Genomic DNA, 72,089 nt, shown 5'->3' on the forward strand with positions numbered 1-72,089 from the left:
CAGCCATCTCTGCATGTTTTCGGTGTGATTATGGAGAGATTGTTTACTTATTTATTTTTTTACGATGCAGGCAGCTATTTTGCACCTCTTTGCGAGTTTTCCCAGATTTTCGGTGTTGGCAAATACGTTGACAACTCCGAAAAGTTCGACTGCCGAGACTTATTTATACGGACGCAACTTAGAATAAAGAATAAACCAATGTGTTGGGGCAAATAAGTCATGTGTATACTCTTGATTCACTCCTTTCAAAGAGTGTGACCTTTCAGTTTTTCTCAACTTTTATTGACACCCATGAACTGGAATAGTTCACATTCAAATTTAAAACTCGACTCAACATCTAGCTATTACACCGAACATTACAACACTTGTGTACATTTTATTATATTTTATATCTTCATATGTTATTGGCATTAAATGCGTCCATGTTTAAGTTTGTGTAATTATTACGAATGCAACGCATTGTCAAGTCAGTAATATATCAATATTCACAGACCCAATACGTTGAGTTTGCGTAATTATTATGAAAGCAATTAGAATGTTGAACTATTCAGAGCCAGTACAATATTGTAAACAAATTTGCCTAAATAGAAAAGCAGCGCACTAAGTAAACGATGTTGAAATATTAAAAGCCAGTACAGAGTTGCGTAATTACAATGCCGTGAGATATAATAACAATTTCACTAGCTCGACACGCGGAGCACAAAAAATAAAAGGTTGCTAAGGTAACGCGCCAGTTCAGCGCGTGACTTGGAGGTCAAACTTCGGCCAACACACACTTGATGTCAGCATCGCCTGAAGCAAGTTTCGCAAAGACGTACGTACTTGAAGTTCATTTGCGCTCCAAAATGATGTCGCAGCATACAATGTATTTTGTAATCCATGATACACCCCGTTTCGACTTTGGCTTGCTTTTGCTTCTTAGTGCATGTTCTTGTTCACGTAAAATGCGATCTCTCACCAATGTATTAAAACACTTTGAATTTATACTTCGTGTGATTATGGTCTACGCGAAACATTAATCTTTGTAAACATTTTCTTAAACTATGCATGATGTATATTCACATAATCATGCGATCATATTTTATATTATGTTGATTTCTATGTCTTTCTGGATCCTTTGTGCTTTCATTTCATTTTCGCGTACATTTCCTTTGTTCTAACTTGTATTTTATTGCCACACGCAAGACTGGTTTGCGCGAAGATTATGATTAGAATGCCACGCGAAAGTCTGATTTGCGCGTATGGGCATATATAAAACTGCGCCTCACCTTTTCCACGCGCAACTAACATACATGACGACTGTGGTCAACTGGCAACTGGTCAATCTATGCATACATTTGCATAAAATGTGATCACCATTCGTTTGATTTCCTACTCTCCCCTAAAGCTGAATAAATAAAACATGGTATGTAAAAAGTGTTATTTTGGCCAGTGAGCACACAAGAAAATTCTTATTATATGTGCAGTGGTATAATATTCTAAATATTTGAGCAACCTGTCTTACAACATGCAGTGGTTTTGCTAAGGTAGGGAAACATAAGTAACAATATGGAGGAAACACGTAAAATATGCATATCCTATCCTTACATCTATTTCGGGGGGCAGGTGAAATGGCTGGAGAACTGCGGTAACATTTACCTGCTTACTGCCCTTAAAAAAACACTGGTCTGGTGCATATACCGTACTAGTATTGAAGTCATGAAATTGTTTACTTTGTCTTTGTGATGTTATAATGATTTCAGAGTGTCTACAATGTCAATAAAATGTTTAAAAGTCTTACTATGAAGACTATAACATTATATGACATTAGTAACATCACAAACGAAGCAATATAACAATGATATTAATATTATACGCACAGACTATTTCATATACACTCTTAAACCAAAAGGCGATGTATTTTATTACCCATGCCTGCCACAAATTAAGTGTGTTAACTAGTTACAAATATTTCATCAAATACAATGTAGTATCATTTATGTGTTTTATAACAGTCTTAATTAATTAAAGACAGTTACGATAACCATGGAGTATTTGATGTGTGGCTACCCTGTGGCTCCTGCAGGAGATAGTTTGCAATTTATTTCATGATACATGTAACAAATTGGTGGATTAAAAAATATACCTGTCAGACAGATTCAATCATTTTTTCCTTCATCTTTTTCCTAAGTTTAAACTTAAAAACAGATTCCCATTTGATATAGTGGCAGCTAAACTTGAGTTCAAAGATATAGCTTAAATACTGCCATAGATTGCCTTTTTGCCATACAATGTTGGAAATCTAACCTCATCAACTGCTATGTAAAGATAATTATTAGACCCATTCTGTTGAGTGGCCATCCTTATCTAATTTCAGTAATAAATATTTCATACTGGCCAAATTGTGTTACCATATACAATCAGAATTCCAAGTTTTTTTAGTCATACAGTGTTGGAAATCCAACCTCATCAACCGGTATGTGGCGAGATAAACTAGGCCACATTTAATTTAGTAGCCATAACTGCCTGGATTTCCAAGAAAAAAAATTCCATACACGTCTGGATTTCCAGATTCTGTTTCTCTATATACAGTTGGAATTCCGGGGTACTTTCCCCATCATACAGTGCTGGAATCCAACCTCATCAACAGGGGGGGTGCAGATATAAACTGGAATGGCCCAATGCGGTAAATATTTCATGCCATATTCAGTTTACCTCTCAAAAATGGCTAGTTACACTGTAACCTCGCTATAACGAACTCTTTTATAACGAACTTCCGGATATAACGAACACACTGTATGTCCCCTGCATATTAATGAGGTAACAGGTTACATTTACCGGCTCTGGCAAATCCGGACATCACTCAGCTGTCACCTACGCTTAATAAATGGTAGTATTCTTTTTACATCATTATTCTTTTGTTTACGATCCTTTAGCATATATTCACACCTTTCTGTTTTCACTTTGGTGCGGTGCGATAGAGGGTTTACGTCTTTTCACCGACGTGTTTGCTTTCAAAAAGGCAGACTATCACACCTCATTGTCAGCGCCATTTCGCACTTTTCGTCGGTATACTTTATCGTGATTTCTGCTTATTGCTGATCCAATCATATTTATGAATTCTGTTTTAAAAGAGGACTCATTTGCCATGGAAAACCACTCTTACTCGAGTTTCTATTCAGTGAACATCGTCTCTTATTGTCAGCGTTATCCAGTTTTATTATGGCTTCTACACCGTCCCGCAAACGGAAAATATTGTCCGTGGAAGATAAACTCTGTATCATCGATCGCCTCAGCCTTGGCGAAAAAGCAACAAACCCGTCGCGTGAATTTGGCATTCCCAAGAGTAGCATATCGACATTTAAAGCAAAGGAAAAGGAGTTGCGAGCTTTTGTTCACAACTGTAGTCAGCAGGAAGGTCTGAAACGAAAGAAAATGCGAACGGCAAATGACGGTGATCTTGATCAGGCAGTTTATTTATGGTTTGAACAATAACGGGCAGCCAACATCCCTGTTTCCGGTCCCATGATTATGGAAAAAGCAATCACGTTATCCAAAGAAATGCATGGTTCTGATTCCAATTTTACTGGTTCTACGGGGTGGCTTTATCGGTGGAAGAATCGACATGGTGTCCGCGCTCTGAAAATTTCCGGTGAAGATAAATCTTGCGATGACACGGCGGCTGCCGAGTTCACTCCAGAACTCTGTGACATTGTCGAGTCAGGAGCATACTGTCCAGATCAAATTTACAATGCCGATGAAACCGGGCTCTTTTTCAAGTGTTTACCCGACAGAACATTAGCTTCGAAAAAAGAGGACAGAGCAACTGGATACAAGCAGTATAAAGACCGTGTAACAATTCTTGTTGGTACGAACGCGTCAGGGGAACACAAACTGCGTCCCCTGTGCATTGGCAAGTTCCAGAACCCACGCTGCATGAAACACGTGAACCGAGAAACTTTACCCCTCAGTTAGTCACAGCAAAAATGCTTGGATGACATCGGAACTTTTCAAGAATTGGTTCCACGAAGAATTTGTTCCATCGGTACGATCATTTCTTCGCCGGCGTGGTTTGGAGCAGAAGACAATTCTATTGCTTGACAATTGTCCCGCCCACCCTGATGTCACTCAACTTTGTACACAAGACGGCAAGATTCGTACAGTTTTTCTTCCGAAAAACACAACAAGTAAAATACAGCCAATGGACGCAGGAATTATTTCTGCACTGAAGAAACGCTACCGCAAAAAACTGCTTCACGAAATCGTTACCCGGGATGTCATAAATTTGCAAGATTATTTGAAAACTTTGGACATCAAAGAAATGATCTACGTCACCGGTGAAGCCTGGAGTGAGGTGATGTCATCAACGGTAAACATTTTCGATGACCACTTGGAAAATGACGATGATTTAGAGTTGGATGAAGACGACGTCCCATTGTCAGAGATCGTCAGAGATTTGCAGCACATCGAAGAGGTCAGTGGCGAAAACCTAGAGGATATTGCCAGAGAGTGGGTAAATATCGACAGTGAATTTCAAGTGAATTCCAGTGATGTTCAAGTGACTTGTTCAATGACGGACAAAGAAATCATTTCAGCAGTACGCGATTCACCCACTGATACGCCGTGTGAAAGTGACATTGACGATTCCCATGACAATCACGAAATTCCTGCGACGATCGATGTTGTTAACGGACTTCAGACAGCACTTGCTTGGTTTGAAGGACAATTAATCGATAGCATTAAAATTTTGCAACTTCGACAATTATTATCGTTTGCACGTAAAGAAAATGCTATTTCCAAGCGGAAACAAACCAAGATCACAAGCTTTTTCAACCAGTGAGGCGACGAACATTTGGTGATCGTGAATATGTTAAATTACTCTAACATTTACATTGAATATTTTTAATATATTTGTAATTGAATTGACGGAATACATGTACAAGCTTTGTAACTTATTTTGATTTATTCGTAACGTGTAACAATGGTAGAATAAAAAGAAACGAAGCAACTAGAATGACTTTATTGTTTTGCATATAAATAGGTGTCGATCCTTGGTGTCAATACGAGCAATGAATAGGTTATTCAGTATAACGAACACTTCAATATAACGAACTAAATAGCTGTCTCCCGACGTGTTCGTTATAACGAGGCTACAGTGTACTAGTTTTTTGGAAAAACCATGTCGTTTATTCGCTGTTCAAAATCAATTCCAACAGATCGTACTTCGACATGGATAATTCACTTCCGCATTGCGTTACCAGAAAGTCTTCGGGAATTTCCGAAGAATTGCGTCAGTACAACACAGCATTCTGATTGGTTAATAATAACTTGACCCATTAGGTCAAAGGATGCTGCTGCAGGCAGTGTTCGAAATTAACGTCGGTCCGTCGGCCTCACGCTGACAGTGGGTGTAAAGGGCCTAGAGCTGTGAAAAACCATCAGTCCTTGTGACTGACCATAAATTTCTATTTAAAAAAACGTTCCATTAATTATTATGATTGTAAGACCAAATATATAATAAATATCGATATTAACTTCAGAATTGTTTCAAAATTGCGTTTTCTTGCACGTTTGATCAACAAATGGCATCACTCATCGACCTGAGTCATAATTCAAGCTCGCCGAATGATCGCGAAATGCGCCGAACATGGGAACTGTAACAAACGATCTGATTGGTTGTAGAATTTGCGCTTACATTTTATGTTCCGCCATCTTTGATTTCCATCGAACACTCTGGTATTGCAGAGTTTCGTCTACATCGAAGTATGTGGCGATATTTAAACTGTCAGGAGCCTGCTGCTAAACGTGTGCAAACTACACAAGAAAGGCGTGACAAACAGCAAGAATACGAATGGTCTAGGCGTAAACCACGCACATTTCAAATTAGCTGGCAGGCGGGGTTCAAAGACTAGTTACTTTTTGATAACAACAACAAGGTGATGTATTGCCGGCCTTGTCGAGGATCCTACGGTCAGCTGTCGGTTAGTAAGATTGTGAAAACGATGCAAAATGCATGTCAGATTCAGAGTCGGCCAGTGATCATGTTTTTTCTGAAGATTTTGATGAGTTTAGTGACGATGAAAGAAATGATGATGACCTCTTTGAGGCTACAGATAATATATCTGATTAATTAGTAAATAAAGGTTTTGCAATTGCAAGCTTGTATTATCCGTTTAGTCATTGTTTGTTAAATATCAGGGCCTACAGTTATCTAGAAGGACCTACAGTTTTAATTTGACATAGGTCCTTAATTTCGAACACTGGCTGCAGGTCAAATCTGCAAATGCATCATGGTGGAAAGTGATTTTCATGGAGAGTTTGCGTACGATCCAACACCTTCGTCAGTGGAGATAATTTTGACTTCGACTGTGTTCCCACAGACTTAAATGTTTTTAATTCCGTAAATTCTGGTAGTACGTAATTAATATTGTAATAAAATGTGCATATTTTTTGTGATCATTTCTGTTTCTTCATTGAAAATCAATGACGATGCAACTAATTTCGTAATGTGATTTTCCCTCAAAGACGTAATCTGTCACATAATTAATCAATATTTGTTGAGGCCCCTGGGTGATAACGTGGTCGAATACGGTATTACTTTTTATTATCTACTATGTCATTTTCCTGTGAAGTTTCGTTATTTTCGCGATTATTTATGAAAAATTTTTGATTTTAGTAACCCTGACTCGATCGTGATGAGTCACTGTCACTGTGAAACTCAGGCCACTCACTAGCGAGTTCTGTTATCATGTTTACCCATGGTTTTGGATTAAAATTATACATTCACCAATCACACGTTTATTTTTTTGACTCCCATGTGCGAAGCACAAAATGGGAGTCTTTGCAGTTAGTGTGTCTGTATGTGTGTATGTGTGTGTGTATGTGTGTCCGACTGTTCCACTGCTATCTCAAGAACCATACATCGGTTTTTGATGAAACTTGGTGCATAGATGCTCTGGGCCAATGCGCAGATTTGATTAGGTTTTGGTAAAAATCCATGCTCGTTAATTACCTAATTTGCATGATAATTAGCTAATTTTTAGCTGTTCTATGACTGTTCCACTGATATCTAAAGAACCACTCATTGGATTTTGATGAAACTTGGTACATAGATGCTCTGAACATATGCGCAGATTTGATTAATATTTGGTAAAAATCTGTGCATATTAATTACCTAATTTGCATGATAATTAGCTATTTTTTAGTGGTTCCATGACTGTTCCACTGATATCTAAACAACCACTCTTTGGATTTTGATGAAACTTGGTACATAGATGCTCTGAACTAATGCTAGGTTTTGATTAGTTTTTGGTAATAATCCGTGGATACTAATTACCTAATTTGCATAATGATTAGTCAATTTTCGGTTTTTCCACTGATATCTCAAGTACTAATCATCACATTTCAATGAAACTTGGTACATAGATGTCATACGACACTGCACAGACCTGATAGTTTTTATGGTAATATCAGTACATATTAATTACCTAATTTGCATAATTAATTAATTTTCAGCATTTGATATAAGTAGTTAGCATTACATTTCAATGAAACTTGGTACTTACATACTCAAGGACTATGCAGAGATTGTTTGTTTTCGATAAATATTTGTGCATATTAATCACCTAATTTGCATAATTAGTTAATTTTCAGCTTTTCCACGGGTATCTCAAGTACTAATCATCGCATTTCAATGAAACTTGGTACATAGATCCTTTAGGACTATGCAGAGACCTGATTAGTTTTAGGGTAAATAATTGTGCATATTAATTACCTAATTTGCATAATTAATTTTCAGCTCTTCTACTGATATCTAAAGTACTAATCACATTTCAATGAATCTAGAATTATGCAGACCCAATTAGTTTCCGGTAAATATTTGTGCATATTAATCACCTAATTTGCATAATTAACCAACTTTCACACTGATATCTCAGGTACTACAGTATACATCACATATCAATGATTGTACATGGATGCTGTAGGACAATAGACAGACCTGAATAATTGTGGGTTAAAATCTGTACATATTAATTACCTAATTTGCATAATTAACCAATTTTAAGCTTTCACACTGATATCTAAAGTACCGTAAAAACTCCAAAATTTCGACCGGTTTTAAATAATTTGTGTTAGAAATGTGACGTGTTTTTAGAGTCAAAATTAAGGTGCATTTTCGGACGATCGAATTTTTCAGAATAGAAATCAGCAAATGAAAAAATGGGGATGATAGACAGTGTGCTTCATTAGTTTTTAAAAAATGCAATGTCCGTCAATTGACGTAAACTTCCTCATGTTTCACGGTAAAAGCAAAGGTCGTGGCCGAGTTGTAACTCAAAATCTAAACAAAGTCATCAATCAGTATTATGACAAGCAAAACAAAACATCAAGACGCAGAGAAGAGGTCAGCACAAAACTAATAGGTCAAAAGACAAAGCTGTCTCGCACTACCTAGGAAAACTTGCGAATGTTCGAAGTACAGGTACCCATTGGACAAAAGATACATGGAAGTTTAGCAAACTATCTCCCCGACCCAGTGCAATGTATCCGGTTAGAATCAAAGCTCACGTGTCCCTTATTTGAGGGACCAAATTCTGCCGTAAATTCGCCCTTGGATAAATAAAATGGGATTTAAGAAAATAAAATGGGACTTTTAAGGTGTATTTTGGCGTCATTTTTCGGACATTTCAATCAATCCTGCCGGCTAAAATAGAGTAAGTTTTACCGTAGTCATTGACGTCTGTCTATTCAAGAGTACACGTGTATGATTTTTATCGTGACTAGCGTGAGCAGGTAAGCTTCCTTTCGAGAATGAGCTGTTATCACTGTGAACAATGTTAAATTATTCTTCAGATGACCAGTTTATTTTTTAAAAACAACTAATTTTTGTATTTAAAAAAAATCATGCCGTTTTCGCATCAAAATCCAAGCCAAAATATTGTACTACAATATCAATCTCTTCCGCATTGCGTTCAATAACATTAACATATTTAAATAAGCTATGGTAATTTGAACACGTTGGCATCATCCAGCTTTTTGATTGGTTAATTAGCGATTTGACCTAAGAGAACATGGCGGATATCCTACAGCATCAAACGTTTATACGAGACCGGAATCATTCGCTTACGATGAAACTAAGTTGACTTTTATTTGTATTTCATAACCATTCAACAAATTTATTTTATGTACATTATTATAATCACTACTGAGTACAGTAATAATCAACAATTCAGAAACGCAGCATGCCGAGATTTTTGTGTTCGTTTTTATTTGAAACTTCGTTTATTTAGAATATATTTTCGTTACCAATAAAATAAAAATCTCTCAGTCAATCAGAAACCCGGATTCATGCCTTCGAGGAAGGTCCCGTTTGAACGCTTACATCGGTTTTTTTTTCGTTTGGGGGAAAACTAAAACTGGTCGCAATTTTCGAATAAGAACGAGTCGGCAATTTTTAGTGGAGTTGAAAATTTGGAGGTAAATAAAACACCGAAACCCGGCAAATAAATAGGCGCTCGAATTTTTAGAGGGGTCGAAATTTTGGAGTTTTCACGGTGCTAATTATTCCATTTCAATGAAACTTAGTACAAAGATGCTCTAGGACAATGTACAAACCTAATTAGTTTGGGGTAAAAATCTGTTCATATTAATTCCCTAATAAGCATAATAATTCATAATTTTTTGGTTCTAATCACATTTCAATTAAACTTGGAGACATAGATTTTCTGTTACATTGCGCAGACCTCATTAGTTTTACACTCAAATCTGGTCATATTAATTTTCTGATTTGCATAATTAGTTTTCAGCTAAGTAATTTCGAATTATATTTAATGTGTCTCCAATACTCTCAGCACATGGGAGTTCTTTCTAAGCTTTCTTTGATTTGGATATGTTTTTATCATGTGGAACGATTCTCCTGTTTACCATACGAGAAAGTATGTCGTTCGCAGACACTTCACCGTAGTGAATCATCACATCAGTTACATACAAATACGACTGAGATTATTAAAATAATTTAATTCATATTTTATGTCGGACCTATTTATGTTTTATATTATTAATATTTAAGGTAGAGATGCAGTTTATTTGTGAATTTCAATCAAAAATAGTTTTTTTCGTTTTTTATATAGATTTTTATCTAAAGAACATTCTGTGAAAATTTGACCAATGAATTCTTATTGGAACACTGTTAAAATTGCTGTTTATTTTCTGGTTAAAAATAAAAAAACACTCACACGTGGCAATGTTTATGTCCAATTGCCTAATTTGCATGAGTAACCAAATAACTGGACCTTTGATTGACAATATGCAAATCGAGATTGTACGGGTCATAGTTCATTCAATTCACGCGCATGTGCAATTATTCTCAAATCAGTTCTCGCTCGCTAGCAAACCAAACATTATATTTCCTCAGCGTTTTTTCCTAATTTTTATCATTACATTATGCGTGGTGTGAAAAGAAAGAGAGGTAGAAAGAAGATTCAAATGATTTCTATGTCGGAAGAGGCAAAAGCTACACTGAAGGCATCAGCCCACCGAACAAAAAACAAAATCGATGTGAGCGTCCAAACATGGCTTTCCCTGACGGCATGAATCCGAGTTTCTGATTGGCTGAGAGATTTTATTTTTAAATAATTGTTCTCAAAAAATAAACTGAGCATGTGAAGAATAATTTAACATTGTTTACAGTGATAACAGCTCATTGTCGAAACGAAGCTTACCCATTCACGCTAGTCACAATAAACATCATACTCTTGAATAGGCGTCAATGACTACGGTAAAACTTAGACTCTATTTTAGGCATCAGGAATGATTGAAATGTCCGAAAATGACGCCAAAATACACCTTAAAAGTCCCATTTTATTGTTTTTCTAAATCTCATCCCGAATTTACGACAGAATCTGGTCCCTCAAATAAGGGACACGTGAGCTTTGATTCTAACCGGATATATTGCACTGGGCCGGGGAGATACAAACTTTTGTGTATCTTTTGTCCAATGGGTACTGTACTTCGATCATTCGCAAGTTTTGCTAGGTGGTGCGAGACAGCTTTGTTTGCAACCGGACGAACTCCGTTTAATTCAATGAAGCAAACAACTGACAATGCTAAAATAAATTGCAGAGGTACGCTAAAATTAATTGAAAACAACCAAATAATTTCAATGAAAAATAAATCACAGAGAGAGGTAACTTGATACATTACGGTAACAACTCTCTTGACGCGCTGACCGCTTCTCCGCGTCTGATGTTTTTTTTTCCTTGTCATAAATAATACTTACTGATTGATGATTTTGTTTTGATTTTTGAGTTTTTTAGCCTGCAGCTCGGCCACGACCTTTGCTTTTTCTGTGAAAAATGGGTAAGTTTACGTCAATTTGACGGACATTCCATTTTTTTTAAACTAGCGAAGCACACTGTTTTGCACTCCTATTTTTTTCATTTGCCGATTTCTATTCAGAAAAATTCGACCGCTCGAAAATGCACCTTAATTTTGCACTCTTAAAACATGTCAGATTTCCAACACTTTAAAACTTTTATGTTAGGAGCTGGAGCTCTCTTCTTGCAGGCGACCGTCGCCGGTAGTACAACAGCATGTTTTGTACGTACATCCGTGCGCTGATTGTCTGCGACTGTCTTAGAAAATCCCTGAATAAGACGTTGCCAAAATCGGAAAAAATAAAAAAATGCCTCCCTAAAAATCGAACAGAATTCAAATATTTCTTTTAACAAATATGTTGCAGTGGGAAAAATGGGATTGGAAACGATGAACAAAACTTCTGTGCCTCGCGTTTCGATTCTAGGATTACGCGATTATTCGCTTCCTGGAGTTGGTTCTCAATACTACATAAAAATCATCAAGGATAACTAATTTAATATCCCACTTTGTACTCTTCTTTGTACTTGTAGATTTGTTATTGACAATACATCGAAGAGAAGCCATGATGTTTTGATCGTGATAAAAGGTCACCTTCCTAGGACCGCCCCCTGTTTAATAATTCATGAGATTACGTTATATTTACTGGGCATTGCCACGTGTTTTTACCGACTCCATCAAAACATCTGATTTATAAATTCAAGAGCAGTTGTTCTGGTCCAACGATTTTACATAAAATGTCTATGTCTATACGTTAACTTTCAATTTCAATAGTCTAGAAAGTATGACAAAGTATGACAAAGCAGTAATTCCCGGTTTAACGCGCAAATATGCAAATTAGCCTTTTTCTCGTCTTCTATTTTTGGTGAATTCTTGGGTTTTAAATTAAAATAGCTGATAGACGCTTTGGCCATTTGCCTCGAAATTTTCACAGATTATTGACAAGGTGTTCCCCCTTCAAAATGCGTCCGGACTGTTTATTACGGTGAGTGGAACAAAAATAACAAGTCCGCAATTAACATGGATATATAAATTATGCAAAAATAGAAAAGAGTGAACTTTGAGGTCATGCTGTGCGACTTTGAAAGCCGTTAGAGAGATGAGTGGACGCATTTGAATTAGTAGTATACCAAGGTATCCAGTGATGTAATTTTACCCACAAACGGACTTGAAGTTTTTAAGCTAATTTTTTTTAAACCACTTTTGTCCAAAAAAGCATATTTTTGACCCAAAATCAAAAACGCATTCTGGATATTTAAAATAAAGACAAGTTTTACAAAGTTTGTATAATAAGCTTTCAGAAAATATATGACATGTTGGATATATAATACCATCTTCATTGTCTAATTACTCAATTAAAAAGCAAGCCAAATAAACTGCATTTCTACCTTAAACACTGGAAGTGGCCATTTTAAACCCTTTCTAAGCATTCTGAATTTTTTTAGCAGCATTCTTGATATTTGGGCTAACTTATTTTATGAATGGTCTCTGAAAAAATGGCTGAAAACCAAATTTTCATTTTTGAGATTATACATTTAGCATGTATGTGACCAAAGCTTCTTTGAAAAAATTAACCTGTATATTATCAGCGCGTACATATACCAGGGTTCTGCCCACCCTGATTTTAGTGCTAATGATTATTCTTGAGGTAATTAATATTCAATTTTGTTAACTACTTTAATTTCAAATATTTCAATGTAAAATTATTCTGCTTAAATAAAAATGAAGAATAGATACATCTGTGCACTTCACTTTCACAATTACATCTAAAATACGTTTAGTGTGCGAAACTCGAGCCAACCCAGAGGTCCAAGACCACCTATTCTTATGCAGGGTCAGTAACCTCATTCAACAGCTAGTCAGAGTGCGTTATTATTTTTAAAATATACTGATTACTATCCAAACACAACTTTCACACAAGTATTGAAAGAAACAGAATTGGTCATTCCGGCAGTTTAAAAAACATGCAATGCTTGAAAATAAACGGATAAAAATTCAGAACTGTTTATCATTAATTAAAATCATCTGAACGTATTTTTTCGTGAATTATGAGATTGGTGGTGCTATTCCATCTGCTGCATAGATGTTGACATCTTGTGTAGCGTGGCAGTCGTACGGTCGATTGCAAACAAGGTTTAGTAGGGTTTTCCACGGTTGGAAAATTAAACAGGGTACAACTTAAGACAGGATGACCTTTGGCCAAGTAGGTGTGGCACATATGACCTTTGACTACTCTGAAATACTTTATTTTTGCTGGAATAAATTTTCGGTGAAAAGGCTTTTTAGGCGTTTTTTATGGAATTTATTTTCACTGTTTTTGGATAAGTTTAATGTGCAATATAGAAAAAAAAAGTATATTCGCTGGATTTTATTTTCACGAAATCATCCCTTCAGCGAAAATAATGTGTGTAATTGTTAAGATAAGGTTCAGGGGTGGATAACAAGAGACGAACTGGTGTACACTATAACAGATGACTTTATTGAAACTCCTGCCGTGATGTGTCAAAACACCCACTTATATACACAAGTTTACATTCCTTGCATTTTGGTGGAAAGTGACTTTGGCCTTGTACATGATTGGGTAATAGGGAAACGAGCTGATAGGTAAATAACTATTAATGAGGTTGTTTTATTGGCTAAAATTAACGTACTATGATTGGCTAAATTATTTGTAAGCAGAATCCTAAATCGACATCAAGCTCGGCTAGTTATATTTCCGATAAATAAATTCAAAGTGAAAAGTATTCTACAGTAAGTGGGCATGGCACATGTTATTAACTTAACCAGGTGGGTGGGGCATTCTGACCTTTGATGTAAGGTCAGTGATTTTCATGGATATAAATTCAGTTAAAATAAACAAAAATAAGAATATTTATGTATTTATGTATGTAATTTATTAACATTAACCAGCTCAATGTTTTACAGATCTAAAGTAACTTTTTTATTTCTAATTTCATTCCAAACTGTTGCAGCTTTCTTGAAGTTAAATTTATCTGGTGCAGGGCCTTCAATGGAAACAAGTAGCAGGGCATTCAGGACTTTCTGTGATAATCTATTTCTTAACTGTGTCTTGACTCTGGCCAATGCATTGAAACCTCCCTCACAATCTGAAAAAAAATACACAAGAGTTATTCATATTCCAGTTTACTCTAGCTTTCATGTGTTACATATGTGCATACATGAATCAGTGTTCTCCACAAGGGATTTTAGGTGGGCGGCCTGCCCATCAAGTTTTACGGCCGCCTAGTAACACTCAACACCCGCCCACCAACGTACATCCAGCTGAAATTATTTGTAAAAAGCTTGCATTGTTCTTCCCAAGCCTAAACAAAAGAGTAGTTGCCCAACCCTTTATTTTGCTATTGTTTCAAGAGTCCCGACATAAACAATAACCACTGGAAGTCTGCAAGCAGTTATCAAGTGTATTCATGGCAATGTGTCAATCGCTTGAATTCGTTGTCGCCCGACATTGTTGCCACTTATTGTTCACGATACGCAACTACAGTGGTTTAAATTTACAGCTGTATTTTTAATAATCGTCTTCCAATCACGAAATAAAGAATTAAATATGAACGAAATGTATATGCACAGAAAATAAACAAATATATTAGCATATTGCATGTAAACTCGAACAAAAATTAAAATTCTAGCCGTATTTACAACGTTCGCTCGATTTTCATCGTGAAAACAGCATGGAGAAGGCAAACTGGTGACCTTTTGGCCTACCCAATTCAATGACCGTCGGCCACCCACCGGTGTTGGCGCTGTAACGATTTAGTATGTAAGTTGCATAGGGGAGCAGCGCATTCCGGGTGTTCGTGTTCTGAATTCGGAAAGCGGTAATAAACATCAAACATGGCTGCCGGATTAGTTTACCGCGAGTATTTGTAATTGAATAATATTTTAGTTATCTTTTCCACATACTTTTTTTCATTTATCCATTTTTTATGTCTAATCTTTCGAGAACATAGCAGATTCTTTTATTTTGCCGATTGCTAGCATTTTTCTTGAATCCTAAAACAACGTGTGAAAACGCAACGCAACGTATCGTGACCGTACATGCGTAAATGCATCTTGCAGTCCGTCGGCACGGGTGAGTACTGATGCCACAAATAAAAAATGTTATGAGTTTTATTTTGACAAATCGTCCGTTTTGGCGTCGGGAACAAATCACCTCGTATATTTTCTACATTATAACTCGTACTTGCTCTTGGTTACTCAAATTGCATTTCTTGAACGCAGAATAATTTGCGAACGTATAAATCACCGATTTCAAACTTTTTGCATTTCGTAAATATTAATAGTGACCAATAGTTTGTATTTCAAAAAATTGTAACATGTTTCAATTAAATTAAAAAGAGAATGGTAAATAACTTAGTGTGTATTGCATTTCATGACATAAATGCTAGAAAGATGTATGTAAATGACATGCAAATTAATATGCAAATTTATGCTAATTAGGGCGCCCACCAGCTATTTTGGGTTGTGGAGAACACTGCATGAATGATAATTTTGTGAAAGCAATAGATAATATAATACAGTACAGATGGAGTATCGACCGACGCGCAGCAGAGGTCGATGCGCGGCGTACTGTCTGAGTGCATACTTTGAGGTATTCTCGTAATAACCTTATTATTATACATCTTTACCTTTCAAAGATACATCATGGGAATGCCGAAATCCAAAAAGTTTAGAACAGAATCAGCGAGCTTCTTTGTATGAAGTCCGGTCAAACCCTCGTGAAAGCCATGTTTATTTGTATTATTAGAGAACGCTTGTGCGTGGAATCATTCCATATTTGGAATTCGCATTTCCTAATATGGTAGGACGAAAATATCCCATAAAATACCACAAAATTACGACACGCTGTAACTTATGGCGTTACGGTGACAGATGTATAATAATACCTAATATGCAGTAACACACAAAGAATGTTACCTACCAGCTGTTGATATTGGAATCACCAATGCAATCTGAGCAAGCTTTGATAAATTGGGACAAGTTTGGGTCATATCTGTGGCAATCATTTTCATAGTAGAATGGTGTAATGCTGGTATTACTGTTTTCCACTCTTTGTGCATCCTCTTCATCTATAAATGGAAATCTATCAAGCAGGACCTGTTGAATACAAGACAAAATAAATCATGTTAATTGTCTTAGAAATGTTGACAGCAAAGCATCAAAGCAGCATTTGTTAACAATTTTAATTTAATATTGACAGTAAACCCGGTGTGAGCTGATGACGATTTTTTTATCCGATGTTCAATTTTAGTGAAATTTGCAGATGGCACAAAGCTTGAAATGTTTGGAAAAGTTTGGCCACCGTAATTCAATGTTATACATGGACTTCTTTAACATTAGCTTTCACGTTCATGGTGCGCTCTCCATGCGTACATTTAACATACATATAATCGTTGACAGTTTCAATGTCTTCAATATCAAAATAATTATCATCTAGTTTTAAAATGTTGGGATCAACAAAATCCGAAGCGAAACAAAACTTTCTCTGTGCCTGTTCGTCGCCATTTTGTTTTCGCTTGATGGTCGTAAACAGATCGTTGGGAGCGCCAGTCAGTCTCGTCTTGCACGATTTTAAAACAATAAAATGTATTGATCGAAAGGTAATCCCGCTTTTGTTAGCCATACAAAGAAAGTGATAAAAACGTAAGTCTGCAAGAAGTTGCAAAGTCTTTCAAGAGTGCAGAGCCTCCAACTCCAAAAAAAAAAATACTAGAGTAGCAATATTTTGCCCATTGCATGCAACGGCAACAATGTGACAAAATAAGTCGCGGCGTATGTCGGGAAGATCAACCCGGATTTGCTGCACTCCGATTTTTTTATCACTCAATTGCCGGTGACATTACATGTAGTTACCCCAAAATAAAAAAACAAGTGAAATTAAGTCGTATTGTAAAGAAAAGTGTAAATAATTCAACAGCAGGAGAGATGGGTTAAGAAAAAATGAACTCTGACCTCTGGAAATACCCCATTTATAGGGTACCTTAGTACCGAAGAACGCCGCCCTATGGCGATATAATGCACGTTGCAACATTGTGACTGATGCATGCTGGGTTACATGGGGGTTCCGATCGAGGTAACAAAGATGGCGGCGCAGAGTGCACGTTTTTCCGCGATGTTTAAAAACATCTCGTTGGCGATTTTGATGTATTGCCTATGATAATCGTCAATGAATCGCTTTAATAAACAATTTGTGTATTTCACACAAAAAAGTCAGATACCGATGATCGCAATAGCAGCGGTGAATACCCGTCCAACGCAATGCCGTCAGCTGACAATGTTATAGTGATCGTAGCGTTACTCACAAGGTATATTGCAATGAAAAATTGACGACTATTACTGCCGAACTGCCATTGTAAAAAAATTTTCTAATTATTGATTTATTAATTTCAACATATTTAGATATCTTGCCGGCTTTATAAATTTAACCCAAAAATGTTTTCCCCAACGTTTATATGAACTGACAGTGACCTGGTCACTAAAACTTGTACACAATGATGAACTAGTTACATCCATGGATAACATTATAATCACTAACCGGCTATAACACAAGTCTTTCAATTTGTTTTCAAACTTTATTTGACTTGATACGAAAACATAAAATACAATGCAGTAAAATGATATAAAATTTATCAGATATAAAAATATCTTGTCTTTAATTAATTGTAGATTGACAATATTTGTTGGGAAAAACTTGTTATTACGCAAATTAGATATATTGTTATGCAAATTGACCGTGGTGCTTGGCATGAAGTCTGGGGAGAACACTGTGAGCTATAATCGGGTGTGTTCGTGATCGTTTTCCGTGGACATGAAATTATGCAGACACGATCTGGATTAACAGTAATCTGGTGGCGGCAACGCACATACATCAAAGCGAGTAAACACCGTGCAGCATCCATCTCTAGTACGTCCATGGTCATACTGGTATACTTAATGTTTCAATTTTACCTCTGTTCTTGAGGCCATTGTAGCTGGGTTGGAAATGCTGAAAGCTTCCAGAAGTTCGACATCAGGAAATCTGTTGCAAATATTATCACTTATCAAATTAATGAACTTGTCATGTATCTGTAAACAAAAAATAAATAAGATTACTATTTCTCAAGAACAAATCATGTATGCAGTGCTAGTTAGATATTAAGTAAACATTTGTTGACTTGAAATTATGCTTACATTTTTCTTGTAGTTATCCAGATCACCATCCTCGCACATCTTTATATTCAGCCCACCACCATTCAAATCTTCAATATACTGTTATGTTGATCTGTAATGTGAACCAGGAACCATCAATCTGGCATCTAAGACAGCTTAGGTTCTGCAACTTGGTCTTTTCCTCCAGTTATGCCTAGTGCAGATTTCTAAGAAAAGACAATAAAATAAATTGATTTTAAAATATCAAGATGGTGGCACTGAGCAGTCAGGCAAAATTTCAAATAGTTTAGTATCACTGATCTTGTTAGGCTTACCTGGAACTGTCTTGACAAGTTAGCAATATGTGGCAGGATGTCACACATCATATGCAAAGTGGCAACAAACTTCCAGTCTTCTAGAAACTTAGCCAGAGCAGTCATTTCTTTCACTGGCTTCTCTGTGCAGACTGATAATAATGCTTGGATACATGTCTGAGCGTCTCACAAGCTGCTACTCATGTGAAAGCCATCTAACAGCTTTCACCTGCTTTGGCTTTACTACTTGGTTGGTCATTGCTTCCTGTGAAAAAACAAAAACATTCACAATGATGAGAATTTTCCATGGATCCGCGGAATTCTGCAGATTTCTAAGACCCAGGGATCGATTTTCTGAAATGTCTAAATCTGGAGAGAAAATTTTAGGGAGGGTAAGAATACAAATCTTGTTGATTCACCAGAAGTAAACACGCTGTCAGGTCATTGTTGTCCGCTGCAAGAGGCCTATATCAGTGTATGGTCAAAGGGAGACAACTCGCGGTGTCTCCAATGCGGAATGTTCGCGTTTCTTTTTATCAGTGCAATCGTAAAATCTGAAGTGGTTTCAAAGTTTTCAAAGTAATATGTAACGATTAACAATGACAATGAAGTGACTTTGACCGTGCGAATCGGAAAGAAAGATGTAGTGGTAACTCAAAAATTGAGTGACTTCATCGGCAAGTGCGAGGTCCCGGGAAAGGCGCAGTGTCTGTATTGTAACAATTTGATCAACTACGGTTCTCAGACCCCGGCTACTTTACTCTCAGCTGAAAATTGTAATTCTCATTCTCATCCCTGCATTCAGCATATATGAATTTTTGTTTATTAATACAAATATAGTATCACTGTTCAAAACATAATTTTCCTCAGCAATTTTGACTACTTGCTCATTCAAAACATTTTTGTTTGCATATTATCAGGAAAAGTGAGCAGCTTGTGTCTTGTTCTTGTTCAGAAGAACAAGAGTGGATGGCTGATAAGCTTGCAGTAGACCTCTAAGTGAAATAATAAAACATGTCTTGCCTGTATTTCTTTTAATCCACTTGAACGTACAGGGGAATATTCGTAAAATCTATATAAATTGTCAAGCAAGTCGTTGAACTTTTTAATGTACGGTACAGAATTGGCAGTCTGACCTACAGCTAGAGCCAGTTTATAGGCAATGCAGTGTTTCAAAATCATGAAACTGGAAACCTATATTAGAAAAAAATAAACATGTAATGTGAATTGATAGTAAAGAGCAATTTAACATTTGTGTACACAACTTGGATCCAGAAAACGAAAAATTTAAACTAAGTGAAACGTAACTTACTTCATCTTTTAGTCTTTTTGCTACCCCACTTGCAGTGCTCAGTGTTCTCCCCAGGCCTTTCAAGCACTGCGGGCCCGCGTCGCTTAGACAAACAGCCGCGTCGCTTTTGTTTCGCCCGCGATCCTTGAAATCCTGCCCGCGATGCTTATTCACGTTGTATTGTTTACAAGTGTCAGCCTCGTCTAGCACATCTTTAAAACAATAACATGCATATGTATTGATCGAAAAGTAATCCCGCCTTTGTACATAGTTAGCCTTACAAAAACAGTGATAAAAACGGAAGTCTACAAGAAGTTACCAAGTCTATCAAGGGTGCGGAGCTGGCAAACCCAAAATACTAGGGTAGTAATAATTTGCCCATTGCGTCGGGATGGTCTATCCCGAGTTGCTGCACTGTGATTAATTGCGTTTTTACTACTTCATCGCCAGTGACACTAATTACCAAGAATTAAAAAAACAAGTGAAATTAAGTCGCATCGAAAAAAAAACAAACTGTAAATAAATCGAAGTAAAAATTATTCAACTGCAGACGAGACGGACGAGGAAAAAACGAACCCTGACCTCTAGAAATACCTCATTCATAGTGCGTCATTACCGAGGAACGCCACCCTAAGGCGACGTAACGCATGTAGTGACATCACAACCGATGCATGCTGGGTTACAACAGAGATTTTGATTGAGGTAACAGAGATGGCGGCGCAGAGTGCATGTTTTTCCGCGATGTTTAAAAACAACATTTCGTTGGCGATTTTGATGCAATTTCTAAGTTAATCATCAATGAATCGTTTTAATTAAGCAAACATTCTAAGTTTGTGTATTTTTAAACAAAAAAGTCAGGGACCGATGATCGCAACAGCAGCGGTGAATACCCGTTCAACGCAATGCCGTCAGCTGACAATGTTACGGTGATCGTAGCGTTACACAAATAATAGATAGATCAATGAAAAATCGCTGTCTTTAGTTTTGAAATGCCGTTGTAGAAAAAAATGTCATTATTGATTTATTAATTTCTTCATACAGATTTTACAAATTTAACAAACAAATCCCCCCCCCCCCTCGTGTGAACTGACAGTAACATTGGCACTAAAACTGACTGTACTTGTACACAAAATAATGATGAATCAGCAGGGATTGCGTTAACCCCATATTTTGCTTCCCGGACTCCAATTATTGAAGAGGGACCCAGTTTTTCAGACAAGCTGGGGTCCAATGTCTAATAAATTGATCCAGGGTCATATATAAATTTCTTAAATTTTTTTAAATGGGACTCGTCTTGTCGAGACACTAGCGCAAACCCTGATCAGTTACCTCCACGGATAAACAATATATTTCCTGACTGGCTATAAGTATTTCCATTTCTTTCCTGTTCTATTTCAAACTGTATTTGACTTGATGCACACATAAAACACAATGAATGTAAATGATAAAAAATATATGAGATATGTATCTCTTCTTTATTTCAGTTATAATGTTTGTTGGGGAAACTAATTATTATGCAAATAAGATGTATTGTTATGTAAATTAGCCGCGATGCTTGGCTTAGAGTCTGGGGAGAACACTGGTGCTCCATCTTGCAGTTTTTTTCTAGCAAACCCCTGATTAGTATAAAAACTATGATGCACATAAGTTGCAACAATGAGACAATTATCTGGATTGAACCTGGATATTATTAATATTATAAATTATTTTCAATACCAATGCAGGGGTTTTTCTAAACCGGGGAATAGGGGCGAAGCGCTCTGATATTCTCAACTGGCGCCCTTATACCAGATTGCCAATTGAACTTTCAATTCATAAATATATTTCTTGAGCTACACACTTCTGTGCTGCCGTACAACATGAAATCTTTCTCAAATATACTTTTCTCTGTGAAAACTTCCGAGCAACACCAGCTGACAATGTATCTGGACACCAACTACACTAAAATTACTCCAAAAATATTTCAGTGGTGATAGATACACCGTTAAAACGACGCCGAAACCTTACAAAACCTTCCACACCCTATAGTACCCCCCCCCCATGTTTTTCTAGACAAACCCCTGCCAATGTATATTAAAACAATTATTTTAGTTCATTGCTTTTTTTTTTAGCAAGTCTAAAAAATGCATAATTAGTCAGAGTATCTGTGGTCTATAAAAAAGCAGGTTCAATAATTTGTTTTGTAATTTGTATTTCTTCCCACAGAATCCACATAAAAAAATGAAGCTCGACGCCGGTCTAGAAATGGTGAAGAAACTTAATGGACAGGTACATATGTATTTATGCTACATTAACCCACGATTGTAATCAAATGTTCAATTCTTGTCCTAAAACTAGCTGAAGTGAACAAATAATTTATATTTTGTCAGTCTATACAACAGTTTTTCCTACTCAGATTGTGCAACTGATTTGTTTATATGTAGTGACACTTTTGCATACTCATGGCTGAAAGTACTGGTCAACAAAACCTTAAGAACTTCCCTATAGCCTTGTTTTGATGTGCTAGTAAATGCATGGCTAACTTGTGAAGACATTTCTTATCAGTGGATTATATCCAACTCCAGTTTTTCCTACTCAGATTGTGCAACTGATTTGTTTATTTGTAGTGACACTTTTGCATACTTCATGGCAGAAAGTACTGGTCAACAAAACCTTAAGAACTACCCTATAGCCTTGTTTTGATGTGCTAGTAAATGCATGGCTAACTTGTGAAGACATTTCTTATCAGTGGATTATATCCAACTTCAGTTTTTCCTTCTCGGATTGTGCAACTGATTTGTTTATATGTAGTGACACTTTTGCATACTCATGGCTGAAAGTACTGGTCAACAAAACCTTAAGAACTACCCTATAGCCTTGTTTTGATGTGCTAGTAAATGCATGGCTAACTTGTGAAGACATTTCTTATCAGTGGATTATATCCAACTTCAGTTTTTCCTTCTCGGATTGTGCAACTGATTTGTTTATATGTAGTGACACTTTTGCATACTCATGGCTGAAAATACTGGTCAACAAAATCTAAAGAACTACCCTATAGCCTTGTTTTGATGTGCTAGTAAATGCATGGCTAACTTGTGAAGACATTTCTTATCAGTGGATTATATCCAACACCTGTTAATAGGTTGCAATGGTTCAGATGATGCAGCGTCAAGTGTTTTTGTAGTGCATGTAGTATTTTACAAAATGGCATCAAGTTTTTAGCTCCGCTGTCGACTTTGTCGAGCGGAGCTTATCATATGAGTGATTGTCCGTCGTCGTTCGTGTCAATGTTTTTCTTTTTCGACTTCTTCTTGAAAACTACGAGCCTGAATGCTTTGATACTTGGTGTATATGTACCTTGGGTAAACCTCTCTCAGATTTGTTCATTTCATGATCATATATTCAATTCTCTAATTTTGGTGAATATTTTTGTCATTTTTGGTAAAAAATCAGATTTTCGACTTCTTGTTAAAAACCGCAAAACCAATTGCTTTGATATTACATATATAGGTACTACATGTGGACCTCTCTCAAATTTGTTCATTTCATGATGATATCTTCAATTCTCTAATTTTGATGAATATTTTTGTCATTTTTGGTAAAAAGTGATATTTTCGACTTCTTGTTAAAAACCACAATCATTTATGGTGAAAAATGTTATTTTTGAATTCTTGTTGAAAACAGCAAGTCCCATAGCATTGATACTATGCATATTGTTCATTTTCTAATATCTTCTGTTCTTTAATTGAATTGTGCATTGCTCACAGCGGAGCTGTCTCAGCCGAGAGGCTGCTTGTTTACATTTTTGTTTGGCAATGTAAACATTTAATCTGCTTTTAAAGCTCTACCGTCATCACACTGCATCCTGTTTGATATGTGACCTATAACAACGTTTACAACGCTTACATTCATATAGCCAGTGAGGAGCACTTCTTACTGTGTTAGAACTTGTTAGCAACATGTATACCATTAATATTTGTATTGTCACATTTTTGTAAGATGCCTGTTGCATGTTAATAAATGTGCATAATATAAGATAAGATAAGATACATGTAAGATAATTCTTTATTACAACCTTATAGAATGAATTGCATGTCTATTTTGGTTTATAAAATGTAATCAAGGTGTTAAAATAAACATATCAAGTTAGATATCTAAAATCTACTATAATACGGTTACATGTAATAATGTAAAAATAAATACTAATGACCCATTAGGTGGTTTTCTCTAATGGTATTTGCTGTTTTTATAAATTTGATAATATATAATGAAAGCAAACTGTTGGATTGTTGGCAAATACATTGTATATTGGCATCAGAATTTCCAAACAATTTCATAAATCTGGTTGTAATTAAGTTTCAGCACTATTTCAGCCATTGCCACTGCATCTCAATTTACATCGTGCATAAATTCTTGGAGATTATCGCTGGCAAAGGGTTAATCTTAATTTCTTTGAGTTTAGTTGCTGAATTTAAGAACAGAGACCACTGAGCTTAGACAGCAGTGTATCGCAGGTGAGCATTTACTGACACCAGAACAAAGAACAACATTGCTGGCATGTAACTCACCCCTACCTGAGGATTGTCAAAGTGGCAATGAACTTGATGAAAGTATCATCTTTATAGAGTCAGACTCTGGTCAAGGTAAGTCATTCCAGAAATTAGTTGAAAACCTTGTTTCCATGTTTTTAGTCCCCGTTCGGACGCAGTCCGAAAACGGGGACTTATGTTTTGCCCTGTGTGCGTCCGTGCGTCCGTGATCACCTGTATCTCGAACATGCATGGACCGATTAAGTTCAAACTTCACTCATACATCACACATTATATGGGACATATGCACATGCATTTTTTTCATGATCCGATTAACGATAGCCGAATAGCGGCCATTTTAAGGCCGAAAATGCATCAAAATCGCACATTTTCACCATCCGGGCCCGGATCTCAGTTATGCATGGACGGATTTTGTTCAAATTTGGTACATACATTAAACATAATAGGACCTTGATGCACGTCAGTTTCTTTTTTGGATCGGGTTCGAAATGGCCGACTGGCGGCCATTTTGTTTTAAAGAATTCAGTTCTGGATCCGTATCTGAGACATGCTTGGATTGATCGAATTCAAACTTCACACACACAAGGTACATCATGTCACAAATATGTATGTGCATTTGTTTCATGATCTCATTAACGATAGCCAAATGGCGGCCACTTTAAGGCCGAAAATGCATTGAAATCGCACATTTTCACCATTCCGGACCCGGATCTCAGTTATGCATGGACGGATTTCATTCAAATTTGGTACATACATTAAACATAATAGGACCTTGATGCACGTCATTTTTTTTTCGGATCAAGTTCGAAATAGCCGACTGGCGGCCATTTTGTTTTAAAGAATTCAGTTCTGGATCCGTATCCGAGACATGTCTGGATTGATCAAGTTCAAACTTCACACACACAAGGTACATCATGTCACAAATATGTATGTGCATTTGTTTCATGATCTCATTAACGATAGCCAAATGGGGGCCGCTTTAAGGCCGAAAATGCATTGAAATCGCACATTTTCACCATTCCGGACCCAGATCTCAGTTATGCATGGACGGATTTCATTCAAATTTGATACATACATTAAACATAATAGGACCTTGATGCACGTCATTTTTTTTTTCGGATCAAGTTCGAAATAGCCGACTGGCGGCCATTTTGTTTTAAAGAATTCAGTTCTGGATCCGTATCCGAGACATGTCTGGATTGATCAAGTTCAAACTTCACAAACACAAGGTACATCATGTCACAAATATGTATGTGCATTTGTGTCATGATCTGCTTAACAATAGCGGAATGATGGCCATTTTAAGGCCGAAAATGCATCAAAATCACGTATTTTCACAATTCCAGAACCGGATCTCAGTCATGCATGGATGGATTTTGTTCAGATTTAGCACAATGTGTTGTACATATGCAGGTGCATTTCGGTCATGATCTGCTTTGAATGTATGTCACTCAAATATGAACGGAACGGGGACGTGTCATTGACAATGACTTGTTATGTATTGTATTTCCTTAAGAGATCCACATGTCTAATAGTGGTTTCAGTACCAGTACTTACACATGTGTGTGTTTGCATCTTGTTGTGTCATAGTCTGTTAACATCAGTTTTTTACTGTCCCTTTATGATAGTGTAATGTTTTAACACAGTATATTGGCATAAGGAATGTGATAATAAGAAGGTTAAACTGCTGTACTTACAAATACATACATTTTTTGTACCAAGCCTTGAATAAAATATCAAATTTCTGATGTTTATGCTAAAAAAAAGCTAAGATGAGAAAAATAGAAAAAGTTGTGGAAATCGGGCACCGCGGTTATCGCTTGGTGGTGTTAGACAAGCACAGCATGGCATCAACACCATGCTGTTTGTACCCCTAGGAGAACACAGTCCAAGTTCAACAGTGTCAACGTTGAATTAACACTAAACAAACTATTGAGGTCTTGACAATAATGAAGCAAAATGTTACCAATTTGTGCTACTGTTTTGAGGGGAAGTGTACCGCAAATAGAAAATTAATTTATTCTGCAACAGAATTCTGTTTTCCAGCTATTCCTATGCCATTGTCATAAATATGGTACGTGACCTACACTCTGTGTTGGTAATTAATAATTACGTGAATTAATTATCTTGCCAGCTTCATGTATTTTTATTTTGACTTGACCTTTTGATATAATGTGATAATGTTTATTGCCAGACATGGTACCTACGAATGCAGTAAATAGCCAGAAAGTCGTATTAGATGAAGACTTAGAAATCATGTATACAAGACAACCAGAGACCATCTCATATCCACATCCCAGGGCTGATTGTGCACTGCATTTATTTACGTAAGTAACTACATACTTGATACTACTACTTTGTGACATTTGTAATACATGTATGTACGCATGACAGTCGATGTAGTGATTGATACAGCACATGTTGTATGTTTAGTCTAGTAACCGTCAGAGTAAGGCACAACATGTTATGTAAAGATGGAGTGAACACATGGCTTTAATCTCTCAACCAACCAATTTATTTTGTAGGCGAAGTCATGATATATTGCTTGGTCCTGTTGAAAAGAATGCTCTGTGCTGTGATAATTGTTATTGCTATGTATGTGATGTACCAGCAAAGCAGGTAAGTACTGTAGCATCTGCTCTATTAGAAGCGGCTTCTTCTATTAATGGTACAATGCACAGGGAATGCAGCTTCCAATAGAAATGGTGAATTTTTGGTTCTCAATTGTTAAAAAAAAAAATGGATGTTGCTTCTATTAAGAGTGTGGCTTCTAATACAGATTTTATAGTAGTTGCTTTACATTACAGTGTGATGGCCCTAAAAACTCAAGAATGGGCTTATCTCATTTTGCACTGCCACAATGGTGCACTCTGCGCACACAATAGTCAATAGACTACTTGTAATATGTGCACCGTGTCAAGGCGAAGTGAAAATGCTGTAATGGGAAACAGAAAATATTTGCGTTGGTTGAAAATGTATGCACTTTAAAGAATTTTGTTAATACTTAAAAAAAAAAAAAGTAGTGGAATCTACTCTTAATAAATGTACATTTTCTATCATTAAGCCATGTTCCACACGTGACCTTAGCAACCAGTTGAGTTGTGTGCAACAGGCCAAGCTTTCCCTTCAATATGGTGGCAACCACATTGCCCTGTAACAATATCTGTGATACTTAAAGCTACAATGGGAGTTAAATGGTGCACTTACGACAAATGTAAGAGTGATTCTCGCAATCAGCATAAATATTAAATGAATGGTGTTTTTTTAAGTCAAAAACACAGTCTGAAAAGTGCTATTGATTGATCAGTTCCTGCTCTCGGTAGACAATTTTGTTTACCAAATCACCCAGGACATGTACAGTTGTTTCCTGGAAGAAAAAGATCCTATAGTGACTATTTTGGAAATGCTGTATATTGCTGATCAGCCACATGCTTGTCGCAACATAATTTGACATCTTTGAATGATTTTTAGACCCTGGGCTTGTTCCGGTCATAGTCGAATCGATGACACATTCAGTAACACTGTTACCATAAAAATCGTATTTGAGGCCGCAGCTTTAATAGAAGCCGCACCCCTAACTTGAGACATTATTTCATGTTGAAATTGAAAATTCATGTTGTTTTGATCCCTGGAAAAAGTCGCACCCCAAACTTTCACAAACCAAACAGCCACCACATATTTTAGAAAAAGATGTATCATTTAATTTTAAGTTAAGGCATAATTTTTCGAACATTTCAATCTTTCCTGACTCCTAGATTAGAGTCTAATTTAGGGTTTCCTTAGTCATTGACGCTTATTCGAGAGTACCATACAGTGTTTATTGTGGGTAGCGTGAATGGGTAAAGTGCGTTTCGACAATGAGCTGTTATTATAGTCAAAATTGTTAAATTCTTCTTCAATGCTCAGCTTATCTTTCGAAAACAACTAAATCAAAGCCAAACGATCGCACTACACTAACGGTAAATCTCATACTACATGTGGACCTCTCTCAGATATGCTCATTTCATGATGATATCTTCAATTATCTAATTTTAATGAATTCCTTTTGTTCGTTTGCTTTGATACTATACATATTTGCTGGGAAAGGATTGACCAGATTTATTAGTCCAAGAAAATTGTTCTGCTTGGAATGTGTCTGAACCCCTCGTTAGTATGCAAGAATGTAGGAATGCACCAAGAAAATTGTTTTTCTGGTTTCTTTTCAAAGTGTATTTATATAATAAAAATTGTTTATGAAAATGTTTTTTATACTTTTTCGATGGATTGAATTTAAAAATGACGAGTTATTTTGTTATACCATCACCCGAATTGTGTGTGACGAATTTCTGATAGTTTAGGCTTTGTGTTCTTGCTAACGGAATACATTTACTGGTGTACAGTAGACATCAATAAAAGCGAACGCCTTTCGAAAGTTGTGAAATCATGCTACTGTTTTGGCATTATACAACTTGCAGTTTCCTTTTGATGGATTTTGTGTGACTGGCCGTGTTATTGAACTGTAGTATTATGTAAATCTGTCCCGGGAAAATCTGCAAGCAAAGTTTAAATTGCCATTTACACGCTACGTTATAACGTGGAGTCATCATCTGAGTATGCACGATTGTTCGTCTCGTGTTCCCCAACGCATTTAAAAAATTTGGGGGACTTTGTGTGACTGATCGTCACGGGTGTTTGTAAACATCAGTCAAACTGTAGTAGTGTGTAAATTTGCCACAACGTGGAGTTGCCATCGTCTCTTGTTTACCAACTCATTTAAATACGAGGACTGAAAAGTGATTTCCATTGACTTCGTCTGTTATAAATCGGTTTCCTTCGAACTTCCTATTGCCATCAGGATTATGTCTACTACCCTTGGCGGTGTAGTGCGTATCAATCTTCTTGTATGAAACGAACCCGGAAATCGTTGGCAAATCGAGATGGACTTGTCGCGTAATTTCTTACTTTGTTCTTGACCACAGTATGCTTGGCTATGATATACAGATACCCACGCTTATGGGAATAGTGCATCATGGGTATAATACTGTATTGATCGAGGTGAAACAAACATGGCTGCCGTAATGCCTGTTGTTCGACTACATCGCTGGTATTTCTCTTCCTGTCTTAGAGTTCTCTGTTTTCTTTGATTTTTTTTTTATTTCAATTAAACAGCTGTGGCCATGCATTTAGTCGATGTCGACTGTTTTTCTCGAATTGGTTGATTGTCATAGTCAATACGCTAAGTACAATTAAACGTCCCGAGTTGAACAGTAGTCATTTCTAAGGTTCAAAATAAATAAACAAACATAATTATTAGTCCCCATTCGAAACGGGGACTTATAATTCGGTCTCTGTCCGTCCGTGCGTCCATCCAGAGTCATATGTCAGAATCCCTTGGACCGATTCTGTTCATTCTTTGCATGTGCCTAGTACTTTATGTGGGACATATGCTCGTGCAGTGGTTTAGCGATTTGATTTAAAATGGCGACTGGCAGCCATCTTGTTTTTTGAAAATGTTGTATTTTGGACATGCTTTGTCAGTTTTCATTCAAATTTAGTACATAGATCATACATGTTAGGATACATGTCCCCGACCGTTCGTGAGTTCCTTAGTCTGTCCGTCCGTCCATGTGTCAGTCTGTCCAGAGTCATATTTCAGAATCCTGTGGACCGATTCTGTTCATTCTTTGCATGTGCCTAGTACCTTATGTGGGACATATGCACATTCAGAGGTTCAGTGATTCAATTCAAAATGGCCGACTGGCAGCCATCTTGTTTTTTGAAAATGTTATATTTTGGACATGCTTTGTCAGTTGTCATTCAAACTTGGTACATAGATTATACTTGTTAGGATACATGTCCATGACGATTTATTTCGCAATTGGATCAAAGATGGTCGACTGGCAGGCATCTTGTGTATTTTTTTTATGCGGTATCTTGGACGTGCTCTGTCAGTTTTCATTCAAATTTGGCACATACATGTACTTTATACATGTTAGGATGCATGTTCATGACAATTTGTTTCAAAATCTGGTCAAGGATGGCCAATTGACAGCCATCTGACTTTTTGGCCATTTTCATTTGTATTTGGCACATACATATCAGTGTGTTTCATAATCAGATCAAAGATGGCCGAATAACGGCTGTTTTTATTTTTGGCCATATTACTACTACACGGAACACATGTTTTGATGTAAATAAACAATCTGTTGTATACGCCATTTGGAACTCAAGTTTCAAGGACACGCTTGCGACAACCCCTCTGCTTTAATATGACGAGCACAAAGAGAACTTTCCAAAATTTAATGGGGACTGTGTCATTTTCAATGACTTGTTTAATTTAGTTTAATTCCTTCAGTTAAAACCAACAGGCTGCTTGTTTTTACATTCAAATGATATTCATTGTCAAAGTTGAAGAATTTTAATACTGTGGATGGGTTGTCTTTCAAACCAAACCAATCAAGAACATTTTAATACTATGGATGGGTTGTCTTTCAAACCAAACCAATCAAGAACATTTTAATACTATGGATGGGTTGTCTTTCAAACCAAACCAATCAAGAACATTTTAATACTATGGATGGATTGTCTTTCAAACCAAACCAATCAAGAACATTTTAATACTATGGATGGGTTGTCTTTCAAACCAAACCAATCAAGAACATTTTAATACTATGGATGGGTTGTCTTTCAAACCAAACCAATCAAGAACATTTTAATACTGTGGATGGATTGTCTTTCAAACCAAACCAAACCAATCAAGAACATTTTAATACTATGGATGGGTTGTCTTTCAAACCAAACCAATCAAGAACATTTTAATACTATGGATGGGTTGTCTTTCAAACCAAACCAATCAAGAACATTTTAATACTGTGGATGGGTTGTCTTTCAAACCAAACCAATCAAGAACATTTTTACATCCATTAACAGTAACAGATGCCACTGGTATTTCTTGAATGTCGATCCTTTTTCCAGCATTGTAAAACGATACATCAGTGGTTGGATCTTGCATAGTGATCACGGTCATTTCATCATAGAACTTGTCACTTATATATCATCGTTGCTATTCACATTGTTGATGAACATTGTTGATAATGGGATGTTGCCTACATTGATCACCAAATTATATTTGTCCATGTTGTCATCGACAAGGAATATTGCAGGTCCCAGTGGTTGAAAAAGCGAACAGGGAAAAAAAACGATGGTATAGCTTACGCGAATGGGAGGTTGGTTGAAATGAGTGCTGTAAAACGATAAAATCAAGGGAATTTTTTTTTTTGCCACAACATTTTTTTTATTTAATGCTGAAGAGAATTTCTTTATAAGTTTTATAATTGTTTATTTTACTTTATGTTTGTTTCAGTGTAATGAATGGAGTTCCACAGCAGTTGCTCACTGTAATGCACATCGCAAAGCTGAGGCATGGAGAAATAAGCGCAATTCTAAAAAAAGTGGATTGTTATTAAAATTAACATTGGAAGAAACTACACAAGAGATTCGTGATGCAGGTAAATTCATATTCTGTATTTGCACTGTGCATGATCTTGTGTAGAAAACAGGTATTTATTGTATTGTTTTATATTTGTAACTTTGCAGCCGCCAGAGCTCAGGAATTGTCCAATGAAATTTCCAAAAAATATGATGTATATAGAGAAGGACAACAAAGTCAAGCACCTAGACAGTGTCTCTGCAGATCTTATGAAAGACAGCGGTTGGATACTGGTGAAAACTGTTTTAACTGTCAACAAGAAGCATGTAATCAGAAAAAAGTACACGAGTAAGTTGTATCCTGGCATGTTCAGTGCAATATTGTACTGTGTGTGTATGTGTGAAATGAGAGAATTTGTATGTGTGCACTTCATAGCTACTTTTTCACTTGTGTCTACACTGTCAGTTTTTCTTCTTAGCTAGCCAGTAATTTTAATGAAGGAACTGTCAACTGTTTTTTGCGGTTAAAATATTTTGAGCAATTCTTATCAGATCATCTTCAAGCTTGAATATCATATTAATCAGGATTAGTTCTTGCCCAAGTTAATTTGTTGTGTGATTCAGTTTATTTATTATTTGACGTATTTTGAAAAAGACGCTTAAATTATATTCTTGTTGTGGTTACAATAGGTACTATTTTTAGTCGCAGTTCGAACATATTCTTACGATTGATTGATTGATGCTGTTCCCTTACATTTTTTTGAATCTTTAAAATACAGTGAAAATTTGCCCATTTTTCCCTTGAAATGTTTTTTCTGCATACAAAATGCATGGAAAGTTTCTCAAAAGACAAAATTTCACTGAGAAACTACAATTGAATCTTAGAAAATTGAGCGAAAATAAGGCTTAGAGGGAACACTGGTGATTGACTTGCGTTTGTATGTATCCATCTCACACATACACTGATCAAGTTCATACTTCATACATACAGTTATCTTAATCATGTGCAGACAGATTTAGTTTAAACTTGGTATATTAAACACATGTCAAATGAGCCTTGATGTATGATTTATTGTTCAGAGACTGACTGGTTGCCATTTTGCTTTTGCTTGCTGCACAAAAAGTTTACATTCTGCCCACTTTCCAGGTTTGTGGTAGCATTAGTATTCAGAAAATGGCATCCTTTTGTATTTTTTCCTTGTATATTTCTACAGTAAAAAAAAGTCAATCTTGTATTGATATCTCAATAATGTGTTACTGGCAATGTGTTTTCAACTTAATGTACATTTATTGCCAAATTGAGTTGAAAAAGAACATATTTTTCTGAACCATCAGGTGTTTGCTTAAAACAGGCTGGGGCATTTTGTATTGTAGGGTATCATATGTATTGGTCTAGGAAGTTGGAAAGTTACGTTATGACAGCAAAATTCAATGAAAATTCTTGTTTATACAGTCAGAAAACTGCGACTTGTGGTTTATCATTGCATGCAAACCCAGCTACATGTACATGTATATCTCTGTACCTGGACATGCCAAGGTCAATCTTATGTAATTTTCAAACATGCATGTGTACATCTGCTTGTTTAGCAATGTGATTCAACATTTTTTAGCTAAAATTTCATTTAAATTAACAATTCTGGAAATGGATCACAGCCTTGTATGAACAGATTTGATACGTACAATGAACATTATAGGACCTCAATACACATTGTTTTGTTTCGACAAATGATGTACTTGCATGTATCTGACATGTGCTTTTACTGATCACATGTCATGTTATACATCATGTGATACAGTGTGACAGAAAAGAATTGAGCCTGTATCAGTTGTTTTCTTGTTTTCCAGTTTTAGTCCAGTAATGTATACAATATGCACAGCTATTCAAGAAGCTGAAAGAGAGTTTAGTAATGGAAAGTCTACTCGGGCCTTAGTTTTATTAGATGACCTTGTCAACTGTATTTGTAATGAGAGGCCACCGGGACGGAGGTGAGTAAAGTGATTTCATTTTATGGGTTGGTACAGTAAACATTTATGAAATTTTGTACCTCTAATTATTCACTGTATGTCTGTGATTTTCATGAATTGTGACCCACAAACCCACAATCAATATCTTGTGTATTGGGTTCAACGTCTGCACTGAACATCTGCAAAAATCAAACGATTTGATTTTGAAATTTTTTTAGCTCTGCTGTCAATTTTGTCGAGTGGAGCTTATCATATGTGTGATTGTCCGTTGTCGTGATATCTTCAAATCTCTAATTTTGGTGAATATTTTTGATAAAAAGTAATATTTTTGAATTCTTGTTAAAACTGCAAGTCAGATTGCTTTGATGTTATACATGTAGGTACCTCAGATAGACCTCTCTCAGATTTGTTTGTTTTCTTATGATGTCTTCAGTTCAATGAAACATGCTTTGCTAACAGTGAAGCTATCTCAGCCGAGAGGCTGCTTGTTTATCTTTCAACTTGAATTTATCTTTTATGTTTCAATATTGGAATGTATCTTTCAGAGAGGAGTACGCCATTGATATGTGTAATTAGTTTAGTTGTGGATTATACAATTTTGTATAACATCAGAATCTTATTCCTAGTAGATTTCACATTGACTGAACTTTGAAATAACATCAAATTATTTACATGCTGAATACTCACTCTCTGATTTTTTTCGTAATTGCATCACTAAAAACAGAGTGAGAACTAAGTCATTGGCAATGATAATTTAATGATATATATATATATATATGGTGTCTTAATTAATCATATGTTCCAAATTGTCCAAATACTTTATCATAAATTCATCATATTAGCCTTTTAGATAGCGACCAATTTGGTCACCATGGCGTTTAAATTTATTGAATGATGATTTTAAAAAAAATACATAAATCACGAACTAAAAAAATCTTCCGACAAAACTTTCTGTAACCTAAAACAGACTATTACAGCAAAACTGTTAGTGAATTAGTGTCGGCTGATAATGTTAAAATAGACGTTGCATCTGACATTGAAAATGCCAAATCTGAGCTAAGATGATCACAAACTGCATACATGTAGGTCAATGACATTTTGGTGGGTAAAATACAACAAAAAAAAACATCACATGTTTTGTTTATACTGCAGCACACACCCCATTGAAAATGAGAGTAGATAATTGAATTAGCATATCACATGATTACTGTCTGTACATCAGTTATATCATATACGCCTAAATCACTGCAATTCAGTGGCGCCACCAAGTGGGGGAGATGGGGTTCTCCCTACTAGGGTGTAGAGTTTTTGATAATAGTTTTAATGGAGCATTTTATGGCTTCCTTGGGGCCAAAATTACTATCAGACAGATCACAGTTCAAGACTGTGGCCACATGTGATCCCTGGTCATTCAGAATTTGATGGTTGCCAGAGGATCTGCTCCCCAGAGTAAGGGGGTGCACGGCCATGGCATGAGGGCGCTGCGCCCCTGTTCCCTTGTTTTTAAAAATCCCTGCCTAAATAAATATCTGAAGAAAAAAACCCCACAAATTTCTGTATCTGTGTAGTCTAATATAAAAGTATGTACTTGGCTACTAAATTTTTCATTTGCCTACCAGTTGGAGTTGGTTGCTATTGGCAACTAGAAACAAAAAATAACTTGGAGAACTGTGTATGTTCATCAAAGCTTACAATGGTCTTACTATGTTGTTTTTAGCCAAGCTGACTATGATGAACCTGCTGAATATGGAGGTTATGATGTCTCTGCTTACACTGGTAGGAAAAATCTAATGAAATCGATTGATAGCTTATTAGTAGATCTATTCATGCAAGATTCTGTTTCTGTATGCATACGAAGAAAAGTGATAGACAATATGAAGCATAATTTAATTCTTAGTAAAGGTGGATTGAAATGGCAAGAGTAAGTAGAAGTTATCATTATATTATATTATGAGAATACAGCAAAGTAAGCACGGAGTCAGTACAATGATTTTCAGTCCGTGTGTGTGTGTGTGAGTTGGACCAATCATATTCAAACTTCACACATACATCATACATAATATTATACATATGCACATCAATTTGTTTCACAATCTGATTCAAGATGGACGAATGGGTGGCCATTTTTGTACTAAAAAACTCATCAAAATCAAGCATTTATGGATGGATTTTTTTCAAACTTGGCGCATACATTGGATATTATGGGACCTTGATGCACGTCATTTTATTTTTCAGATCGGTTTTAAAATGTATTTTTGCTAGCTGTATTCACAACTTGAATGACTCAAATTGTAATTTTTCAGCCATTTTCAACATGTTTTGTTCTCACTTTCTCGCAGTTATATTTCTTTGTCAATGAGGCACTGGGACAATGTATTGTTATCACCAGTCTTGCATGGACAGAATATCACAGGGAAGCGTGGAGGAGATGTACTCAAGGAACCTTTAGACATAGTAAATAAAAGAATAGCTATTTTAGAACGACAGAAAAAGTAAGTATCTCTTCCTTTTTAGCTCTTCTGTCATCTTAGATTATTATGTCACGAATCTTATATGTCACGAATCTTATATGTCACGAATCTCTTGTATGTCACGAATCTCTTGTATGTCACGAATCTCTTGTATGTCACGAATCTCTTGTATATCACGAATCTTATATGTCACGAATCTCTTGTATGTCACGAATCTCTTGTATGTCACTTGGTCACAAACAAGCCCAGGAAATATATGACATCAAAATACGCCATCATCAAAGAAAATGCCCGCTGACAAAATCATAGAACAGTTGAATAAAAAAAAGTATATACAGAGGCTTGATAAACTTTTTAGGAATGCTCATGCTATTGTGAAACACTCAAGACCAGTCAGTGATTTTATGTGGATATGCTGCGAGGTACAATGTAGATGAGAAAACACAGGTGGACATACATGTATGGCCAACATATAGAAGGAAATAGAAGATCAAGTCACTCAGGATGAACTTGATTATGAGATGCCAGTGGAGACTCAATCTCCAGCAGACGTAATTAGATATGATTCTGATTTCTCAGATCTAACAGAGTGACATTGATAATGGAAGTGACAATGACACGATTTAAACAGTGCATTTCCTACATTTTCTTGTAACATACATGTAGCTTGTGAAAAATATGTTATTTTTTGAAAAACTGCAAAATCCAAAGAAAAAGATAGGACTGACAAGGGCAGGCTTACTTTTGTAAGTTACCAGTCCTGGTGTCTGGCATGTTTCAAACACTGTCATTTCATGTTGATATCTTCAAAACAGAAAAAATTTGAGTAAATTTTCAGCTTTTGCTCAGAACATTTGGCTATTTTTGTCCTACTCTTCTGAAGGAAAGTGTAGACTATGAACAGAACTATTTTGTGCATTTGTGATGGAAACAGGGGGATTGGTGATGAAAAGGTTAATAGTAAGTTAGGTAAATAAGCGAATGCAGTTATGTGAATTCTTCTGTAAATCTAATCAGATTTGTTATTGTGTATTTGTAGATGGCAGCAGATTGTAAGATACATTAAAGTGGTTGTAGTTCTCACTCCTAATACGTTTGGAGCTACACGTAATGTAATGCAAGAAAGGTAAATGAATTATGAATCTGATGTTGAGTTGTTCTCTCTGGTCATTTATATATACTAGAGGACATATTACAACTTTTGGAAATGTGTAAAATACTGTAAAAAATACTTTATTTTAGCTGGAATTAATTTCTGTTAAAGTCTTTTCGAGTGTTTGTATAGAATTTATTTTCACTGATTTTTGATGAGTAGAATCTAAAATACAAGTAAAAAGGTATATTTGCTCGATTTTATTTTTCACTGAATCATCCCTTCAGTGAAAATAGTAAAATAATTTCCAGTTAAAATAAAGTATTTATCTGTAGTGGGTGTTATCTATGGGTACAGGTGAATTGCCGATCCGCTCAGCTAAAAAAAAAACGAACATGAAGCTAACGATGGTTTTATATACAAAGTATGCAAAGAGTACAGTATTCAGTCTTCAGAACTCAATTGACTTATTACTGCTACGTCTTTTGCTGTTATTATATTCACACAAGTTGACATTTGACCTAGATTTTTATAAGATGACAATATTTCATTTGCTTTATGAAATATAAAAATTTGTTCTTACCTGGACATAGTTTTTCTATGACTGCTGACTGGTGTATTACGTCCCACATAATTTTTCTTTCAAATGTTCCTGTCGCTGCCATCATCTGGCTAACTCCAAATACTTGTCAATTGACGATCAGTATTTTCACTCCAAAAAGCCAAATTAAATTAAAAATATTGCGTGAGCTACGTTTTGTGATTGTATTTTCTAGATTTTTTTATTGAATGCAGCATTTACAGTTCAAAGTTCAAAGTTGTTTGAGGGAACGTACATTGATACAGTGTCCTGCCTAACAAGTATGAACGAAATCGATCAAACCAAAAAACCACAGAAGAGATAAAAAGCTGTTCCTGGTAAAAATTACCCCAACTTTGAGGTCAAATTTCTTGGTAATGAAAAAAGATATATAAAAAAAAATCATATAGTAACTTTGGGCCCACACTCGAGTAGAAAGAGCTATGTCCAAGGTTTTTACTTCAAGATTTATAAGAGGAGATACATTTGGTGCAAAGGTACTCGAAAAATCGGTATGCAAATACCTGGTAAGAGCTAATACGTGAAGACGCAAAATCCACACGCACACAAAAGTAATTTTAAGGGCAATCATAGTAGAGCAGATCACCAAAAGTATGATATAACATTTGTTAAAAAAAATTAATTAAATTATCTAATCCATAAAGTGGAATTAGTTCATTTCCATTGTACATATTATGTTGTTAGTCTAAACTTTCACTTATTTTCTCTACAGGTTGCTGCGCAGCAAGATTCCGTTGTATTTGGCATACCAGGGTAAATTCTCAGAAGCGTGTGGCAAACTTGTACATGAAACCATGGGAGAAAAAAACTACAATGCTCATATGAACTCTAATGCTCTCCTAAGTAGAATTGAACCGTCAGTATTCCTGGGGTTGTTAAAATTATTCAGTGGAGAACCAACACATCTCATGCAAAGTAAGTGTATTTGTTTCTGATCTGTGTTATTTGTAAGCTGGGGGGTTCTTTTAGTCTTTGTGTGATTCAGACATTTTCTGAAATAATAATAATAATCCGTTGTTGATAATATGTCTGTGGTTATTTGGTCATAGCTAGAAAACGAAAGCAGATAAATGAAAATCGAGACACAATTCACAAGTCATTCATTCAGTTTAATTCATTCAGGTCGTGGCCTAAGGTGCTTTCAATATTCGGAATAGTAGAAAAGGCACAATAGTAAAATTGGCTATCGGATTATCCCTTAGACACAAAATGGTGTGGAATATGCACTATTGTATTCACTTACATGTATGCATAGGTATTTCTAGTAACAACTTTTAGAAAATGTCACGAAAAATTCCCATCGCTCATACTGATCTCCAAGTTGGATACTTCCAGAATCAACAAGTTCCCGTTTTTTTTTGTAGGTCGTCCACGTTTACCGGGCATGGCGAACTCAAAAATACATACACACGATAAAAACAAAAATGCTGATGTATGCTGTGAGCCTCGCTTTCACATTAGCTCGAGACTCACTAGATAAACTGATTTCAATAACAAAGCTGACTAGCTGATGTTTGGGTCTTTGTTTATCGGTGGCCCACCGAAAAATAAAATACTCTTAAGTCGTTTTCTGTTTCTGCGCATTTTCACAAGCCTAAATACCTCTCAATAGGCTCTATATAGGGAGTTCTAACAACATTACGAAAGCTGAATGCCACTTTAAGTTTGGCACATATAGACTAGGAAATAAAATTGAATTGAGTAATTTATTAGATTTAAATCTAATATCACTTAAAAATAAATAAGATTGCACCAACTTGGATAACAAAACTTCCAGTCCAATCTGTTTACAAATAACTTATGTATACACGAGCCTTGCCCATTTTGCTTCATGTTCCTTCTGTCGTGCCAGATCTTTGAAACACTCTACCATTATGCATAAACAACTCAATGTTATTCCTTTTAGAAAAAAAAACATGAAGTTTATATCATTAGTTCAGCCTTCTAATTTACTTTGTAAGGACATTACTCAGAACTGAATGTTGGCACTTATTTAGACTTTCTATTGATCACTAATCTGTCTTTGTAGGTGGCTGTAGTTTTACACCTTTGGATGATGACACTTTATTTAGACTGTGTCTTAGAGCCTATGTTATCAACAAAGGTATTGGACTAGATGTAAGTAATATTTTAAACTCTCTCAACAAAGGTATTGGATTTGATAAGCAGTTCGTACCTGGTATGTGCTTGTGTGTGAGGTGTGTATATTGTAAATATATATATATAATATATTAATGATCTAGTATTCAATGCAGTTTTTGTTGTATATGTGATTCTATTAGTGATAATATTGTTTTCATTTGGACTAGTGAAAATGTTTAGAAATCCCTACACCCCTAATATTCTGTGGTATCCAATCAATACTAAGCAATATCATTTAAGGTAGAGATGCAGTTTATTTGTGAATTTCAATCAAAAATAGTTTTTTTCGTTTTTTATATAGATTTTTATCTAAAGAACATTCTGTGAAAATTTGACCAATGAATTCTTATTGGAACACCGTTAAAATTGCTGTTTATTTTCTGGTTAAAAATAAAAAACACTCACACGTGGCAATGTTTATGTCCAATTGCCTAATTTGCATGAGTAACCAAATAACCGGACCTTTGATTGACAATATGCAAATCAAGATTGTACGGGTCATAGTTCATTCAATTCACGCGCATGTGCAATTATTCTCAAATCAGTTCTCGCTCGCTAGCAAACCAAACATTATATTTCCTTAGCGTTTTTTCCTAATTTTTATCATTACATTATGCGTGGTGTGAAAAGAAAGAGAGGTAGAAAGAAGATTCAAATGATTTCTATGTCGGAAGAGGCAAAAGCTACACTGAAGGCATCAGCCCACCGAACGAAAAACAAAATCGATGTGAGCGTCCAAAAATGACTTTCCCTAAAGGCATGAATCCGAGTTTCTGATTGACTGAGAGATTTTATTTTTAAATAATTGTTCTCAAAAAATAAACTGAGCATGTGAGGAATAATTTAACATTGTTTACAGTGATAACAGCTCATTGTCGAAACGAAGCTTACCCATTCACGCTAGTCACAATAAACATCATACTCTTGAATAGGCGTCAATGACTACGGTAAAACTTAGACTCTATTTTAGGCATCAGGAATGATTGAAATGTCCGAAAATGACGCCAAAATACACCTTAAAAGTCCCATTTTATTTTTTTCCGAAATCCCATCCCGAATTTACGGCAGAATCTGGTCCCTCAAATAAGGGACACGTGAGCTTTGATTCTAACCGGATATATTGCACTGGGTCGGGGAGATACAAACTTTTGTGTATCTTTTGTCCAATGGGTACCTGTACTTCGATCATTCGCAAGTTTTGCTAGGTGGTGCGAGACAGCTTTGTTTGCAACCGGACGAACTCCGTTTAATTCAATGAAGCAAACAACTGACAATGCTAAAATAAATTGCAGAGGTACGCTAAAATTAATTGAAAACAACCAAATAATTTCAATGAAAAGGTAACTTGATACATTACGGTAACAACTCGTTTGATGCGCTGACCGCTTCTCCGTGTCTGATGTTTTGTTTTCCTTGTCATAATACTTACTGATTGATGATTTTGTTTTGATAACCTTTGCTTTTTCCGTGAAAAATGGGGAAGTTTACGTCAATTTGACGGACATTCCTTTTTTTTTAAACTAACGAAGCACACTGTTTAGCACTCCTATTTTTTTCATTTGCCGATTTCTATTCAGAAAAATTTCGAACGCTCGAAAATGCACCTTAATTTTGCACTCTTAAAACATGTCAGATTTCCAACACTAATTATTTAAATCCGGTCGAAATTTTAAAGCTTTTACGTTAGGAGCTGGAGCTCTCTTCTTGCAGGCGACCGTCCCCGGTAGTACAACAGCATGTTTTGTACGTACATCCGTGCGCTGATTGTCTGCGACTGTCTTAGAAAATGCCTCCTTAAAAACGAACAGAATTCAAATATTTCTTTTAACAAATATGTTGCAGTGGGGAAAATGGGATTGGAAACGATAAACAAAACTTCTGTGCCTCGCGTTTCGCTTCTAGGATTACGCGATTATTCATTATTGTGCGTTCGCTTCCTGGAGTTGGTTCTCAATACTACATAAAAATCATCAAGGATAACTAATTTAATATCCCACTTTGTACTCTTCATGGTAAACCATAGGCTCTGAAATACTCGTAGATTTTTTATTGAAAATACACCGAAGAAAAGCCATGATGTTTTGATCGTGATAAAAGGTCACCTTCCTGGGACCGCCCCCTGTTTAATAATTCATGAGATGACGTCATATTTACTGGGCATTGCCACATGTTTTTACCGACCCCATCAAAACACTGGTATGAATGACGTGTTTCTGATTTATATATTCAAGAGCAGTTGTTCTGTTCCAACCATTTTACATAAAATGTCTATGTCTATACGTTAACTTTCAATTTCAATAGTCTAGAAAGTATGACAAAGTATGACAAAGCAGTAATTCCCGGTTTAACGCGCAAATATGCAAATTAGCCTTTTTCTCATCTTCTATTTTTGGTGAATACTTGGGTTTTAAATTAAAATAGCTGATAGACGCTTTGACCATTTGCCTCGAAATTTTCACACATTATTGACAAGGTGTTCCCCCTTCAAAATGCGTCCGGACAGTTTATTACGGCGAGTGGAACAAAAATAACAAGTCCGCAATTAACATGGATATATAAATTATGCAAAAATAGAAAAGAGTGAACTTTGAGGTCATGCTGTGCGACTTTGAAAGCCGTTAGAGAGATGAGTGGATGCATTTGAATTAGGAGTATACCAAGGTATCCAGTGATGTAATTTTACCCACAAATGGACTTGAAGTTTTTAAGCTAATTTTTTTTAAACCACTTTTGTCCAAAAAAGCATATTTTTGACCCAAAATCAAAAACGCATTCTGGATATTTAAAATAAAGACAAGTTTTACAAAGTTTGTATAATAAGCTTTCAGAAAATATATAACATGTTGGATATATAATACCATCTTCATTGTCTAATTACTCAATTAAAAAGCAAGCCAAATAAACTGCATCTCTACCTTAATGGCCACATCTACCACAACTCTATAATCTTTTGCTTAGTAAATCTGATTGATACGGGTGAAGTCATGGATTAGTATAATCCATGAACTGAAGGCCAGTGGATAATCCATGAACTGATTAGCATTGGCTGCACATTTACACATAAGTACATGTAGCAAGCAAAAAGTAGTAAATAAAAACGTGCCACACGTCGGAATGAACTAAACCAATATATGATATTTTATTGAAAACATAGCCAATAACAGGAAAGTCAACAATGTACAGCAAACTCAACTAAATTCCTGGAAGGTATTAAGGCATACATGCATATAGAGAAAGATAATCTCTTCGTCATGCAGACTTTGAAAAGATGTGAAAGGTGTAATTATTGTTTGTGCATTGGTTTTGATTTGAAACAAGAGTCGTGATTTTTAGCAAAATGCACGATTCACCTAATGAGAGTTGGCTAAGGTATTCGACAAGCCTTTGTAAAAAATATATTGCATTTTTTTGGATTTCGAAGATGATTGAGACAATAGTGAAAAAGATCAGAATAAAATAGACAGCCATTCATATGTTAACATACCTGTTTGTGACTAAGAGCCTGAGCAGCCACTTGGAAAGCATAAAGATGATTGAGACAATAGTGAAAATGATCAGAATAAAATAGAAAGCCATTCATATGTTAACATACCTGTTTGTGACTAAGAGCCTGAGCAGCCACTTGGAAAGCATAAAGATGATTGAGACAATAGTAAAAAAGATCAGAATAAAATAAAATAGACAGTCATTCATATGTTAACATACCTGTTTGTGACTAAGAGCCTGAGCAGCCACTTGGAAAGCATAAAGATGATTGAGACAATAGTAAAAAAGATCAGAATAAAATAAAATAGACAGCCATTCATATGTTAACATACCTGTTTGTGACTAAGAGCCTGAGCAGCCACTTGGAAAGCATAAAGATGATTGAGACAATAGTGAAAAAGATGAGAATAAAATAGACAGCCATTCATATGTTAACATACCTTTTTGTGACTAAGAGCCCGAGCAGCCACTTGGAAAGCATAACGATGATTGGAACAATAGTGAAAAAGATGAGAATAAAATAGACAGCCATTCATATGTTAACATACCTGTTTGTGACTAAGAGCCTGAGCAGCCACTTGGAAAGCATAAAGATGATTGAGACAATAGTGAAAAAGATGAGAATAAAATAGACAGCCATTCATATGTTAACATACCTTTTTGTGACTAAGAGCCCGAGCAGCCACTTGGAAAGCATAAAGATGATTGGAACAATAGTGAAAAAGATGAGAATAAAATAGACAGCCATTCATATGTTAACATACCTGTTTGTGACTAAGAGCCTGAGCAGCCACTTGGAAAGCATAAAGATGATTGAGACAATAGTGAAAAAGATGAGAATAAAATAGACAGCCATTCATATGTTAACATACCTGTTTGTGACTAAGAGCCTGAGCAGCCACTTGGAAAGCATAAAGATGATTGAGACAGAAGTGAAAAAGATGAGAATAAAATAGACAGCCATTCATATGTTAACATACCTGTTTGTGACTAAGAGCCTGAGCTGCCACTTGGAAAGCATAAAGATGATTGAGACAATAGTGAAAAAGATGAGAATAAAATAGACAGCCATTCATATGTTAACATACCTGTTTGTGACTAAGAGCCTGAGCAGCCACTTGGAAAGCATAAAGATGATTGAGACAATAGTGAAAAAGATCAGAATAAAATAGACAGCCATTCATATGTTAACATCGCTGTTTGTGACTAAGAGCCTGAGCAGCCACTTGGAAAGCATAAAGATGATTGAGACAATAGTGAAAAAGATCAGAATAAAATAAAATGGACAGTCATTCATATGTTAACATACCTGTTTGTGACTAAGAGCCTGAGCAGCCACTTGGAAAGCATAAAGATGATTGAGACAATAGTGAAAAAGATCAGAATAAAATAGACAGCCATTCATATGTTAACATCGCTGTTTGTGACTAAGAGCCTGAGCAGCCACTTGGAAAGCATAAAGATGATTGAGACAATAGTGAAAAAGATCAGAATAAAATAAAATGGACAGTCATTCATATGTTAACATACCTGTTTGTGACTAAGAGCCTGAGCAGCCACTTGGAAAGCATAAAGATGATTGAGACAATAGTGAAAAAGATGAGAATAAAATAGACAGCCATTCATATGTTAACATACCTGTTTGTGACTAAGAGCCTGAGCAGCCACTTGGAAAGCATAAAGATGATTGAGACAATAGTGAAAAAGATCAGAATAAAATAGACAGCCATTCATATGTTAACATACCTGTTTGTGACTAAGAGCCTGAGCAGCCACTTGGAAAGCATAAAGATGATTGGAACAATAGTGAAAAAGATCAGAATAAAATAAAATAGACAGCCATTCATATGTTAACATACCTGTTTGTGACTAAGAGCCTGAGCAGCCACTTGGAAAGCATAAAGATTTGTGTTTTCTCATAAAGCATGGTCTAAAAAAGAACAGATAACTGTTATGTGTTCGAATGATACTTATTTTAGAAAGAAAACAACTTGTTTATGGTGAGATACTTGTACTTAGATATGACCATGCAATTTAATGTTAGTGAATCACTATGAAAAGTCAACTAAATTCAATTTGGAAATATTGGCTGAAGTAAAACATTCTATATAAGTCGACAGAATCAAGGCATTTATACTACTGATAATGAGAACCAGATTTTAGCAATAAGCTTTCCAACATCTGTCAATCACAAAATGTGAATAAGAAAAGTGACAGATGCAGTGTAGTTTTTCAAATCTGGCCCGAATTTCATTTTTTTCATTTGTTACTACCATATTACATGGAAACATTTATGCAATTCATGTTATATTATTCTATAAGAGTCATTGAGATTAACACAGTACATATAGTATTAATTGGAGTATTTTTCTTAAATATGTATTATTATTTTTTGAATTTTGGTACAGATCTACTTGATATTTTTCATACTGCTTTTTTTTTTAGAACAAGTGAACTAACTAGTAATGAATATTCTCAATGATAAAACTTGAGTGATAATAGCCTACACTTGTTTTCCATTTCACAAATTACCACTCATAAAGAAACTATAAACAGAAATGTTTCAATAAAATAATACAAGTTCTTGTGAAGGACTACCACAGCTTCAATTATTAGTCCAATTTGTCACACTTGTAACTTTTCTTGGTACCTTTACATGAAAACTGTGGTCTGCGTTTGCTATCTCTTTTCTTTTTGATTGTGCAGCCCACTCTTGGTACCTTACATACCTCGTGAATTATCGCTCCATAGTTCAGTGATAATAAATATTACCACACTTCCCCAAGTTTGAAAGTTTGATATATATATATACATATACATATACATGAGGGCAATGTATATGGTCTATTGTTTTACTGATCATTTATATCTTTTTTTGCAGGAGAACATTTTGAAATGGATAATAAATAGATTTATGGCTGATGTTGTGCTTGAACCGTCAGATACTGCATATGCCGTAAGATAATCATTTTTTTCCCCATTTGGAAATATTTATATTGTAATTATTGATATTAGAAAAAAATATGCTGTAATTCAACAGGCTTAATTATGATTCAAAACAGCCACTAGGGAATTGTATGCAAATGAAGTCATCACAATAATTACTCATTCATTTGTAAATGTTTATATTGTAGATATTGATGAAGTATTAAAATTATCTTATCCTAAAATCATCCATCTTTGTTGCATTGGTTGGGGAATATATTTGAAAATTTTCTTCACCCATGCTTCCAATAAAAATAAAACAATAAAAAATACTTTTTTTTAATATACACAATTATCTATGTTGTGTCCTTGTACAAGTTAGGAAGCTCCCATTTTTGAACCTGAAAGTCAAATCTTTGTTGCGTTTTTTAAGACTTGTGTCAATTTTTGCAGTTTGTTTTTCAAAATTGTTCTTTAAGGCCTGTAGCTAATAGGATCAAAATGTTGCAGCAAAAATTTGTTGTTTTATTTCTGCCATTCACAGGGTTACGGATATTCAGACAGAAATGATGTGAAGTTACAGGGAACCCAGTTAAATGCTTACTGCTATAAAATTTTATTTCAGATTAAAGAGGTTTCTATTTCTGAATTTTAATGCATGCTTTTTCCTCAGGTTCTTTATTCTGCATCATGGCAAATGGTAGCAGATGCTCAGAGAGGTATTGGCATTGCAAGGATTAATGCAAACCTTATTGGTGTAAGATTATTGGCCATGAATGATGTATTAAGTTCTGTCATTTCCAAGAACAATATAACTGATTGTAACCGTATATTGGAGATTTATAAAACTGTTTTTAAGGTAAGCTTTTCCTGGGAATCTGGATTAAATTACTTTGATTGATGTGTTTTTTTATATGGAAATGTTTATGATTTGGGCACTTAAATGCAATTGTATATTCTCCTCAAGATGTTCTGAAGAGGGGCATGCACAATTAAAACATGGAGGGGCAGGGTTATGGGTGAGGGAGCTCTGAAGAACTCTTATCATAAAACTACTTTCATGATTTGATGATTTCATTTTGTCCAAAAGATTTCTGTGAATCATTATTTAAGATTCTGTGTGAAAATTAAAGCGAACCTAAATGCGGCCTTAATTTATAGTTGTATATATTCTAAACTGTATTCGAAATAATATTGCAGTGGTTTAATTTTGTTTAATTATAACTGTAGTTTGGATAGGCATTTGAAGTGCTTGCCATGGAGGCCATTCATGGAGGGGAATAATTAACGAACGAACATATTTAACATCCGGGTACTTTTCAAAGCTATGACGTTTTAGTATCTGATCGTATACGCCATTGTACATAGCCGTTCATGCTGCTAAGCATTGTGTACTATTAGTATAAACTCAACTTTTATATGCACAATGTGCTTTTTAAAACTTGGGTTAGAGCCTTATGCGTTTGAAACACAGTATTCTGAGAGTGAAAGCCCAATTACGTTAAAGTACCGTACTTCCCCGATCGTAAGCCCCTCCCGAGTATGAAGCCCATCTCTATGTTTTTACTTGGTATTTATTTATTGGTTTTTACTGGGCGTCGACGATATTCTTTAAAATATGCGTGTAAAAGGTGTGTTTCATTTCATAATAATCGTGATTGACATGTTAGTTTGGTTCATGCTTTTAGTTTTATGAGAAAACTCGCATTAATTTCAAGTTCAGAGTACATGGCGAACGTACACAACGTGATTCGCATCGTTTCTATTCTGTCATTTACTCAGGATAAACATCGATGTTGCAATTCTGGAGTAATCCATATTTCTTTGAGTAGTAGCCTTCGAAAAGCCAAAAATGTGATCGTCAAGGCGTGTACCTGGTTATTGGGCATGGTTTACTTTGAGACTATCATGAAAGGCCTAGGGTGAACGATGAGACATGTTGGCGACCGAGAAAGGTGTTTAAATTCTTCCTCCACACTCACTTTACCCACGGTTACTATTAACCGTCGTTTATATCTCGGAAATTGCGAATCGCCAGTTTTTAGGGGAAAAAATCATCTTTTTTTCGTTGCAATCAGTGCTACAGATCGCATTTTAACATTGCGGTAATTCATTTCCGCATTGCGCTAAAAAATCATCGTCAATAATCGGAAAATTTCATCATTACGACACATCATTTTGATTGGTTAATGAAAGACATGACCTGTTATGTCAAAGGAAGTTGTTCCAGGTCAAATCGTGCTGAAAAACCTCATGGTGGAAAATTGTTTTGCGTCGAGAGTTTGCGTACGATCGAAAACATACCAAAACGAAGATAATGATAAATGCCTTCGTCCACTGTTTCCTCACAGACCCTACCCATTATTTCACCGTAAATTCAGACGGTATGTAAATCGTATTGTAATAAAATGTGTGTGTTTTTTATGAACATGTTTGTTTCTTCATTGTAAGTATCGTTCAAATCAATGACGCATTTTTTTCTCAAAAATAAGTATTATTTTCCCAAGCCTGGCGTGGTGAACGAATATTTTTTTTTGGATGATTTTTCGTTGTTTGCAAGATGGTTACAGTGTTTAACCCCAAAACAAAATAATCTTTTCTGAGTTGGTCCTCGAGTACAAGCTCATCCCTTACTTTTCCTTTACGTGTTCATGCCCCCGGGCTTATGATCAGGGAAGTACGGTATACTGTGAAGATTCAGATCAGTCCAGTGTGAGTGATGAGAGTATATCGTTGACGATGCCCCTTGTTCGAATGAAAGTTTTATTTCAAATTACACGGAAGTCTGTGAACAATCTGTTTGGTGTTTCTGTGACGCTTGTCCCATGATTTGCCAATGCAGCCCCGTGAATACATGGACGAAAATGTTTCCACCACCACCCTACGAACTCAAGATTGCATACTCCACCATCCATACTTTGAATAATTTGCACGCCGCACAGTGCAGTACTGGAAACAGCATTTATTAGACAGTTAGACAAAAAACAAAACAAAATGCCTGTCTCGATCAATCGCACATCCATAATGTTTGTATATTGATATGCTTGTAAATAACATTAACGTAAAAGTCGAAACAACCTAGACTAGAAGTCAATTCACCAGTCCAGCCAGCTATGGCTCCCTAAGTTGCTTATATTTAATCAGATACTATTTCGTCATCATGCTTTGTTACCTTACCTGTTTATACCACATGAGGGCGTTTTTTTATGGCAAGATGGCGCAAACGGAAGTCCTTCGCAGGTTTATGGTTTCTCATATTTAAATCATCATAACTCTGAAGATAATCATTTTTTTTAATTTTTTTTTTCAAATTTATAATCAATATACATAACTTGATAAATACAAACACCAAAATAGGCTCTATTTAGTTCCCCTTTAATAGTTGATAATGACATAACAATCAATGGACTCAACAAAAGTTTTAAATTGGTGGTATCAAACTGTTACTGTCACCAACCTATTTTGTCTTAAATCAAAACAGTAATATTGCCTGTATCTGGTTGGAACTGGTTGGGTCAAAGCTTCATCAAACTTTTACTGAGTGGCACATAGAAAATCTGAATTTTCCTTCCCATTAAATTACAATTGTGTAATATACTTGGTATATTGGAGCAGATAAAGCTACTCAGTGCTCGAAATTAAAAAAAAATAAAATTAACTAGTTGTCCAGTGGAAAAAACAATTTTGGAATGTGGTTGTATTCCAGATAAAAATGTTGATTCAAAATTTTACATATAATTGTGTTTGTGGTCCCAAACGATGACAAATAGTGCCCTCCCAGTCCAAATGTCAAAATTCGTTGGTGTTGCAAAGCCTTCATTTAGCTAATCAGTGCACCCTCATTAAATGCTATGATCTTATTAGTCTCTGTTCGCACGAAATCCGAAAACGGGGACTTATAATTCGGTCTCCGTCTGTGCGTTCGTTCGGAGTCACATCTCAGAATCCCTTGGACCGATTTCGTTCATTCTTTGCATGTGCTGAGTACCTTATGTGGGACATATGCGCATGCAGTGTTTTAGCTATTCGATTGAAAATGGCCGACTGGCAGGCATCTTGTTTTTTTTTATATGCGGTATCTTGGATGTGCTCTGTCAGTTTTCATTCAAATTTGGCACATATATGTACTTTATACATGTTAGGATGCATGTCCATGACAATTTTTTTCAAAATCTGGTCAAGGATGGCCGATTGACAGCCATCTGACTTTTTGGCCCTACTACTATATTTCCACAATTTATGTACCATTTTCATTCGTATTTGGCACATACATCATACATATCAGTGTGTTTCATAATCAGATCAAAGATGGCAGAATAACGGCTGTTTTTATTTTTGGCCATATTACTACTACATGGAACATGTGTTTTGATGTGAATAAACAATCTGTTGTAAACGCCACTTGGGACTCGAGTTTCAAGGACACGTTCGCGACAACCCCTCCGCTTTAATATGACGAGCACAAAGGGATCTTTCAAAAATGTTACGGGGACTGTGTCATTTTCAATGACTTGTTAGTTACAATTAAACAAGTAACATGAGTAGGTAATGTTACTGTCTTGGTTTACAAAAATATGCTGTATACTGGTGGCAGGTAACACCCGTTGACAGCCGTTTTTAGTTTCTGTACTTTCTTTCTAGAATAATCATTGGGTGCTGAAAGACTTCCTAAATCAGAAGAGTTTAGAAGCTGTAGGTGTTAGTCCTGTACTCCTGAATTTGTTGATGTCAAATCACATTCCATCATATGGTTTGGATGGACTGGGAGATAAACTTCTACAGAGGTATTTCTATGTTTGACTATGCTTTGGATGTAGTAAGAGGTTAGGTGCACCGGTGACTACAGACTCTATCTACGTTGGATGTAGTAAAAGGTGATATACACTGGTAACTACTGCCTCTATCTACTTTAGACGTAGTAAGAGGTGATGTACACTGGTGACTACAGTCTCTATCTACATTGGATGTAGTAAGAGGTGATGTACACTGGTGACTACAGTCTCTATCTACATTGGATGTAGTAAGAGGTGATGTACACTGGTGACTACAGTCTCCATCTACATTGGATGTAGTAAGAGGTGATGTACACTGGTGACTACAGCCTCTATGTACATTGGATGTAGTAAGAGGTGATGTACACTGGTGACTGCAGTCTCTATCTACTTTGGATGTAGTAAGAGGTGATGTACACTGGTGACTACAGTCTCTATCTACTTTGGATGTAGTAAGAGATGATGTACACTGGTAACTACAGCCTCTATCTACATTGGATGTAGTAGGAGGTGATGTACACTGGTGACTACAGTCTCTATCTACATTGGATGTAGTAAGAGGTGATGTACACTGGTGACTACAGTCTCTATCTACTTTGGATGTAGTAAGAGGTGATATACACTGGTAACTACAGCCTCTATCTACATTGGATGTAGTAAGATGTGATGTACACTGTGCTGGTGACTACAGTCTCTATCTACTTTAGATGTAGTAAGAAGTGATGTACACTGGTGACTGCAGTCTCTATCTACATTGGTTGTAGTTAGAGGTGATGTACACTGGTGATTGCAGTCTCTATCTACATTGGTTGTAGTTAGAGGTGATGTACACTGGTGACTACAGCCTCTATCTACATTGGATGTAGTAAGAGGTGATGTACACTGGTGACTACAGCCTCTATCTACATTGGATGTAGTAAGAATTATAGTCGTTCAACAGATATGACATTAATGAGTGGCTTATATATGCATGTCAATATTATATAGGATTACTTTCTAAGCTTTTTTTTTTAAACAGATTATTTGACAAGTTATACATTTCACAGAGTTGTGATATTCTGGAGGCTGTTCTCAAGCACTCACGAGATAAAGCAGCTACATCAGGTAAATTATGATTTTTGTGTCACACAAAAACAACAGCATTAGGCACTGTGTTCACATGAACACTCAAAAAGTAGACACAAAAGAAAATCTTGAATAGTCTGACTTCTAGACAATAATTCTTTTTAAGTTTTGAATTGGGGACATCAAGAAACAATATTTTTTGGTATGATAGTCTGGTGATAGTGAGAAACTGCATTATATTATCATATATTGATGTAATTCTGTGCAGCATACTGTATTCATGTGATAACCACATTGCTATTCACCTTATCTCTGATTCTATTAAATGCAGTAAAGAGATACTGTCTCGTAGTTCATCCCAAATAAGGGAAATTGTGAGCCTCGGGTGCATTTCTGGTTTTATTTGTACCATAATAATAATTAATGGTTATATAAGCGATGAACAAACCAAGTATTACTTTAGTTGTGGTTATTACATTTCCCAACTGTTACTAAGCATGTAACTATGGCAATAAGTTTTCAGAAGCTGAAATGTAGAGAAAATGAGAGAATACTTTTTGTGTTAATATTTGCTTGATATTGTTATTACTGGGAACCTGTTAAAAAAAATATTGTTTTTTTTTTTTTATGAGATTGGGTCTCTGAATTTGTATATACCTCCTAGTTCTGTAGATGTTAGTCTTTTCAGACCCAATTGCATAGTTCTGTAGATGTTAGTCTTTTCAGACCCAATTACATAGTTCTGTAGATGTTAGTCTTTTCAGACCCAATTGCATAGTTCTGTAGATGTTAGTCTTTTCAGACCCAATTGCATAGTTCTGTAGATGTTAGTCTTTTCAGACCCAATTGCATAGTTCTGTAGATGTTAGTCTTTTCAGACCCAATTGCATAGTTCTGTAGATGTTAGTCTTTTCAGACCCAATTGCATAGTTCTGTAGATGTTAGTCTTTTCAGACCCAATTGCATAGTTCTGTAGATGTTAGTCTTTTCAGACCCAATTGCATAGTTCTGTAGATGTTAGTCTTTTCAGACCCAATTACATAGTTCTGTAGATGTTAGTCTTTTCAGACCCAATTGCATAGTTCTGTAGATGTTAGTCTTTTCAGACCCAATTGCATAGTTCTGTAGATGTTAGTCTTTTCAGACCCAATTGCATAGTTCTGTAGATGTTAGTCTTTTCAGACCCAATTGCATAGTTCTGTAGATGTTAGTCTTTTCAGACCCAATTGCATAGTTCTGTAGATGTTAGTCTTTTCAGACCCAATTGCATAGTTCTGTAGATGTTAGTCTTTTCAGACCCAATTGCATAGTTCTGTAGATGTTAGTCTTTTCAGACCCAATTGCATAGTTCTGTAGATGTTAGTCTTTTCAGACCCAATTGCATAGTTCTGTAGATGTTAGTCTTTTCAGACCCAATTGCATAGTTCTGTAGATGTTAGTCTTTTCAGACCCAATTACATAGTTCTGTAGATGTTAGTCTTTTCAGACCCAATTGCATAGTTCTGTAGATGTTAGTCTTTTCAGACCCAATTGCATAGTTCTGTAGATGTTAGTCTTTTCAGACCCAATTGCATAGTTCTGTAGATGTTAGTCTTTTCAGACCCAATTACATAGTTCTGTAGATGTTAGTCTTTTCAGACCCAATTGCATTGTTCTGTAGATGTTAGTCTTTTCAGACCCAATTACATAGTTCTGTAGATGTTAGTCTTTTCAGACCCAATTACATAGTTCTGTAGATGTTAGTCTTTTCAGACCCAATTGCATAGTTCTGTAGATGTTAGTCTTTTCAGACCCAATTGCATAGTTCTGTAGATGTTAGTCTTTTCAGACCCAATTGCATAGTTCTGTAGATGTTAGTCTTTTCAGACCCAATTACATAGTTCTGTAGATGTTAGTCTTTTCAGACCCAATTGCATAGTTCTGTAGATGTTAGTCTTTTCAGACCCAATTGCATAGTTCTGTAGATGTTAGTCTTTTCAGACCCAATTACATAGTTCTGTAGATGTTAGTCTTTTCAGACCCAATTGCATAGTTCTGTAGATGTTAGTCTTTTCAGACCCAATTGCATAGTTCTGTAGACGTTGGTCTTTTCAGACCCAATTGCATAGTTCTGTAGACGTTGGTCTTTTCAGACCCAATTGCATTGTTCTGTAGATGTTAGTCTTTTCAGACCCAATTGCATAGTTCTGTAGATGTTAGTCTTTTCAGACCCAATTGCATAGTTCTGTAGATGTTAGTCTTTTCAGACCCAATTGCATAGTTCTGTAGATGTTAGTCTTTTCAGACCCAATTGCATAGTTCTGTAGATGTTAGTCTTTTCAGACCCAATTGCATAGTTCTGTAGATGTTAGTCTTTTCAGACCCAATTGCATAGTTCTGTAGATGTTAGTCTTTTCAGACCCAATTACATAGTTCTGTAGATGTTAGTCTTTTCAGACCCAATTGCATAGTTCTGTAGATGTTAGTCTTTTCAGACCCAATTACATAGTTCTGTAGATGTTAGTCTTTTCAGACCCAATTGCATAGTTCTGTAGATGTTAGTCTTTTCAGACCCAATTGCATAGTTCTGTAGATGTTAGTCTTTTCAGACCCAATTGCATAGTTCTGTAGATGTTAGTCTATTCAGACCCAATTACATAGTTCTGTAGATGTTAGTCTTTTCAGACCCAATTGCATAGTTCTGTAGATGTTAGTCTTTTCAGACCCAATTGCATAGTTCTGTAGATGTTAGTCTTTTCAGACCCAATTGCATAGTTCTGTAGATGTTAGTCTATTCAGACCCAATTACATAGTTCTGTAGATGTTAGTCTTTTCAGACCCAATTGCATAGTTCTGTAGATGTTAGTCTTTTCAGACCCAATTGCATAGTTCTGTAGATGTTAGTCTTTTCAGACCCAATTGCATAGTTCTGTAGATGTTAGTCTTTTCAGACCCAATTGCATAGTTCTGTAGATGTTAGTCTTTTCAGACCCAATTACATAGTTCTGTAGATGTTAGTCTTTTCAGACCCAATTGCATAGTTCTGTAGATGTTAGTCTTTTCAGACCCAATTACATAGTTCTGTAGACGTTAGTCTTTTCAGACCCAATTGCATAGTTCTGTAGATGTTAGTCTTTTCAGACCCAATTGCATAGTTCTGTAGATGTTAGTCTTTTCAGACCCAATTGCATAGTTCTGTAGATGTTAGTCTTTTCAGACCCAATTGCATAGTTCTGTAGACGTTAGTCTTTTCAGACCCAATTGCATAGTTCTGTAGATGTTAGTCTTTTCAGACCCAATTGCATAGTTCTGTAGATGTTAGTCTTTTCAGACCCAATTGCATAGTTCTGTAGATGTTAGTCTTTTCAGACCCAATTGCATAGTTCTGTAGACGTTAGTCTTTTCAGACCCAATTGCATAGTTCTGTAGATGTTAGTCTTTTCAGACCCAATTGCATAGTTCTGTAGATGTTAGTCTATTCAGACCCAATTACATAGTTCTGTAGATGTTAGTCTTTTCAGACCCAATTGCATAGTTCTGTAGATGTTAGTCTTTTCAGACCCAATTGCATAGTTCTGTAGATGTTAGTCTTTTCAGACCCAATTGCATAGTTCTGTAGATGTTAGTCTTTTCAGACCCAATTGCATAGTTCTGTAGATGTTAGTCTTTTCAGACCCAATTGCATAGTTCTGTAGATGTTAGTCTTTTCAGACCCAATTGCATAGTTCTGTAGATGTTAGTCTATTCAGACCCAATTACATAGTTCTGTAGATGTTAGTCTTTTCAGACCCAATTGCATAGTTCTGTAGATGTTAGTCTTTTCAGACCCAATTGCATAGTTCTGTAGATGTTAGTCTTTTCAGACCCAATTGCATAGTTCTGTAGATGTTAGTCTTTTCAGACCCAATTGCATAGTTCTGTAGATGTTAGTCTTTTCAGACCCAATTACATAGTTCTGTAGATGTTAGTCTTTTCAGACCCAATTGCATAGTTCTGTAGATGTTAGTCTTTTCAGACCCAATTGCATAGTTCTGTAAATGTTAGTCTTTTCAGACCCAATTGCATAGTTCTGTCTGTGATGGGCATAACTCAATATCCGTTGCTCATAAAATGTCTATGAGGCATCATTCACCAAAGATGACAGGCAGAACTGTTGGTATAGGTGATTGTCCACTATAATGGTTATGTAACGCAATGTGTGCTTACACATTTGTATTGCAAACAGTGGTTTTGGGTGTATAAAAGGAAAGATGGCTGCCAGTTTGTAGTATACAAACGACACTCAAGCGTGAAACATCTTTTCGGGGTGCTCCGCAAAATCGCTCTTTTGAACAATTATTTTTATGTACATTGTATATCCTTGATAAATAAGAACGGAACGATGACAGTGTGAGAGCTTGTATACTTGCTTGATTCTTATTTTATGACGTTACCGACAATTTATAAAAAGTTACAAATGTGTCCTGAAATAAATAAATTGCTAAGATCCTGCTAAAAAAAAAAATTGGTGTCCGACAACATTATGCACTCTGTGTTAAAGAATTTTTTGTAACATACGAGTCAAATCAGTTATTCGTGTAATGCACGATATTAGATTATGAAGTTGACACCACCGGTTGAAACAATAACAGCTGTGGATCAAGTAAACAACTAGGTGGGCCGTGCAAATTACATTTCTCATGATGCACTGGTGAAATTCCTGGAACTGCGGAGCTTATTAAGTTCATGTGCAATAAATCATTCTTTTGTATATGAGACATGGTTAAACAGTGATCATACTTTATAAACATCAAAGTATCTGATCTACAAGGTATGTAATTAGTCTGCTAATTTAGGTCGTCACTCACTCTAGTTCTGCAAATATAAAACTATATTTTACAAAAACCAACTTACACTTAAAATGCATCGCACACAGTAAATGTGGTTTATTAACAATAAATAAGAATGCATTATGTCATGTATAAATATATATTTTTTTGTTTTTCCTGTCACTACCTCGTGTCAGTTATTGTATCTATATTTTGACAGATCGTAATGACTACCTATATGTACTAGAAAATACACAGAAAATATTGTTCAAGTATGGTACTCAAATAATAGCAAAAAAAGTATCCTGTGCATATTCAACTGAATCTGGAGACTTCTTGACACCACAGTCTGTCACCAGATTACTAAAACTGGTAAGTTATTAAAACAACGAGGGGTTTACGAACACTTTCTGGCCTAGACTCACTTAGAATTGTTTTAAGAATCTACACTCATTTACAAAAATGTACATATTTGTATCAATGCTTGCTATGTGTTGTGTGTTTGTATAGATAGACAATATATTCAAAGTGAGTATGTTTTTTTTGGTGTTTTTTTTTGTCATAATACATTGTACCTTGCCATTACTGCAAATCATTTGTTGGCTAAAACTGCAATAAATTCACTCAGGTACTGTTGGTGGACTCGACTATATGGTTGCATACTAAACGATGAATACACAGCTTTATACATGTGTACCGGCAGTTTATATACTACATTCTAAGTCGGAGATTATTATTATGCATGTCTCACTGTGTTTATTACATGCCATTTTGTGATGTCCTTGTTAAAGCTGTCAGTAAGGAACACAGCTACTGGCTGTGGCTAGACATGAATCTTGTGTTGCATGTTGTAGTACCAGTATATTGAAACAAGTTTTACCAATTATACAATACCAACAAAAATACAGTAGTTACTAATAGGTGATATTTTCATTTATTTTGAGATTTCATGTATTGTGTGAAAGTCATGAATAAATTTTGAGCTTTTTTGAATTATTTTTTCAGGTAATATTGCGTTTAGGTACCTTCATCAAAATTGCCCATCATCATCCATGTTTGTCAAATCCTACATGATGTTTTATTGTCACTGCAACACTATAACCTATATTGTCTTGTTTTAGCATTCAATTTCATGCATAACATTGGGTCTCATAGTAAAAATGGTCTATTGCCAACTGATTGTACTTATTGTAATAAAAGAATAATTTTCCTGTCTCATTAAATTACCAATCTTTGTATTTTGTGTTTCAAGATTGCTCCACTCCAGCATATGTGTTCGAATATTCAACGTTATAACTTGACAGTATTTGCATTAAACCGATTTGAAACTCAGCCGAGTGTGGACAGTTTGGTTGATTTACAAATCGTTTCTGGGTGAGTTAATTTGAATATTCAACATCACATTATTAGTCCTCGCTCTGACACAGTCCGAAATCAGGGACTTATGTTTTGACCTTCGTGTGTCCCTGCGTGTGTGCATCCAGACCTGTATCTTAGACATGCCTGGACCAATGACAATCAAACTTCACACATACATCATACATAATATTATATATGCAAATCAATTTGTTTCATGATCTGATTCAAGATGGCCGAATGGTAGCATCAAGCAAAATCAAGCATTTAAACTTGGTACATACGTTGGACATTATGGGACCTTGATGCACATCTTTTTATTTTTTAGATCCAATTAAAAATGGCCGACTGGCGGTCATTTTGTTTTAATGAATGTAGTACTAGTGCCATATGTCTGCCATGCTTTGACTGATTCTGATCAAATTTTATATATTCATTATACATCATGACATAGATATATTGGTTTGACTATCTGTTTCAAAATAGACAAATGTCATTTTTGTGCTAAAAAAACACATCAATAATCAAGCATTTCTGGCATTCCAGAACTGGATTTTGATGTTTATGGATGGATTTTGTTCAAAATGGCTTACTGGTGGCCATTTTGTTTAAATAAATGCACTTCTAGAGCCATATCTCTGATACGCTTTGACTGATTATGTTCAAATTTTATACATTTGTTTCACATCATGTTATAGATATATAGATGTATTCAAAATGGCTGACTGGTGGCCATTTTGTTTAAATTAATGCTGACATGTTTATGTTCCAACTATATTACTATAAACAAAACTATATATCTAAAATTTGATAACTAACGAGGTCTATCCTGTTTGGGTGAGTTTTGTTCATTGTCCAGATTTGTTTGATACACTGTTCAGCAAAAACTTCATCCATGGGCGATGTTTTGGGTGATGTTTTGGTGCAAAATACAAGTCACAGAAAATATCCAGTAGAGATAAAGGTTTCAAAAGTTTCCTCGTGTCTAAATTAGAGGTCCGTTTAGGTATGTCGTAGTCGTTGGCGCTTATTTGTGAATACAATATGAATGGGTAAACTTTGTTTAGTAATAAGCTGTTATCAGTGAAGTGTTAATTTAAAAGTACTTCTTCATTGACCAGTTTATCTCTTGAAAATCCCAATTTCCTGCTATTTCACACTGAAATCAGTGCCAAAAGATCGTAACACTGTAATAACACTTTGTTGTGTTCGCCATCCTGTACTATTTTATTTGGAGCATGTTCTGCACTTTGATGTACCAATGAATATTATTAAATTGAATTCACTGAGTATGTGAAATGCCAAAAACTGTATTATGATGCATCTTTTAGAACCAATTAAAGGCATTTCATTCTCGCCTGATTCATTATATCTTGCGAAAACATTTCTGCAATTTCAGATCTGGTCCTCTATACATAGATTTTGTTAAAATTTGGTTTGGGATGTCACTTTGTTTGTCAGATCAAATTCAAAATGGCTGATTGGTGGCCATTTTGTTTTAGATAATGCCGTTTTGGAGCAATATCTCTGACATTCTCTGACTGTTCATGTCCAATCTTATATATTTCTTGAACTTAAACAATTACTTGTTACTTAATTATTAAAATATTGCTTATTTTGACCAGAGAAACATTTAAGTAATTACATATGCTACTACAATAAGCAAGTACAGTATTATATTTTTATATTTGCTCTATTTGAAGCACATCTCTAATTCAAGCACACATTGATCAAAAATTACATTTACTGTATGACTTGCTTTGATAACAGATTCTGACATGTTATATATACACAAGCCCTACTACCGGTAATAGAGCAAACTGTTTTTAGTTTTCTGTACAACAATAAGGTGCTCGATCAGATTAACACTTGGTACATGCATGTCAGTGGGGGGGATCGGCATGAGAAGGCGCCGTCCGATCTGAATGGAACGTTTCAAAGTCAGTTGTCCATAGCCCATCGTCAAAGCAACAACGTCCCTTTTACGAACATGTGAAATAATTTCAGTTATTTTTTTACAGAATAATCCTCAAAACATTTCATAGAAAAATACAGGCTCTAAAGTTATGTCCATTGCAAAGCAATTCAACCGAAAGCAAGTTTAATGCCACAATATCTTGGTGTGAAGTCTATGTGTAATTTTATTGTGTTCAAAAGTATTCCATTTCAAATTGCACATGCACACACTAATCCGTACTAATTAGGTAACGTGTCACTGACAAAAGTCCCTGAAAACATTTTGAACTACTTTGAGCATTCTCCATGAATTTAGTAACTTGCTATGATCAGGGTAAATGAAAAATCTGTGGTTACTTTCAACAGTTTGCTGGAGTTGGATCAAAATCGTGTCTCAAAAAACACCTTTACATAAGTTTTTTGATTATTTTTTTCAGCTCGTAACAATAGAATCAGTCAATTTAAAACTATCATGCATGCGGAAAGCATTTTGGCACAATTTTACTGAAATGATTAGTTTTTCTTTGCTCGTGAATATTAATTTATGCAAATGAGACATTTATTTCCACCAATCATGTCATGCACCCCCCCCCCCGATGCATGTTGAATATCTCATTATTTAACTGTGCACTTTTGCAAATGTATCATTCAGTATTTTTAATGTCTTTTTATTTTGCAGTTATTCATGGCCCACATACAAAGCAAAATGCCTTAAATTTATGGAGCTCCCATGGTAAGATTTTTTTGTATTCCAAATGCAGTGTTTATTTGTCATTTGTTGGTATCTTAAATATTAGCCCTGACTTGACAGATCACTTTACACACCTATCACTTGAATTGATTGAGTTCATTGATGCTGAAGACACCATATCCATGGAAATGTTCAGTAATTTTCAGCTGTTGGCTAAAATCTTCTGCCCTTGATAGCATGCAACCACATTTAACTGTTGCATTGTGTATGTTGTTTCAGGTATAATATGTAGCAGGCAATGCTTTGTAGAGCAAGTTTAACTTTACAGTCTAGTTATTTAACTGTTGCATTGTGTATGTTATTTCAGGTATAATATGTAGCAGGCAATGCTTTGTAGAGCAAGTTTAACTTTACAGTCTAGTTATTTAACTGTTGCATTGTGTATGTTATTTCAGGCATAATATGTAGCAGGCAATGCTTTGTAGAGCAAGTTTAACTTTACAGTCTAGTTATTTAACTGTTGCATTGTGTATGTTATTTCAGGTATAATATGTAGCAGGCAATGCTTTGTAGAGCAAGTTTAACTTTACAGTCTAGTTATTTAACTGTTGCATTGTGTATGTTATTTCAGGCATAATATGTAGCAGGCAATGCTTTGTAGAGCAAGTTTAACTTTACAGTCTAGTTATTTAACTGTTGCATTGTGTATGTTATTTCAGGTATAATATGTAGCAGGCAATGCTTTGTAGAGCAAGTTTAACTTTACAGTCTAGTTATTTAACTGTTGCATTGTGTATGTTATTTCAGGTATAATATGTAGCAGGCAATGCTTTGTAGAGCAAGTTTAACTTTACAGTCTAGTTATTTAACTGTTGCATTGTGTATGTTATTTCAGGTATAATATGTAGCAGGCAATGCTTTGTAGAGCAAGTTTAACTTTACAGTCTAGTTATTTAACTGTTGCATTGTGTATGTTATTTCAGGTATAATATGTAGCAGGCAATGCTTTGTAGAGCAAGTTTAACTTTACAGTCTAGTTATTTAACTGTTGCATTGTGTATGTTATTTCAGGTATAATATGTAGCAGGCAATGCTTTGTAGAGCAAGTTTAACTTTACAGTCTAGTTATTTAACTGTTGCATTGTGTATGTTATTTCAGGTATAATATGTAGCAGGCAATGCTTTGTAGAGCAAGTTTAACTTTACAGTCTAGTTATTTAACTGTTGCATTGTGTATGTTATTTCAGGTATAATATGTAGCAGGCAATGCTTTGTAGAGCAAGTTTAACTTTACAGTCTAGTTATTTATTAAAAATAAAAGCACATGAACTGTGGAAGTTATTAATACATGCCTGTGTTAAACAGGATTCAAGGTTACACTATTCACTACTCTGGAAACAATGATGTTCCAAAAAAACATTCAGAGTTGAACTAATTTCAGTTTATTGTCAGACACAAGTACTTTATCTCTGAAGACCATTTTTGAAAAACTTTTGCCATGAATAATTTGATATAGTTTGTGAAACAACAAATAAAATAGCACTGCCCATAGACTGAAAGTGCACCAAACTTTCTTCCATTCTCTCCTATGTATATAATTATCTGTAGAGTTGTTTTGTTTCTATCATTGGGCTTACTGATAATAAATGGCATCACTGACCCAGTCATGTCAAAATCACCCACATTTGAAGACAACTGTGCAATGATGAATTGTGTTGGACAGGCTTTTAGACGGTCACATGTCTTCCTGTCATTTTAGACAGTCACATGTCTTCCTGTCATTTTAGACAGTCACATGTCTTCCTGTCATTTTAGACAGTCACATGTCTTCCTGTCATTTTAGACAGTCGCATGTCTTCCTGTCATTTTAGACAGTCACATGTCTACCTGTCATTTTAGACAGTCGCATGTCTTCCAGTCATTTTAGACAGTCACATGTCTTCCTGTCATTTTAGACAGTCACATGTCTTCCTGTCATTTTAGACAGTCACATGTCTTCCTGTCATTTTAGACAGTCACATGTCTTCCTGTCATTTTAGACAGTCACATGTCTTCCTGTCATTTTAGACAGTCGCATGTCTTCCTGTCATTTTAGGCAGTCGCATGTCTTCCTGTCATTTTAGGCAGTCGCATGTATACCTGTCATTTTAGACAGTCACATGTCTTCCTGTCATTTTAGACAGTCACATGTCTTCCTGTCATTTTAGACAGTCACATGTCTACCTGTCATTTTAGACAGTCGCATGTCTTCCAGTCATTTTAGACAGTCACATGTCTTCCTGTCATTTTAGACAGTCGCATGTCTTCCAGTCATTTTAGACAGTCACATGTCTTCCTGTCATTTTAGACAGTCACATGTCTTCCTGTCATTTTAGACAGTCACATGTCTTCCTGTCATTTTAGACAGTCACATGTCTTCCTGTCATTTTAGACAGTCACATGTCTTCCTGTCATTTTAGACAGTCGCATGTCTTCCTGTCATTTCAGACAGTCACATTTTAGACAGTCGCATGTCTTCCTGTCATTTTAGACAGTCACATGTCTTCCTGTCATTTTAGACAGTCGCATGTCTTCCTGTCATTTTAGGCAGTCGCATGTCTACCTGTCATTTTAGGCAGTCGCATGTCTACCTGTCATTTTAGACCGTTGCATGTCTACCTGTCATTTTAGACAGTCGCATGTCTTCCAGTCATTTTAGACAGTCGCATGTCTTCCTGTCATTTTAGACAGTCGCATGTCTACCTGTCATTTTAGACAGTCGCATGTCTTCCAGTCATTTTAGACAGTCGCATGTCTTCCAGTCATTTTAGACAGTCGCATGTCTACCTGTCATTTTAGGCAGTCGCATGTCTACCTGTCATTTTAGGCAGTCGCATGTCTACCTGTCATTTTAGGCAGTCGCATATCTACCTGTCATTTTAGGCAGTCGCATGTCTACCTGTCATTTTAGGCAGTCGCATGTCTACCTGTCATTTTAGACAGTCGCATGTCTACCTGTCATTTTAGACAGTCGCATGTCTACCTGTCATTTTAGACAGTCGCATGTCTACCTGTCATTTTAGACATCATTTCATTTGACAGACAAAATCTTTGCAAACCTATCCAATTTTGATCGAAAATAACCATAAATAATCAAATATACTACAAGTCTATAGCTACAGATTAGACGGGCACTTTCTATTTTCTTGCTGTTAATCCTTGTAATGTATGGTAGGACCATGTCATTGACAATCATGTATGGCATGTTTTTCTAGGAATTTCAAATTTGGATGTGATAAGACCTGTATGGTGGATGTGCTCTTCATGTTGGATGGTCACCGTCAAGCTGTCAAATATCTTTCAGAAGACTCTACTTGCAGGGAAGCATGTGGAGCTTTGACAGTCAAATCTAATATGCCTTTCAGTAGACTGCCTGCTCCACTAATTAAAAATGTAAGTATTGAAAACGATTTGGCTTCTGTGCCTGTTCTTTTAATATCCATTGTTGAATTAAAATTGTGCTCTATTAGAAATAAATAAAAGCCCTTATAAAATGCAAATTTTATCTAATTGCTGGTTCATAATAATTTAAAATGAGCTCTTACTACTTTTTAGCTCCACTGTTGACTTTGTCGAGCAGAACTTATCATATGAGTGATTGTCCATCGTCGTCCTTATCAATTTTTTGCATTTTCAACTTCTCTCAGATTTGTTCATTTTGTTATGATACCTTCAAATCTCTAATTTTTAAGAATATTTTTGTCATTTTTGATGAAAAGTGATATTTTCGACTTCTTGTTAAAAACTGGTCAGATTGCTTTGATATTATACATATAGGTGCTACAGGTAAACCTCTCTCAAATTTGTTCATTTTGTGATATCTTCAATTATCTAATTTTAATGAATATTTTTGTAATTTTTAGTAAAAAGTGATATTTTTGAATTCTCATTGAAAACAGCAAGTGTGCTTTGATACTATACATATTGTTCATTTTCTAATGATATCTTCAGTTCTTTAATTGAAATGTGCATTGCTAACATCGGAGCTATCTCAGCCGACAGGCTGCTTGTTGAATATTCCAGAGGCTTCCGAAGAATATGTTAATTCACCTTATCTATAGATAATTTGTTGTTAGCTGCTAGATTAACAAGCAAACAATATAATTACTGAGTGAACGGCGAAAATGATCATAGATTGTGTGATCTTGAACCAGTTGTAACTCCTTCTTTTATCTCAATGATATACCGTATTACCCCGGGCACGCGCCCAGGGGCCTGAACGTACAAAATCGGGAAAAATTGCGGGTGGGCGCTTACCCGAGGACCACCCCAAAAAAGATTTTAAAAAGTTGTTTTTGTGATCGTATGATAAGGTCAAATAAAGGAATGCTTTCGTACACTTTGTACACGTACTTATTTCTTGATTTATGCGAGGTTTCAATAAACGTGAGCACTCGGTCAAGATCTGTGGGAACTCTAAGACACAGGGTCGAATTTCAAGAATAAAACTTGTTTTATGTCAGCGAATGAAGTTGTATTACTCACTGAAATTGACTACAAACTATGGTAAATATTGTAATCAATGCACGGTTACATTTTTAGTAACCGTGATCAGTGCAAGTCGAAATGGCCGGGAAAAACTACCGCTTGTAATCCAAGAAGGCGATGACCTCATTAGCATAATTTTGTTCACGCACGTATTGAAACATCGCATCGTAATTACTGAAGAATAGCAGACAGGGATATGAAACAAAAAAACCTTTTATTACTGATGTGAAATGTTTATAAACTATTGTGAATACATGAACATATCCAAATGGCGATACATAAAAAACAGACTGAAAATAAACTCGGGTCGACCTCATTAACACGATTTATTCACGCACCCACACACATGACAAAATTATGATGCAACAAGTTCCCATCGTCGGCATGCCTCATTATGGTTATCGTAATGGACTTGAGGTCGGCAAAATGTTTTTTTCTTCAACGAAAGAAAAATAATCCACATGGCCGTAATGCCATAGCTGTGATGAGGGATGGAAAGAAAGTAGCTATGTCTCAAAAGTGCTAGCTCCCGTTCAGTCAGCTGGCATCGATGTCGCTGGGTGTATATGATAGAGGGAAGTTGTGCAACCAAATTTGCCGAGTTCGCAGTTTTTCGTTGATAAAAAAATAACTAAGGCAAAAACTCACGGTTTTTCGGCATTTTTGTAATAAAAACATTATCTTCTATCAATAATCCGCCCCAAATAGAAACATTTCCACTAATTCTTGTGTTTTTTCGACATTTTTCGAAAAACCTGCGATTAGGCTGCGAAAGTAGAACATTCCGGAGGGGGTGAAACGGAAGAGCCAAACTTAAAGTGTAAAAATAGAACGCGTATTTTGACCTCTACGTGGCCAACCAATGGCTGGACACGGATACGTTTTTGGTCGTTGCCAAAGAGTCCCGCGTCCATCGCCTGGCGATGCTCTTCCAATGAGTTTTTACGTAAAAACACAAACAAAACGGCTCTTTTCAGGGCCACCACACACTCCAAAAAGAGAACTACCATAACAAACACACTATTTAAATAAATCAAACGCGTTCGTTTTTGACAAATACAACTTTATTGTTGACCTAATTCTTGGCTAAAAATCACCCTGGGCGTTTAACCGAGGATGTCCCCAACATGTAACTTTTGTGAAAACAGGGGGGTGGGCGCTTGCCCAGGGAGGGGCGCGTGCCCGGGGTAATACGGTAATAACTAAAGGAATTTGTGTGTTTTTGTTCTAAATACTGTGATTATTTTAATGTTGGAAATGATGCCTTGTTTGTTGTTACAGATCACCAGATTATTGACAGCTGGTAAAAAAACTGTTACCAATAGTTTTTTGCATAGCTCAAAAAATTGGTTAATAGAAGAAGCATACCGGCCTATCCTTTGTAAGGGTTGTGGCCATCAGGTAAGATCATGTTTATATATATATTTAGGTCATTTTCAGTCAGTCCATCCGTCAACAATTGAAAAGAAAAAACTACTAGCTTGATTACATTGATATTGATGTGACGATGTCAATTCTCTTTTTTTGACAATTTTTGTTGTAATATTTGGTAAAGACATTACCACCAGATTGCTTTTGATATTTGTGGTGTACATAAGTTTTGTGAACAATTTGTTTGATGAGGTTAAGTTGACATGCTATCAACAACCAGAACCAACCTACTCTTTTGTTTACATCAAATGCAGCAACAGTGCTTCGGTTTTTGGTATACTTCCTTCCTTCCTTCATTCTTACTTTGCCAAATTCTTGTAATAACCTCGTATTCTGTTATTATCAGATTCATCCAGAACTGGTAGACTGTTGGTGTACAATTGGCACAATCAATCCTTCATTCTTATTTTGCCGAATTCTTGTAATAACCTCGTATTCTGTTATTATCAGATTTATCCAGAACTGGTAGACTGTTGTTGTCAATTGGCACAATCAATCCTTCATTCTTACTTTGCCAAATTCTTGTAATAACCTTGTATTCTGTTATTATCAGATTAATCCAGAACTGGTAGACTGTTGTTGTCAATTGGCACAATCAATCCTTCATTCTTACTTTGCCAAATTCTTGTAATAACCTCGTATTCTGTTATTATCAGATTCATCCAGAACTGGTAGACTGTTGGTGTACAATTGGCACAATCAATCCTTCATTCTTATTTTGCCAAATTCTTGTAATAACCTCGTATTCTGTTATTATCAGATTCATCCAGAACTGGTAGACTGTTGTTGTCAATTGGCACAATCAATCCTTCATTCTTACTTTGCCAAATTCTTGTAATAACCTTGTATTCTGTTATTATCAGATTAATCCAGAACTGGTAGACTGTTGGTGTACAATTGGCACAATCAATCCTTCATTCTTACTTTGCCAAATTCTTGTAATAACCTCGTATTCTGTTATTATCAGATTCATCCAGAACTGGTAGACTGTTGGTGTACAATTGGCACAATCAATCCTTCATTCTTACTTTGCCAAATTCTTGTAATAACCTCGTATTCTGTTATTATCAGATTAATCCAGAACTGGTAGACTGTTGGTGTACAATTGGCACAATCAATCCTTCATTCTTACTTTGCCAAATTCTTGTAATAACCTCGTATTCTGTTATTATCAGATTCATCCAGAACTGGTAGACTGTTGTTGTCAATTGGCACAATCAATCCTTCATTCTTACTTTGCCAAATTCTTGTAATAACCTTGTATTCTGTTATTATCAGATTAATCCAGAACTGGTAGACTGTTGGTGTACAATTGGCACAATCAATCCTTCATTCTTACTTTGCCAAATTCTTGTAATAACCTCGTATTCTGTTATTATCAGATTCATCCAGAACTGGTAGACTGTTGGTGTACAATTGGCACAATCAATCCTTCATTCTTACTTTGCCAAATTCTTGTAATAACCTTGTATTCTGTTATTATCAGATTAATCCAGAACTGGTAGACTGTTGTTGTCAATTGGCACAATCAATCCTGAATTCTTACTTTGCCAAATTCTTGTAATAACCTCGTATTCTGTTATTATCAGATTAATCCAGAACTGGTAGACTGTTGTTGTCAATTGGCACAATCAATCCTTCATTCTTACTTTGCCAAATTCTTGTAATAACCTCATATTCTGTTATTATCAGATTCATCCAGAACTGGTAGACTGTTGGTGTACAATTGGCACAATCAATCCTTCATTCTTACTTTGCCAAATTCTTGTAATAACCTCGTATTCTGTTATTATCAGATTAATCCAGAACTGGTAGACTGTTGGTGTACAATTGGCACAATCAATCCTTCATTCTTACTTTGCCAAATTCTTGTAATAACCTCATATTCTGTTATTATCAGATTCATCCAGAACTGGTAGACTGTTGTTGTCAATTGGCACAATCAATCCTTCATTCTTACTTTGCCAAATTCTTGTAATAACCTCGTATTCTGTTATTATCAGATTAATCCAGAACTGGTAGACTGTTGGTGTACAATTGGCACAATCAATCCTTCATTCTTACTTTGCCAAATTCTCGTAATAACCTCGTATTCTGTTATTATCAGATTCATCCAGAACTGGTAGACTGTTGTTGTACAATTGGCACAATCAATCCTTCATTCTTACTTTGCCAAATTCTCGTAATAACCTCGTATTCTGTTATTATCAGATTCATCCAGAACTGGTAGACTGTTGGTGTACAATTGGCACAATCAATCCTGAATTCTTAGTGTTAATCTTGAAAACAGCATGTCAGAAGATTTCAACGGTAAGAGAAGTAATGTCTTTCGTTCAATCTCCTAAAGGTAGCAACAGAAAAAAACATGTTAAAAATTGTAGGTACCGTAGTATTTCTGTGAAAATAATGGTAAACTAGCACAAGTTACTGGATGATGATCCTAAAAATCAAGCATTTCTCGGCTGTTTACTGATGGATTTTGTTCAAACTTGGTAGAAACATGAGACATTATGGGACCTTGATGCAAATAATTTTGTTTTTCAGATAAGATACAAAATGGCCGACTGGCAGCCATTTTGTTTTAATGAATGTGCTTCTCGTGCCATATCTCTGACTTGCTTTCACTGATTATGTTCAAATTTTAAATATTCATTATACATCATGTCATAGATAAACAGATATATTGACGATTCTATTCAAAATGGCCGAATGGTGGTCATTATTGTGCTAAAAATCATCAAATATCAAGCACTTCTGGCATTTATGGATGGATTTCGTTCAAACTTGGTACATATATTAGACATTACAGGTTCCTGATGCACATCATTTATTTTTTATCGGATTCAAAATGGCTGTCTGGCGGCCATTTTCTTTTAATGATTGGGCTTCTAGAGCCATATCTCTTATAATAAATGCTTTGACTGATTATATATTCAAATTTTATATATTCGTTATACATCATGTTATATATATACATGTATTAAAAATGGCTGATTTTGAATGCTGTTCCAGAGCAATATCTCTCAATATGGACAAGTACTTGTTTGATGATCAGATACAAATGTCAATCATTTTAATGTTAAAAAATCATATTCCTGACATGGTTATATTCTAGCTATATTACTATAAACAAAACTATATATCTTAAATTTGATAACTAACTGGGACTGTGCCATGCATGGCTTGTTTAACATCACTTCACCTATTAACAATTCACCCCTAGACGTGATAATTTCATTTCAATAGTAAAAATCCATTCTCATAATTATAAGTCACACCCAGATCATTCATCAAAACGAGTGGTCTGGGGTATACTTGTACTCTGACCCTTGCCGAGGACTTCCTGTTTGTAATGCTATATTATAAATCAGATTAACTATCACGTGAAACCAAATGAAAATCATTCTAGAATAACTTACTTATACCAAATCTTCAACAGATCGTAGCCGTTAAAACTTGCAAAACGAGTCTGTTTCGATCGATCGTCGCTTAAGCTGCATACTATTTTTGTTTTGTTTTGGCTCATTTAAAAAATACGAACGGTGTCAATATTCAAAACTGCATTTTGTCTGTCTCCTTTCGTGCTTCAGAATGATAGATCTTGGCCGATCGTATTATTTTTACAAAGAACCTGAATATACAGCACTAATTTCACCCAACCTCCTGCTCGCTTCTGCTTTACGATCATTTTTTTTTCACTTGCTTTTGCAACCGCTTGTTGAATAATTTCCTCTTTATTTTTCAACCGCGCGAACCCAGAAATAACTCCCGACTGCTCACTCGCATTTTAAACACATGGCCTTGTGGCATCTTTGTTTTTTTTTTAGAAAACACATCAAAATATGTGCCTGGTTTCTCTGCTCTCGCCCAGTGCGATTTTTCGGCAGTTTTATAGTGTTTTTCCTGACGCCTAAAAATAGTCTATTAAGTTTTTATTCAAGAGTATTGTGACTAGCGTGAATAGGTTAGCTTCATTTCGACATTGACCTGTTATCACTGTAAAAAATGTTAAATTATTCTTCTAATGCTCAGTTTATCTTTTGAAAACAAGTATTTTTTTTATTTGAAAACAAAAATCATGCAAGTTTTTCATCAAAATCGAAGCCAAAATATTGTACTACAACATCGGCAAATCTTTTCCGGTAATTTGAACACGTTGGCATCATCCATAGTCAGCTGGCGCACAAATGATAATAAAATAAATGCGATATTTACTATATGGGGGCCGCCAAGAGACAAGTTGTAAAACGTGTTTTTCAGATTTCTACAAATCAGGACAAAAATGCCAATCTTTCATAGAAATACGATTCTTGAGGTAATACTAAGCCAACCGATAACAAAAATCGGCCGAATTTGTCATTTTTGTGTGGAATAATCTATTAAATACGAACACCTATTTACACGAAGAACATACCATATTTATCCGGGTATAAGCCCAGGGTCCTGAACATGGAAAATTGCCAAAAGTAAGGGGTGGGCGTTTACCAGGAGATCCTCGGCAAAAAAACCCCGAAAATTCACGAAAATTGACAACACGCAGATCGAACTGCGGCAGGAAATAGAACTGCAAATGAAAACATGCAACGGAAATAAATGAACAATATGCACACTGGAAGTAAAACAAAAATAATGTATTGCTTATAATGTGACAAATAAACCAGAAATAATAAAAATCAACAGTGAGGAATCATTTGAATTAGGATTTTCCCGCCGACAAACACGCCCAATACGCGTGAACTCAAAATGAATTAAAATGTCATGGGTTAAACTGCGTAAAAT

At 35.6% G+C, this 72,089-nt stretch overlaps 1 protein-coding gene and 1 pseudogene across 1 annotated transcript; both read right to left on the reverse strand.

The window, feature by feature from the left end:
• Positions 1-14,241: 14,241 nt before the first annotated feature.
• On the reverse strand, positions 14,242-44,268 carry LOC144359633 (zinc finger protein 862-like). The gene is made up of 3 exons (XM_085492676.1): positions 44,241-44,268; positions 16,295-16,470; positions 14,242-14,459 (listed from the first exon to the last, which is right to left on the reverse strand). Exons 2-3 carry the CDS (start codon positions 16,440-16,442, stop codon positions 14,272-14,274), a joined length of 336 nt encoding a protein of 111 aa, XP_085348802.1. The 5' UTR covers positions 16,443-16,470; positions 44,241-44,268; the 3' UTR covers positions 14,242-14,271.
• Positions 18,669-20,709, reverse strand: LOC144359618 (zinc finger protein 862-like; annotated as a pseudogene).
• Positions 44,269-72,089: the final 27,821 nt, after the last annotated feature.

This window comes from Saccoglossus kowalevskii, chromosome 18, assembly GCF_978046115.1.
Source record: "Saccoglossus kowalevskii chromosome 18, keSacKowa6.1, whole genome shotgun sequence".
Classification (NCBI taxonomy): Eukaryota; Metazoa; Hemichordata; class Enteropneusta; family Harrimaniidae; genus Saccoglossus; species Saccoglossus kowalevskii.

Bases quoted from the DNA above. Each gene is read 5' to 3' on its own strand.
- LOC144359633 (XM_085492676.1), bottom strand. From the start codon at position 16,442: ATGAAGAGGATGCACAAAGAGTGGAAAACAGTAATACCAGCATTACAC. The intron at 14,460-16,294 runs GTAGGTAACATT...ATTTTTTTTCAG, and splicing joins GATTCCAATATCAACAGCTG to ATTGTGAGGGAGGTTTCAAT.